The sequence below is a fragment of the Pteropus medius genome, unplaced genomic scaffold (genome assembly GCF_902729225.1).
Source record: "Pteropus medius unplaced genomic scaffold, Ma_sr-lr_union100, whole genome shotgun sequence".
NCBI lineage: Eukaryota > Metazoa > Chordata > Mammalia > Chiroptera > Pteropodidae > Pteropus > Pteropus medius.
In genome coordinates, this window is record NW_024346667.1 from 25,353,523 (window position 1) to 25,425,611 (window position 72,089).

General features: G+C 34.4%; 1 protein-coding gene and 1 pseudogene across 1 annotated transcript; one reads left to right on the plus strand and one right to left on the minus strand.

Moving 5' to 3' along the window:
- The first annotated feature begins 3,183 nt into the window (after nt 1-3,183).
- On the plus strand, nt 3,184-3,302 carry LOC120613559 (uncharacterized; annotated as a pseudogene).
- A 6,364-nt stretch (nt 3,303-9,666) lies between these two features.
- NAF1 (nuclear assembly factor 1 ribonucleoprotein) lies at nt 9,667-40,515 on the minus strand. Its single transcript, XM_039876279.1, is given in 9 exon segments — nt 9,667-10,171; nt 10,174-10,566; nt 13,361-13,463; nt 16,592-16,643; nt 19,843-20,003; nt 26,433-26,515; nt 28,412-28,505; nt 35,862-36,033; nt 39,961-40,515. Coding segments are annotated over 9 exon segments (1,482 nt in total). The 5' UTR covers nt 40,320-40,515; the 3' UTR covers nt 9,667-10,106.
- Nucleotides 40,516-72,089: the final 31,574 nt, after the last annotated feature.

Consider the following 72,089-nt stretch of genomic DNA (forward strand, 5'->3'; position numbering starts at 1 on the left):
CTTTGTGAGCAGTATTTTTATATCTATATATGTGATATCTGCCTATAATTTTCCTTTTTTGAAATGTTCTTATCAGATTTTGACATCAAGTTTATGTTGGCCTTAGGTCACGTTGCTTCTTATTTCTCTATTTTCTGCTAAAATTTGCATAAAGTTATATTTTCTTCCCAAAATATTTAGTGGAATTCATTAGCACAGCTATCTGGGCCTTGAGTATTCTCTGTGGAAAGATTTTTTTTTTCATATGGATTCTACTGAAGTAGCTAAAGAACTCCTCTGATAATTTATTTTTCCTGTGTCCATGTTTATGACTTTCTTTTTCTAGAAATGTCTATTTCACCTACTCTTTAAAATTTATTGTGATAAAGTTGTTCATAATATCTCTTTGTTTCCCTAATATTAGCACTACAGTTATTTTAACTAAATAAATATAATGTTCAAGCAAATTTCTTCATATTATCATCATAATAAATTTCAAAAAGTAAAATCACTGGGACCAAAGGCTACTGAAAGACTGTAGATTTTACTAAAAAGTTTGATACTATCAGAAATATAGAACAATGCATTTTTTTGTAGCCTTGGCCATACTTCATATAATAATCATATTCCTTTTTATCTATCTTTTTGGTCAGTTTTTATATACCGAAAATAGTATTCTTCTACTTAATTTTATTTGCATGTCTTTAAATTTATTTGAAGGCTGAGCAATCTTTTTCTAAATTTATATTGGTCGTATATGTTTCTTTGTGAATTGACTATCCACATCTTATGAATTACATTTTGATTTAAAAGACTGAACAGGCAAACTCTACAAACAGGAAAAAAACTATTTCAAACTATTTCAGAATGACTACTGACTGAAATGTGTTACTAGTAGGATGACATTGTTTCTTATTTAAAACACTATAAATTGTACATTTTTATGTGTATGCGGGCAACAAAATTTTGCAGCTAGCTATTTTACATAACACTTCTCTGTCAGCTTTATTTGTAGAGATCTACTTCTATGCATATTTTCAAGATGAAAAAGACAACATAAATGTTTGCCAAGTTATATTGTACATTAAAAGCACCATTATACCAAATTGCCTCTTGAAATAAAATTGCTTTATAATAAACAAACTAATAAAATTAAGATGCAACAGATGACTTCAACAGATCTCAGAAGTCTAAGTTGTTGCGAAAAATATTCAAAATAATTTCCTAGAATTGGCAAAATACAGCAACAGATATATCATCAGTTTTTGATTAACAGTGAATAATGTGTATAATTTGAAAAGTGCATGTTAATTTTAAAAACAAGCTATAATTTCTTACTAATTACTCAAGATCAATTTTTAAAACAATTGCTTTACAGCTGATCTAAAAAGCAATCCACATTTGCAAATAAGTACTTTAATAGGTACAGGAATGTTGTGAAGTATTAATCCATGGAGTGTACATGAATGAAACTCTGGGAAATAGTGTAGCTTAATTATATAACTGCTATAACAAATATTCTTATTATGGAATCTTGAGAAAATGTGTAAAATTCTAAGTGGATAAATAGAAAATGATATCAGTTAATTAACCTTGAGTTATTTTCACTTGCATGTATGTGTATCTGTGTGGCTGTGATTGTGTGTCCTTATAACAAGGGCATGTGTGGGTGTTAAATGTGTCCCTGTAGATTTCTAGTGGATTTTCTCAGCGCTAATGCCTCCGTCAATGTAAATGTAATATTTCTATTTTCTTAGTTTCTGTTGTAACACTGCTTTTTCTATTCCTCTAATTCCAACTTTTGAAAATCTTGCAGTTTATCTTTGCCCTGTGACGCAGCCTAGGATGGTGGTTCCAAGCTCATGTCCTAGAATCAGACAACTGTATTCCAAAGACTTCACCGTTATTAGCTGTAAGAAATTGGATAAAGTCCTTAACCGCTACAAGCTTTCATTTTCTTTTTTATAAAATTATAATAGTATTTCCTACTTCACAAAATTGTTGTGAAGAGTAAACCAATATATCCTTTTTCAGAGACTGACACCTTGCCTGGCTACTCAAACACTAAACCTGATAGTCATTCCAGATGCCATCCCTTCTCTACTCTACTCCCTAACATCGTGTCCTATCAGTTCACGTTCCTGAAACGTCTACAGTCCAAAATCATCCCATCTCAACCACAAGTAAATCCTCATCATCATTCTCCTGTATTGCTTTCATCAATAATTGCCTACTTTGCTTCCTTCGATTTTCTCCCTCCAACTCATTCTCCCAAATAGTGATATTTCCAAAATATGAAACTAATGACTAATCCAATGTAGACCATGGACAGGGGGAAGGCTCCCCATTTGGCTCCCCAAAGCTCTTTGCTGTCTGGCCTTCAGTCCCTTTCTAGCTCCTGAGATTGGTTTCCTTCTTTCTACTCACATCCTCTACGTCCATCAAACCTATTTGTCTGTTGGGTTCTAGACATGCTGAGCTCTTTTACAGTTCCACAGCTTTTCTCAGGCTTATTTATCCCTTATTTTCGAAGAACCATCTCCAGGATCATGTCCTCTGTGAATTATTCCCTATCTCCTTCCTCTCCTCATGCCTACCTAAGGTAGAACTGACTTCTCTCAGTACGTTCCCACTATACTCTATACAAACATGTACTTGCATGCAGCCACTCGGTGCCCTTGTCTGTGTATTTCCCACTATTGCATTCTAAAGGTTGTACCTTCAGCATCAAATGTATGACCAATAAAAAGCACAAAATAAATGTTTATTGAATAAATGAGTATATAAGTTCAACAGCTCTCTAATCTCATTTCACTAAGGTGATTAATCAAAAGAAGTACTAAGAGCAAATTATATGTACTTCTCTATCAGTTCCTGCAAAAGATTTACAGATCTGTGTTTTCATTATTTTTTCATATTTACAAGTAAATCTAGTACATGGTATCAAGTGGCTTTCTCATCCCGAAGCTATTTTACATAGCAGAGAAAATCTGGAAGAGAAAGAAAATATCTCCTAGAATACTAAGTCTTCTCTTCTTATTATTTTTAAATTCCCTGGAAACTTTATTATATACACATATAGCATCCATTATTCTTTGCTATGTATAAGGTTAGCTCTCTGGAAGGTATCTTGACAGATAGAGCAAGATGGATACCAGGTTATTGGATGACTGATTCAGAGAAACACTGAAAAATACTGTAGTAGTCTACAGCCATGCCACCCCGAATGTGCCCGATCCTGTCTGATCTTGGAAGCTAAGCACGGTCGGGCCTAGTTAGTACTTGGATGGGAGGCCACCTAGAAATACCAGGTGCTGTAGGCTTTTTTTTTTTTTAAAGCTGCAGCAGCTTTATCATTCTTAATAAAGAACTTGATAACCATATTTTAATTTCTAAAGTCAAAATTTTAAAGCAAGTTTTATTATATTGAGAAAAAAAGGTCATTAATTTTGCAGTTCTAAAATACTAGAATTCCACATTAGCATTGATAGGGTACTCTCAAAACCAGTTCCAAAAAAAAAAAAAGAACGAATCCATTTTCTATTGATCTCTGACCCATTTTTGAGGCACAACTGATCTGAAAAACTCTGCCCAAATAGATAGTTGATAGCTTGAGAAATACTGTCAAGTTATTAAGTAAAAAGAATTATCACCAATGCTTGTAGTATTCATCTAAAATCAGTACGTAAAGACCACAATATTCTAGAAATACAAATGAGAATCTCACAGGTTAGGAATCAGCAAGAAACATTTGGAAATAAGTTTTCAATTACTGTCTCTTAAATAGCTTTTGTGTGCCAGCAGTAAGGACCAATGTGATCAAATAGTGCTGGCCCCCAAGAAGATTATACTCTAATAGGGAAGTTCAATACAATCAGTTACAATAAAATATCATGAGTGTTATGACAATGTAAGTGGAGCACTCTATGAGAACTAAACTCTATTTTTATATTTCATGTTGCATTCACAGAAAGAAAACTTTTTAAATGAGTTTTCTGTAAGGAGTAATGCACTTGCCCACACTGGGGAAAGTCTTTAGGCGTCCATCCAGTTCTGATGGCTATATGTAAAAGTGTCTAGATGTATTCTTTAACTAAAAATTTATGAAAAAAAAGTATTAACAAGCATGATTGAATCCTCTTTGTAAGAGCAATTTATTTTGCCTTTCCATAACAAAAATAAATTATGCAACTATAATAGGTAATTATACAATTTTTTACATCCTCCACCCTGAGGAAATGGAGAGATGCTTAAGCTGGTTACAACTAAAAGAAGGGCCTCATTCTGGCCTCCTCTCCATTTCTCCTTCCAGAGACTTTTCTGGATCATTTTGTGTTCTATTTGATTCCTTCCCTTTTCTGATGTTCTTGTGCAGAGGCTAAATTTTTAGTATTTGTAGAATGTCCTTAGACTTTGTAAACTTATTCAAATTTCACATTCATCATAATGTGCCTGGAATGAGCTCTATAAAGCAGAGACAGACAGTGAAATTTGTTAAACTGAAGATGGTGCTCCTTTTGGTGTAAGAATGAGTTCCTATTTATAGTCTAAATTATAAATAAATTCCCCATTGGGCAGAAATATACATGCTAGATATTTTCTAGATGTCTAAGACCATTAAATATTTCCTGGCTACAATCATTCAGAAGTTTTTCCAATATAGCCACTTGAAACTCAATATTCTTTAGGACAATGTTTCTTTAACTTGAGATACAATCTTACCGGTATAACAATTATGTAAGAAATTGAAAAGACATTTTCATAAAAGTTTTCGTTTCTTAACTCGCTGTTTCCTAAACTGTGGTCTGTGGATATGTTCCTGGGTGCCCATAACAAAAAATTTTTTAAAAAGATTTGTGCACTATCAAATTTGAGAAACATTTATATTGTTATACCTGCTCCCAAAGAAGAAACTTTGAGAGACTCCCTTCCAACCCCTCTCTTTCCTTCTCTTCAGATATTACCTAAAAAAAAAAAAAAAAGACCAGCCATGGACCCCCTCTCCTAAAAAAGTGTACATCTTACAGGTTTTTAATGGTTTCTATAACATTGGAGCCAAAAAAACACTCCAAGTTAAGAACCACAGAGTCTACACTAAAGAATAGCAGTTTCCTAATCTAATACGAAATATTTTAATGCTTTAAGGCCCATGATCTTCTAATAGATTGTCTTCTTAGACAATCTATTGTCTAAGAAATATCACTTAGAAATGTACACTATCATGAATCGCCAGCTATCATCTATGACAGTATTTCCCAAAATGTGTTCTGGAGAGTAATGGTACAGGGAGATGTTCTGTGAAGAAAAATAAATATAGAAACACATTCTGTAGTCCATATAGTGGATTGAACCAAATGAAATTACCATTTGGAGAAAATTTCAAATGGTTCAAACTAACAATATTTGACTGTATCAATAAAGTTAACGCCTACAGTTATTTTCTTCTGCCCATAATCTTGCTAAACAATTCATTTGAACTTATGTTGTTGCCAGTGAATGTACTAGCAATTTTACTTGGTCAAAAACCAAACTGATGTTCAAAAAAAAAATCAATCATTTTGCTTTATATGACTCAGTGAGCTACTAAGACAGCTTGCATAATTAAGCCTGACAGTCCTAAATCAAATCTGAGATAAAACAATGCATGGTGAGTAGTAAAACCGATATTTGCAAGAGTGATGGGATGGGGGAGAGAGCAAATGTTTTCCCAGCACTCCTGCATGTTACGGGAGCACACAATGAAAGGTTAAAAGAGCTGCAATATATTTTGCACACTGCAGTGGCTATTGATACTGAGAACCTTTTAGAAGTTCACCTCTACCATTCAAACAGTATAGACCACCATCATCTATTTATCACATTTTAATAGGAATTCTATAAGAATAGATTTTATTCCATTGTATTTGTCGTATGTCATTATCTGGGTCATATCTCTTGTTAGAAACACTGTTTAGTCCATCCAGCCTCGATATGAATAGAAAGCTTTTACCACATAAGGTCAGTTTGTTCTGTTTGGGGGATGGTGTAATGCAACCAACTACAAAATAAGCCAATGTAATATTAATTCCCATTTCACCAACCTTATGAGTAGAAATTAAAGATACTAACTAAAGTATGTGTAATAATCAGGATTTTGTACTAGTCTTCAAATAGTGCCATATACATATATATATATATATATATAATATATACATACACGCATATATATAATATATATATACACACCCACACACATATATATAATATATATATACACACACACAGACACACACATAAGTATATATGTATAATATACAAAAAATATTCATACATTTTTTTATTAAAGTGCAGAAGATAATTTTTATGGTTTTCTTTATGGCTTATTTTCATTATTTTACCATTCGATACACGAATTTGTACCTTGTTTCCAAGATACTAAGTAATTGTACATGTCTAATCTACCAACAATAATTTAGGCACAGAGTACACACAGAGTCAAAAATGGGATGTAATTTCATTGCTGCTAGTAGCTCAAAACAAGTACTTTGGTCTAATAGATGGTATTAAGAAGATATTTCTCAACTTTAATTTCAGGCACACTAGAGTAATTGTTTCCTTGGTTTTCTGAAACGTAATTGCTACATAAATTTAGGATCAGACTAGATCACAGAATGAGAAGTACAGAAAGGCTTTTAGAATATTGGCAATTTATCTGCAGAAAAGAACACAAATATGTGGGATTCTTTTTACCCTGTATGTATTAAATCATAAATGATGTATAATGTATTAAATCATAGTGTGGCTGTGACATTAACTGACAATGAATTCTCATAAATAATTTTTATTTTCCAGCTTGTATTCTCTTCAGAACATCTATTTTTTAAGTTATACCTCAGAATTTATTATCGTTGATATCAAATATGTAATGTCAGAACTAAGGTTTTATGAATCCATATTTTGCGAACACAAATTCGTTCTATAAAATGTTAATCTTATAAGTTTTTAAATCATTTTTAAAGTTTTCTGAAAAGAGCCTAGTATTTAACAATGTACTAATTTATTTTTCCTAGCCCGTAAAGAAGTACACGACTATTTTAAAAAATTCTACATACGCTAAGCATGTGAAGACAATGTCCTAGGTTAAAATTTTTCTCAAGCCTACCTCAGGTACCTTAGCCAAACTGACTGGGAAAGGGTGAGAAGTAGACACATGAGAATTATTTATCTTCCTCTGCTGAAATTCCCAGACTTGTGTCTTCCGAAGGAGGAAAGACCTCCTTTTTTTTTGCAACAGAAAACTCATTGATGGGAAGCTGTGTAAAAGAACTAATAGAAAGCATTGAAACCAGTTAATCATATTGTCTTAAAAATTTTGGCGTAAATTTATAAAATTGAATACAAACAGCAACATTATTGTTGAAATAGAATATAGATGACACATTATTCCTGAGATTCTCTCTCCCCAAATCAGTTTTCTTAAAAAACCATGTCCCTAAAAAATACATTACAATTTTTAGCACCTGGAGATTTAAAATACCACTTATTAGTTTAAAATTATAGTAGACCAGAACTCAGATTCTACTCATTTCTTATTCATCAAATGTGCTAAATCTTTGAACGTAGTTTTTACCAGCTTTAAGTAAGCAACAAAAAAAGTAGCACAGAAGCAGTAGGGGCAGAGGGCAGGGAGTGACAAATCAGGTGTGGCTGGGAAGGGAAAGGGTTCTATACTCCTCTCTGCCCCCAAACAAGGGAGACCTCTGCACATAGGTCCCCTGCCATCTCCCGTGTCATTAGTATTACTGAGGATCTACTAATAATTTAACTACACAGAAGAGACGGGTACATTTTGGAATCTACCTTTATGACTTAACCACACGGCTTTTAAGAAATGTTCTTTGGTAAATTCTGAAACTGCACATTCCATTCCAGATTTCCACTAGACAGTCTCAACCCAGTTCTTTCGATGTCTATTTCTAATAAGTGGACAAGCCAGTATCCATGGACCTATCTTTTTTGTAAAAAAAAAAGAGAAGACAGTGATCTCAATAAAATAAACTTATTAGCTTAGGCAATAATTTTGATTTTACACATTTACAACTACAGATGTGCAAAGGTATGATCCACATTCAATCATGTGAATGTCAATCTACTTCATCATAGGAAAATGCTAAAATAAAGAATTCTCCATTTGAGGTGAGAAATTGTATGAGTAGAACATTGTATTTATACCAGCCAGTAATTTAAAGTTTACTGTAAAATAAGGTGGGGATGATTAAAATTTTATTTCTCTTCTAAGTAAGAGATAATAGGTCCTCCTCTTAAACTCCAGACAGATGTAGTTGACAAAATATAGCTGATAACCATGTGAGATGTCACAGATACAATTTGAATAGACATTTTATTTCTTCTTCCTTATCAACCCCACATCCTCGCTACTACTCCAAACAGTACTCTCTGAAGTTCCAGAGCGAATGGCCAAAAAGTTGGAGTAGTGTGATTACCCTGAAATCTATATAGACTAAGAATAAATCTTGCAATTAATCACCTGGGGTGGGGGGTACCTGTTAAAAAGAGTTTTCTGGCTCTCCGCTCAGATCTACTGCATTTGAAAGTGGGATAAAGTTCAAGAATGTGCATTTTTAATACACTATCCAAAACTTAGATGTTAATTATAGGTGATTTCCAGGCACCCTAAAGTTTTTAAAACCCTGAATTAAGTATAAGGAGGAAGGCAAATTGACTCTCAAGTGTTTAAGGTAGGAACTTAATTGAAACCAGATATCAAATGGTATCATTCAGCTGTTTCTTCAGATATTAAATATCTACCATCAGATGCCAATACTTGAGGTCCAGAGGTCCAGAGATGTTTTAAATGGCATGGTGATAACAACTTGTTGATTTACCATCACTGGATGATAATGTCTTACTCTTTCCATTCTTGTAGGCTTTTTTTAGTGCTTCTAGATATAATCTCATCTAACTCTGACAATAGTCAATCGACCAGAATAAGACTGTGCCATAATCTATGAAGGTAACTCCTAACGAGAAGCTGCAAAAACATTTCAGGAATAAAAGACTAGGAAGCGCCAATTTAGTAGAAAGTGCTGATCTGAGAATCAAGAAAACTAGGCTCAACTCCTTGCCATCCGAGTGACCTACGTTCCTTAACCCTTTATGCTCCTCCTTACTTATTAAATGAGGACTAGTTTAGACTTCTAAGCCTCCCCAGCTCCTAAAATTCCATAATTTCCCTTACATTTACATTTCATGATGTAAAATACTACTAACTGGTCATTTAATTATAAACTCTGAATTCAGTCATTAAATATTTTTTAAGCACCTAATCTGTGCTAGGCATGTGAGAATCTGGGAAACAGATATGGAAGACGTACTGATTATCCTAGTAAGGGGTCAAATATATTTTATTGTAAATAAATATTTTATTGTGAATAATCCTTGTGGTCCTTTTAAGTGGTTAAATAGTAAAGTATGCTGAATAGTGACCAAATGGAAATCTGCATAAATAATAAAAAGTTTGCTTATGCATGATGAATAAATATTAGCTTTCATTACAGTCATAGCTTCTACCAACACGTTAGCCTTTCCTTCCCTTCTCTGTACCCTTGTCTTGTTTAAAAAATAAATGAGAACATTTAAACTCCCTGGTAAATTGCATTTATAATTAAAAACAATTTCCAAAGTATGAGTTTATAAAAATACTTTATTTTAAAGACTCTCAATAGGATTTCAACATCTTATTTTCGTATATACCAAGAAGATAATCAATATATTCAATATATTTTAATACATGATGAAAGTTGCTTCAGATCTACTATTAAACCTATACATATTGCTTAATAGAGAAGGGATGGCAAAAGCATGGATTCAAAGTTTTAATTAAATGTTACATAACTGGATTTTCTCACCACAAATTTAAAGTGAAACTTTCATATGGATACAATTTCACAAAGGTTACAAATATATATCAACTTACAACTAAAGGAAGTATTTACTATTTCTCAATATTGTAAAAATCTAACTCCATAATTACTTCCTTTAAAGAAAAAAATTCTTCTCATATTAAAAAAAAAAAATCCTCACACAGTATAAAAAGTCCACATTTCTCTGGAAATGCATACATTCACCTAATAGTAAGATCCAAAATGAGAAGAATTACTATCTCCAGAAGAGGTGGGGGGAGGCAGGGGCGAGGGGGAGGAGGTGGGGGTAAGGAGTATGGCATGGGAAGTAGTGGATGAGGTGCCATGTTAGGTACTGCCCAACCCATGTTTACAGAAGGTGGTGGTGGAGGTGGAGGTGGCAGTGGAGGAGGAAGTGAAAAATTATGCATGTCGAACACTGGCGGAGGAAAGGGATACTGCGGCACGACGAGATTATCTTGTCTCTGAGGCGGAAACCCTGACGTCTCCAGAGACCCATGTTCTGAATTATAGAACTGTGGCGGAGGCGGCCTGCCGCGGAACGGGCGAGGATGCCCGCCCCGGGGAAATCCTCGTGTGAATTCTCTGTTGCGATAGCCTTTTGAATGCTCTGAAGCAGCGCCATGGGCATTCCAATTCTGATGTACTTCTGCGAAATTTTCACCTTTGAGCAGCGCAAAAAAAAAAAAAAAAAAAAGCATAAAAATAAAATTAAAAATCTTAATACATCAAAAAAAGACTAAATATCATTTAGAAAAAAGTGCAGCTCACTGCCCGTGTTAATTTAACGTCATGCGTAGGAATGCTATGTTTTCTAGGATTTGCCATCGGTGAGTATTCTCAGGGCAAATGGGAAATGGGTTAAAATTTCAATAATGCGTTTTCTTTAACTTCCAGTATGTCTTGTGGTAGTTATAAAAGTGTAAGGCTTAAAATTATCAAATTTAAAACTCCAAAAGGCCAGTGAATAAGGAAAGGGAAAGTCTAGCAAAACAGACTTTTAGACAATAACCACTCATCCCCAGCCGGATGCCACAGAGGAAACTGGACCACACCCCCAGCCACATTTCCAAAGGCGAATGGGGACCCTAGAATGCCACCTTTGACCAACCGACCAACTGTAATGAGATGGCTCCCACCAGAGTGGTGTCAGAGGCGGCTGAGCAGGAAGCCAGTCACAAGGCCTCTCTGAGATGACATTGGAGGTCACGTGGGGAACCTGGGCTTCCACCTCTGCTGGCAGTGACACATTGTTCTTCCACCTCCGCCCTGGGTGGTGTCAGAGAAGACCTAGTAGAGAGTCAGGGCTTTCCTCGCCACCCAGAGGTAACAAAGCCGTCCCCCATGAGTGTCAGGGTGGCAAGAATGAGGCACACTCCTACCACGCACAAGAGGAGCCCTGCTCTTGCCCAGTAGTAACCAGGCCTCTGGCCAGAGATGTCAACAGAGGTTGAGAAGAAAACCTGGACGTCTAGCTCTACCCGATAGTAATAGTAATGAGGTGACACCCTCCTCCTTCCCTTCCCCGTCAGAGCAGTTCGAAAAACAAAACTACTAAAATAGAAAATTTAAATAAGAGCTAGTGTCTCCTAACGTAATACCCAATATGTCCAGGTTTCAACTAAAAATCACTCGTCATACCAAGAAGATTCCAAATTCAATGAAAACAGAAAACTAATTGAAGCCAATACCAAGATGACAAAAGACGTTAGAATTATCTGAGAAATATTTTAAAAGTCATCATAAAAATACTTCAACAAGAAATTATGAATACATTAAAACAAATAAAAATAGAAAGCCTAAGCTATAACAAAAAAAAGAAGATACAAAGAAACAAATAGAAATTTTAGAACTGAAAATTCAATAGAACAGTTAAGATGTCAATTCTCTTCAAACCAATATACAGGTTTAATGCAAATCCTATCAAAATCCCAGCAAGACTTTTTGTCAATATAGATTATTCTAAAATTCATATGGACAGGCAAAGGAGCTAGAATAGCTCAAATAATTTTGCAAACTTTTGGAAAAAAATAGGAGAAAATCTTTGAGATGTAGATAGAATTAAGAAATTTTTGGATTCCATAAAAGGAAGTTTGATAAAATGGGTTTAATCAAAATTAAAAATTTTTTTTTCTGCAAAAGACTATTTTAAGAGGATGAAAACACAGGCTAAAGACTAGAAGAAATTATATACAAACTCATAATTCAAGAGTTAAAAAACAGAAATACAATTAGATAACAGAAAAAGACAAATACATCACGGAAAAAGATATATAGTAAATGAAGCATTAGGAAAATGCAAGTTAAAATCACAGATATCGTCACACACTATGAGAACAGGCAAAATAAAAAATAGCGACAACACTATATGCTGGTGAGAATGTAGAGAAACTGAGTCACTCATACATCAGTGATGGAAAGGTAAAGTAGCACAGCCACACTGAAAAACATACAACCATCATATAGTCCAACAATTGCACTCTTGGACATTTATCTGAGAAATGAAAATGTGTTCACACAAAAACCTGTACACACATGTATAAAGCAACTTTATTCCTATAACCAAAAACCATTAACAACCCAGATGTCCTTCAATGCACGATGGTTAAACAATCTGTGGTATACTCATATTGTGGAATACCGTAACTCTGGAGAAATTTGACACATACAACAATCTAGATGAATCTCCAGAATATTATGTTCAATGACAAACGCCAACCCCGAATGGTAACATATTATATGCTTCCATTTATATAAGCATTCTTGACATGACAAAACATATTGCAGAAATACGGAACAGACTACTGGTTGACAGGAGCTGAGGACGAGTTAGGGAGGAAAGTGTGAGTGATTAACTATAAAAAGGCAACATGAGGGATATTTCTCTGTGGTGGAAATGTTCTGAATCTTGATTGTATCAATATCAGTATCCTGGTTGTGATATTTTACTGCATAGTTTTGCAAGACATTACATTACAGGAAACTGGGTAATGGGCATACAAAATCTCTCTGTATTATTTCTTACAACTGCATATAAATCCTTAAAAAGTTTAGTTTTAAAGAAAGGAAAAATGAAACAGAAAAGGAATAATAAAAGAAAAAGCATGTTAAAAAATAAAATACCTTGATTTAGGTATTAAGTACCATATCATTTAATTCTAAACAGGAAGCAAATATGTTTAAGAAAAAGTGCTCACGAGTACAAATGACTCTAACAAAGCTTAAGTTTGCCTTTTACCCCTTAGTTAGCCATTTTTACGTCATTAAGTTTGAAAAACTACCAGTGAATATTCCTTGTTACTCTCTCCCACCACATTCCATGTGTAAAATGACTCCAGTGCTGGCTGGATGGCCGGAGGTAAAAAAAAAAGCCCAGATGTTTCCTTCGGTTTTATTACTGATGAACTTAAATACACGGAAGTGAAGATAAAAAATTACTATATATCACATTTACTCACCTGATTCATTAAATTCAGATTTGAACTTTTTCCGGCCTTGAATCTGAGTTTTTTTCCTCTGTCTAGCTTCTTTTTCCTTTTCGTCATCACTGAAGTCTAAGGCCTGACAGAAAAATATAGATTTATGTCACATGAATTCAATGGTACGTACTTGGAGGTGAGAAGAATAAGCCTATTATTTGAAACTGACCCTGGAAAATACTCTTTTTGACACTAAATATTTTCCAGTAATATTTGAATTACATAAGATAGAAAAATAAAGTATTTTTTGATAAATGCCTAAAGACTCTTAATTGACACAGTCCAGTAATCAGATGAATACTCAAGGCTTTTTTGGTTGTTGTTATGATTTTTTTTAATTCTTAGAAAGCTTCATAGATAACTTTAAAATGCCAATCTTAACAACCTTCGGATATGGCTATTCATTAGCTAGAAGTCTAACTTCCAACTTAAAGTCAAGATTCATCATAGTGCCAGCTGCCAAAAATGCTAAAGAAAAGACTAGTTAGGAACAAGCAAATAACATAAAGTATCAGATCTAATATAAAAATAGAAGAGAATTTTATACCTGTCATTCATTCAAAAATTTACACATGCTAATTATATTCCAGGCACTGTTCTAAACATTTAATAGGTATTAATTTTTTATTAAGATAATGTCGAGTATAGAAAAGGCGATAAATAAATAATGAGGCAAAGTAAGGGTAGAGAAAATCACCAGGGATGCTATTTAGATAGGACTGCAAGAAAATGTTTGACAAGTAGATACAAGCATGACCCAACTTCCAAGGGGAAATCATTTTAAATTACAAGAGGAAAAGTCAGATATAACTAAGAATTGAGATTCGCTGTTACAATCTACCAAAAAAACAAGATTTATAAGCTACATATGTTATAACTTCTACGATTTCTTAATATTCAGGCATTTTATTATTCTATTAATAGAATACAGATATTAAGTTTCATAAAAATATATGAAAGCAGGCTCACTGTGTATGTATGTATGCACATTTTAAAAGAAGACACAAAATGTATAAGTCTTTGTATGGGATTTTCAGTAGGGTACTGCTGAAATATATTCTAGATCAAATCTTTCATGAAATGAAACAGCTCAGATCTATAATCAAATTTGAAAACATCAACTGATTTTAGTACCTTCACATACATGATTTTTTATTACTGATCTTAATGTGCTAAGATGTTTAAGTTCTGGTTAAGTCTGATATCTACCAGACAGTTGAAAGTACTGAGATCAGATGGAAAACATTTCCTTCTCTGAAATGTTCAGTGAATGAGAAAAATAGATAAATAAATAAATCAGTGAACAAGTGCTATGATTTAGTGCTATGGGAATATAAAGCTGAAGAAAGAGAAAAAAGGGCAAGGGAGACTTGGTATGGGTAACCCAAGATAAATCTCTAATGATGAGTTAGCAGTGAAAATAAATAAAAGGAAATATCCAAGAAGTAGAAATGTGGAGAGAGGAACAGTATAATAGAGAAATGAAATGGTTCTGCATGGCAAAGTGAAAGCTTCTTATATAGAAAAATCAGAGACAATCTAATTAGAGAATAAAGAATCTTATTGTACCATTTTAAATAAATGGGCATCATCCTAAGGGCAGAGAGGAGGTATTAAAGGATTTTAATTGGCAACAGTTAATTTAGAGAGACTATTTTGGCAATATTTTGCTATCACCTCCTAAAATAAAAAAAAATTCACATTTTCCTTATATACAAATTAATTTAAATTTGTATTCATTAAACATATTTATTCAACTAAAAATTAAATACATTAAAAATGAATAAATAATTATTAGCTCTTTTATGTAAGCCTAACACTTTCTATTTTCACGGCATGATTTTTCAAGAAAGTTTAAACACCATGAATTCCAAATTCTAATATATGGTCAACACCAGGCAATAATTCTAAACTACAAAAAGTCATTATAATAAAATAAACTTTAGACTCTCAGAGTTTTGCATATTATAGAAATAAGGGACAGATAACCACTTAGAAAAAAATTCTATTAAGTATGTCGAAGTTTACTTTTATAATTAACCTAATCAAACCAGTACCATAATTAATAACTTCAATGCTTACGTCTGAAACAACAGAGATATATAAAAATATCTGCATTTCACAAGACATATCTTTCAAGATATTCCTTTGTGAAGTTTTGAATATTTTAAAAGCATGTAATTTCAGTAATAAAATACTCTAGAGATAATGAACAACATTATGAATCTTCAGGGCCTTATGGAAATCACGTGTACTAGAAAATATACTCCCATGGCAATGTGGATACTAAACTTAGTCACTCACTGGTTAAGTGACCCTCTGAAGATAGCATTACTTAATTCATGCCTCAGTAAAATTAGAAATTAACAAAGACTGTGAATCTTCAACATTGTGTGAGAGCATCTAAAACGAATAGTTATATCTACAAATATCAAAAATTTATAATACTGAGAAACTTCATCAGAACTACTGAGCACATATAAAAACTCTTACTAATAAACTATATTTTTTCTTTCATATTGTATAAATTCATACTATTTTTAAGGAATGTATACACTCATTGCTCTAATGTTACTATTACTATAAAAATAGTATATCTTAAAAACTTAAAAAGAAAAGAAAATATGCTTAAACATCTCCATGAAAAATTAAATCAAATAATCCTAAACACTAGTCCACATCTCTAGAAACACTATGGGACATAAAACTAGTCTTGCTGACATAGATTCAAAAAAGAAAATCAAGAACTCTCTTTTTAAGAAGGAAATTATATTGTAAAAACTGGAGAATTAGGTAGATTCTAATGCTTTTGTACCTCCAAAAGAAAGGCAGCATATTAAAAGCACCATTAATAAATATCTTCATGTCTCACATGGTGAAATTACTAAACTGAAGAATAACATTTTTAAAAATAATGACAATTCTGCCTTTATCAGTTGTCCAAAAAAGTGATTAAAAAGGTAGGAAATTACAAGGACAATGACAAGCTGATAATTATTAAAATGTGACTGAAAATATTTTTTTTAAATGATCAACCAACAATTCTTTTTGAAAGGCAGAAAGCAGCCATCCGGGAGAGGGGGAATGCACATGGGCTCACAGGAGGCAGTGTGAGCAGCATTAAGGCCCTCCTTATGCTTGAGAATGATGAATTTATAGGATTAAGCCCTGCCTTATTTTCTAAAATATTGTATAAAAAGACATATTTACATCAAGTGGTGGTTCCTGATCATTCTTCCATGATGCATCCGATCCCCTATCCCTAGGAAGAGAAAACAAAAAGTCGAAGTACTGGTTAAGATTCTGATAAGCACTTAATAACTTAATGGTGTGAAAAATAATAAAATAGAAGACATAGCTCCTCTTAATTTTGCAATATATATGAAAATAAGAACAAAAAAGGGACCATTTATATTTCCTTTACCTTGTTTCAGAAGATATGGGAAGCTCATAAGAAAAACATAACTGTTGACACACATACATATTAGGATTGGGGTAGCAGAATAAGCCACGGCTGTGGTGTACACAGGAAATGGTTTTGCAGTTCATAAGCATCTCCAGATGCTATTACTGGAATACATTCATAATACTTGAGCTTGATTTATAAAACTCACTTCGATAAATGCCTATTCCACACCACTTATAGGTTAGATGCTGTTTCCACGTGCTAAAGAACAAGCATAAGGCATTCCCTTATCTAATATTTTACAGGTTTAATGGCAAAGATAACAACATGAAATGCTTTTCCTTCTATTTACTTGAGGAATATCGACACTACTCCATGAGCAACCAAGGCTCATTCCAATAGTGATTCTCAAAGTAGAGAGCGTAAAATAAAGGTTATCTAATTTGGGGAAGAGGAGGAGTTTTGAAGATTCTGAAGGACAGCATAATCATAAGCATTAATTACTTTTGGTGAAAAGTTTTATACTCTATGACTGACAAAAGTACATATATCAATTATGAATATAATATCAATTTCTGAAAGGTCATTTTAATCTTATTTTTTAATTTTTTATTTCACAATCTGACATTCAATCATAGTAAAATATTACAAAGTATTAGGAGATGTCTTCACTGCTTTAAACTACATCTCAAAAACAAATGAGATTCTCAAGAATTCATTAAAATCAGTAATCCATTAATCTGTAATCCATAAAAATCAATTTACAGATGTCAGAGGACTGGCACAATATGAAAGACATTACGTTTGCTCTGAAATTTTGGTTCAGAACTTTGACATTGTATATGAGGCATTACCAGTGATTTTTCCACCACTTAAGTTTTACTTCTTAATTATCACCTTGTACCTATACATTTAACATAACTCCAGTATTCCTTTTTTTTTGCATACATGCCCATCTGTGGTGCCCTTAGCCTAAAGTTTAAAGATAGAAGTGGGAAAAGTGCTCTCAACTAGTGCATTTCTCACTGAAGAATCAAAATCTACTAAAGAAGAGATCAAGTGACATTTCAAAAAGTACTTAATCTCTTCTTTAGCTTAGCTCCTCTCCATCTCGAAGGCAAAGTACTGCACTGAGTTTCCATGACAAATAAAATATAGTCTGGAATAGAACAGGCTTTGTCAGGTGGGGCCTCTACAGGATAGGCCTAATTTCCCAATTCTTTAGTTTACTGTTATTTCCGTCAATGACTGAAGTTTTGTTCTTGTAAATCAAGAACAAAGACTGCTTGTATTATTTAAAATCCATTTAATAAATACCTTCAGAAAACCTTTCGGCTTATGTTTTAAGTTAAAATATTTTATTTGTCAAAACAAAATATACAGCAACATCTTAATATGGGGAGAGGGAGAAGGAGGAAGGTAGATGGGGTAAAAGGGGTCAAATTTGTGGTGACAGAAAGAAATCTAACTATGGACAGTGAACACACAATACAATATATATATGCCTTACTGTTAAATTGTACACCCGAAACTTACTGAGTTTTGTTAACCAATGATAACATAATATAAAATAAAATAAATAAAATAAAATAAAATAAATAAAATAAAATAAAATAAAAATATTAAAAGCAGAATGAAATGGTGATTAAGGCATGATTTTAAAACACACTAAAATCTTTATGATTTTACTGTCTATTTAATTCACCTTTATTCTCAGTGGTCATTTATAAAAATTAACCTTACACAACCTGAAGAATAACTTAGGCATAAAGTTCCTTTAGATAATTATGTGGGTTCTTAAACATGAGTTAAATCAATTATTAGAACAAAATTTTCATATCTGAAATAATAAATGAAATCCAGCGACTTGATTTAATATATAAGCAGAACAGAGACCTTCTTATGCCCTACAACTGGGACTAGTACTTTTGGCATAGCACTACTCACTGACTGAAGCTCCTTTGTATTTCCTACAAAAACCACATCCCCAATGCGTCACTTATATTTCAAATTTCCAACTGAAAGAGAGCTAGACCTAAAAGGGACTGTGTCAAACTGAGTGCAGTCTTCTTGAATTTAAGATCTCTCGTCCCTCGCCACCTCTTGTGTTCTTTTCTTCCACTCCTAATTTGATGATATTTTAGTGGCTCATATCCATTACTTCTTTCCAAAGCATCCAACTAATTTTTATTTAAAAAGCTATTCTACCTTAACTATATGCATTGGTTTATACAAAAATTAAATTATGTAACAAAATTGACTGATATAAACAGCTCTACAACTAACACTAGGCAACATAATTAACACATGAAAATACACAATAAACCAGTGGGAGCATAAGTATTCAGAAATACTACTACCCATTTGCCATAGATGTCATTCAGCATATGTACAGACAAAATTAAGAGCACTGCTTTATTAATTCAGTCAGCCCTGCTTATCACCACTTGATAACCAACTTTGCAGTGACACATTTTAGTTGCTGCTTCTACAAGTTTATAATTTATAACAACCTGAAATCTACATATTTTTTTCTCTTGAGAATTATACAGTTTTATTAACTACTTAAGACTGCGAATGTAATCCAAAGAAAAGAAATCTAATTTTGGGAGGTGAACATGCAATGCAATATATATACAACATACTACTGAATTGTACACTTAAAATTTATTTGATTTTATTAATCAATGTCCCCTAATAATTTTAAATTAATAAAAATTAAATAAAATTAAAATAGCAAAAAATCTAAATGGTAACACTAATACTGAAGTAGCATGTATATAAAAGAATGTATATAATGTAAAAGTCAAAAAGTGTATATGACCCAAATGTATTCCTACTAGTTGATAAAGTCATTTTGGGTAAAAGATATAAATGATCTCTACCAATAAAATGTGAAAACAAATTTTGGCTTTCAGAGGCATTATTATGAAGATAAAAAACTCTTTGGAAGAGAGATCCCATTTAACTATAACAAACCACCATCACTGAGAATTATTCTTAAAACATAAACATTAGATAAGCAAACAACTAGCATGGTAATGAAGTTACTTACTGTTTAAGTTTTTCTGTGAATATATACTGGGTGAAGTCTTTCATTGATGGAGCAAAATACATAGTGTCCTTTATTTTAATACCTTTACTCTCAATGTGTTCTGAAGAATTAAACCGTAACACATAAAATGGATGTGCAACAGGTCCAAATATCTCAAATATCTACAAAATAGAAGAAACATAAAGCCCTCCTTTAACGTGTAAATGATTCAAAAATAATATTTAAATATTAGTAATATTTAAAACAGAAAACACTGATAATTGTTATAACAAGGTACTTTTGTCAATGTCAGAATAAAACCGTACTCATATTTGTCATCTTTGCATATTCATAAAGTTTTCATATTTTGATTATAAATACATTAGCTTTTTCCAGATTTCCTTTCTATGAATTTTAAAACAATTGTAGCAAGCTTGCCCTTTGCTAAATTCAAATCATTTAGTGGTACCAACTAGATGCAAATTATGAATTTTTATTTTTATTATCACTCTTTAAGTTGTAAGGTATGAAGAAAAGAATTATAATTAATAACTTCTGAGAGATAAAATGCTGTCTGTCATCTGGAATCTTGTAACAAAACTTAAAAGCAAGTTTCTGCTTCAATAAGTATTCAATTATTTCTACCATTTTCATACAATGCTTAACATTTTTATAAAATTAAACAACTTTTTCTAATTCAAAAGGTAGCAAAGTAGATTTGAACTTAAATTTGCTTATTTCTCAAAAACCAAAGATGCTATACAGCCTTTAATTTTTATGTGAAGGAATTACTTTTAGCACACAAATATTTTACTTCTGAAAATGTTTTATGAATGACAGGAAGTCTCTCATTTTCAAACTCTTCACAAAATACCTGTTTTTAAAAATGTTTCTGATAATAAATATATGTATATTATAGACACTAGACCATGACTAATGTCACTGTAGATTCTTCTAGTCTTTTCTATTAATAAATTTTCAAAAACTAGTTTCGTAACTGTTCCTTTTTAAAACCTAAAGTTGCATTAAATTTTTCCATGTTATGAATATTCTTCCTAAGTATAAATTCAGTGGCTATTTAAGATCCCTCTATAGACCGAATACAATGTGTTCAACTTGTCTTCTATTATAGATGATTTAGGCAGCTTCCAATTTGCTCAATAAATGATGTCATAATGAACATCTTTATATGTAAATTTCTACACTTCAGGTTTCCTGAAAATTGATTTGTCAGGGAACTCCATTACTGGAGCCAAGAGTATGACTGTTACTAAAACTCTTGATATAAATTACTAAATAACTTTCCAAATAGTTTGGACCATTTTAAACCAATTGCACTGAAAGTATCTGTTTTATTACATCCTTGGTTGGTTCTTGATTTTTATAGTAAATGTTCTCATTTTACACTCTTTAGAATATCATTCAAGCTTCTATTAATTTTCAGTAAGGCATAAAATAACTCAGCCATCAGGGTACCAACATTGTGTAGATGTGATTACTCTAAAAACAACTAGCAATATTAAAAACAATTAAAATGCCAATGTATTCTGAAATAACAGTAATAGCATCAAATTTTTAAGCTTTTTTTAATTTTAAAAACGAATAAGAAAATAGCAAGAAATTTGCTTTGAAAAAATTTAGAAAAAAAATAGACCTCTTTCTTCAAACCAAATTGCAAAGGATAGAAAGAATATACTGGAGCACATCTCTTACTGGCCCACATTACATAGATTGAAGTAAAACATCATCTCACTTGTCACATTTTTAAAAAGTCTTAAAAATGATTTTCATTTTTTTAACTCTATGAATATCAACAGATCTGATTCTTTAAGTTTGGACAGGGATAAAAAATATCTTTTAAAAAATTACCTATGAATCCATTAGTACAAGGTACAATAATCATTGTTTGTGATCTGGCACAAAAAGCTGCTTCCCAAGGGCTTGTTTCCTAGATGGCACGATTCCATTTCCTAACTGTGAGAAATGATTTCCCTACAGAAATGCCTTAATAGCTTCAGGCTTATGCACCTGCTGATTTGAACCAAAATGTAAGTGACATTCAAAATTCTTGGAAAAAAATCAAAAGACACTTAAGTTGCCTATTCTTAAGATCCGAAGTGTTTACGAGCCACAGCTACAATAAAATCGTGAAAAAGTTTTAAGTAAATTAATACCACATACAGCTGGCAACAGGAAGGTACATTTTGGAATCAGGGTATGGCACACACCAGTACTGAGAGGTATTAGATTAGCAGACATCTGGTCCTGTCCAAACGTCCATAGAGATGTTTGGTCCATAATTAATATAAGTCCTACTTTTTTGCATAGTTAATATAAATCCCACTATATTACAAGATTCGAACCCTGCCCCACCTACCTAACCCTATGTGCCAGCTAGGCTACTGAGGCAAGAAGAGTTATTATTGGCAGTACAGCCACAACATAATTATCGAACCAATAAAACATGATAGTACTTTTTATGTATTAATTACGTATTAATTCTGTAAACCCGAAGTAGAAATAAATGTAATGAGCTATTTGAACCCAGGGATGATTTATAAGTGTGAATACTTTGGACAGAAACAAATACAGACCAAATGTCCTCTAAGGAATATGTATAACCTTACCCCAAAGAGTCATGGGAAAACTTGACTGAGTTCACTCAAGCAATTTAGCTCACCCAAAGTTATAGAAAAAAAGCACTGAACAATGTTTTAAACAACTATCAGCTTCAAAGTATAGATTTTCAACTGGCTAATACCTGAGAGCTACAGTGTACTGTGAAGAACAACTTTAGACAAAGCAGGGCTCAGACCAGCCCCCTTCATCTCACAGTTCCTTAAACCTCTACTCCTGCTCAGTCTTTCCACCAGACTTCAGAGATTTTAAAACTTCCACACTACCTGACTAGACATAAAAGGAAAGGAAGGAACAGGCTGCGGAGATAGTGTGAGAAACAGAACTTAAGACAGTAATGTCTAAGCTATTTACTTTATGGTAGGCAAGTAGCCTTCTTTATGCTTTAAACAGTATATATTCTATAGAAGTATTCATATAAAAATATAACCCAAAAAACTGTAATCCAACTAATGTTTTATATTTGCCTTGTCATTTGAGAGGTAGTTTTCTAAGTGTCCTTCCACTTACGATACTTACCATCTTATTCAAAAGCAGTATTTTTCTGGTAAAAGACCTGAAAGGATTCCTGTCACACAAAGGGGTCACAAATACACACCACTACCACCGCATAGTACAGACATAGCATAGGGTTGGCTGGGAAAAAAATTAGAAGCAGAGAAGAGTATGTTCAGTCCTCCAACTTCTTATTCCACAGCACAGGCTGGGTTTAGATGTTCTGTATGCAACATGCCAAAAGTCCCAGCAGCTGGGGCCTGCCTGTGTCAGCTGGCTAGACACGCACAGAGGGCGCTCCAAGAGAGAGAATAAGTCTCACTCTCTGTCCTCTTCACACGCACCATGTTACACTTATGGGTGAGCCTAAGAGGGACTAGGTAACTCCCAGTTTCTCAAGGTAAAAAGAAACGTATTAAGGAATGTCCAGGCCCAGGAACACTGCTGGAGGGCTGTGCGTGTGGAGGGCCTAGATCTACATGCTGCCGCTCTGAGAACAGCCTTCAAAGAATGCCATTGGCCAAAGGCCTTACTGTCTTTCTAGCTGAGCCAGCTTTTCGCTAAGCTACCAAAAGGAGGAAGGGGAAAATGAACTTCCACAGCCATCCAGAATTGCCTATCGATCATGTTATATACTATTTGACTTCCCATTAATAAAGAGTATTATAATTTATTGATTAAATCAAATAATTAGTTCAACCACTGTGTGTATTATACAAGTGATTACACAAGTTACTGAGGGGGAAAAAATTATATCAATATAACACGGAGATTTTCACAAAACCATCAGATACTACTGGCTAAAACTGTAATAAAAAGCATTCTTTAAAAAAAAAAATCCATAAAAATTCCTATCCAATGATATTTGACAGGGAAATAGATCTTGTTTTGGTCTATTAAAAAGTAAAACAAACAATAACAATAAAAACTTGCTCTGATAAATACCCCAAACTAAATGCAAAACAAATAACCAACAAATTCATATCATAATAATAGGTGGCATAGGTTGGTCAATTTTTTAACAATCCCTTATATTAAAGAACTAAACAATAAAAATGGAATTTCATTCATCATTTATCAAAAAGAACAAAGCAATATTTGGTTATTATTAAATCATTAGTAATGGGCAAAAGTAAAAGTACAAATCTGAGGTTGCCCTCCTAAATCAGTGGGAAGAGGCAGGGAGGTAAATGGAAGTGAATAAGACCAAGTAGATTGTAAATTCAATTTGCTTTTTAACTTTGTGATTTTTGAGTAAATGGAGATAATTTCACTTCCTTACAGGATTTCAGTGCATTTCTAAAAATATTCAAAATATTTATCACTATGGCTCATTACTACTATTATTATTCAAGAGCAGAGGGAAAAGAAAGACTATGCAAAACCCTGGCATTGAAGACAAACTCATTTATTGTCTAGATAAGATAGGCTAAAGATCAAAAACAGATTCAATTTCATTTTCTGGCCACTGGTTTGTTTAACTAATACTCTCGACTCTTCCTCCAACTCTCGCCATTATTTTGAGGAATTATTTCGAGGTGTTTAGATTTATAACCAAATATATTTAAAAGACTTCTCATTTCTTGAATTTACATAGTTTTCTATGTAAAATTTAGAAATAGATTTATCTCCCTAGACATATGTCACATGGCTAAAGTTAAAGGTGTAAATATTACATTTTTATCTGATGCCTTTTAAAGTCAAATGACAGAAGAGCTGAATACTAACAATATTAGTCACAATTATAGGACTGAGAATGCAAATGTATTAGATACGAGACATGTGAATTTACGAGTTTTTAATTAGTGAAGTGTTGGGTGTATTGAAATTAAAATTGTCTACACTACTTATAGGAAAGGCAACTGTCATGAAATCATAAATAAAAGGAATTGTGGAAATAATCAGTTTCAATTCATAGTTTGAAAAATCAAGAAGTATGTTTCCCTTACCAGTCTCTCCTTCCCTCTTCTACTTTCTTGAGGACAGCAAGAAATGTTTTGTTTTTGCACCAGGGCAGAATGTTCCATTTCTCCTAAAGAAGTTCTGTACCAACTGGCACGGAGAGCTTACTCAGAGCACAGTCATCTACTAATTTCTCATTCCTTTTTTCTCTCAACCTTCTCTGAGGTTAAGCGGCCTAGGTTTTCTCTAAAGCCTGATGATGGCACTGGCAGTGCCCAATATTTGAAACAAAAGTACTGAGCCTAAGTATCTGAAAGGAAAAAAGTACAGCACTATCCTTCAGGCATTAAAAAAGACATTCTTCCCCTCGCAAACTTTTCTCAAGAATTGACAAAATATATTAGCTCTAGACTCCAATTAATTCTCCCTCTGACTGCTTTACAATCCTAAGTGACTCACGTCTCTTTGGTGAATTAAGACTGTCAACCTAAAAAAAAAAGTATGTAGGTGGTACAAGGTGGCAGGACCCTAATAAAAACCTGATCCCTTTCTAATCTATGTTAGAATGGAATAGAAGGAAGAGGCAAAGAAAAGGGAAGGTTATGTGAGCGACTGAACAACATAGTTCAAAATATATGTTTTTCTGATTAAATGAAAATTAGTTATATCTCCTAGAATAAAAAAAGAAGCCAACTGTTGCTTATCTGGAAAAAACTAAACCCCAGAAAGTTGCTTCTCCAAAGAATAGCAGCTGGTTTCTATTGGTTTGTTTTCAACTTAATATACATTTACTTATTAGCATGTATAATTTCCAAAGGACTATATTTTGTGCAGTGGAGAATACTGAGGTGAATAAAACTCTGTCCCTACTGCCAGAAAAGGAACATTTGGTTAGTATTGATATTCTTGATCTTAGGTTTTATGTCCTCTGCTGACTGCTTAGAAATCTGTACCTAATGGGTAAACTATGGCCTTCCATATTAAGGATGGACATTCAAGGTTGTTCGATTAGTAAGATATGAAAAGGAACCCAACCTTATTGTGAATACTGAGGTACACATATTCCTAAACCCCTAGAATGTGCTTATGGTGACACTTTACTGCCATCACGGAAATCTTTTTCCCCTTAAAAAGACTGCACTTTCAGCTTCCAAATGAAGAAGCCAAAACCTAAAGTTTTCAGAGCTGCCACTGAAAGGGACTTGCAAACCAAAAAAGATTAAGAACTACTACACAGTGGAAGACTACTGCACTTAACTCTCGTACCTGGAGGGGAGGGAACTGTGTCTTCCTCAATATGAAGAGCTACTGCCTAGTAAAGTACCTGAGGAATATAAGGAAAAAATTCTATACCTGTGCACTGAATGACCAAAGAGGCATATAAAAGTATTTAACCTTTTACACACACAGACATGTAGTATTAAAGAAAATTGAAAAGGTACTAAGAGAATGTTCAATCTGAGAGTTCTGGATTGCTCATCTACTAAAATTAATAAACTCTTTTTAGGACAGATAGGGAAAGTCAGAAAACCAACAAAGAAACAGAAAAATGTGTAAGATTTAAATTATTTACAAACCTTTCCTGCTGCCTGTCGATCGCTTTTAAAAATTATAGTCTCCTCATTTACTGGAGGTAGGTTAGTCACAGATTCAATTATTACTGAAAAATGAAACAAAACAGATTACTTCAAGGTTTTATCAGAATACAGAATTTAAATAAGAGTTTAGGCTTTTATTCCAATATAATTTAAAATAAAACTTGAGGTAATACACCTCTAACTATTCCTCTTGGATAAACAAAATCTATTACCACATAGCACAGGGAAATAGGTTCTATATATTTTTATTTAATGCAAAAAAGTTACAATTCGAAGAAAAAAAAGTATAAAATCTCACTAAAAATTTGAGTCACCAATTAAAGAGCCAACAAATTCAGGCTGTGCACATTTTCTCAAGCAATTTTTACCCAAATATGTATAATCATATTTAGTTATAAAACTCCTGTTTCAGAAGAAATTAGTTTCTTTTTCATTCTAGACGTTCTTTTCTACAAAGCACTGATTACTTATTATATATATAAAAGTTAAAGACTTCACAAAAGCATCTTCCTCTAAACAAGTAAAGAATGTCAGTGCTCACAGAAATGATCACTTCCCTTCTCAAAAAGCAAAAGCATTATCTCACTAGTCTAATATGCTCCAATTCTTTTAAGTGCCACAAATGTTAAACAACTGATCTACCACAGCAAAGAGGAAAAAGTTTAATTTTTGAGAATATACATCACTAAATTTTTTGAGAATATACACCTAAATTTTTTCTATATACTTCAAGTCTAACACTATGTAATCAAGTAATTATCTGTTTGACTTATTTATGCATCTTATTAAATACCTAATAAGATAATTCAAATACTAGTAAATGTAACGACTCGAGAATCAGGTAGTTTTAGTAATTATAATTTTTGTAAAAAAATGTTTCACTTTGATCAAAATTTTGATTAAATTATAAAGTATAAATTATCTAAATATTCATTTTTTAAAATACTGATATGGACATTGTTAGTAAAAAGTCAAAAGATAAAGTCTCATTTCTACCAATGACTCGTTATACAACTGGTCATAAAAAGCAAGTGCCAAATTTTTCTTAAGTCCTGTATACTAAGGGGGCTGGTGGATAATCTAGGTCTTCTTCCCAGTTCAAAAATCATATGACTTTGTCAACTCTTCTAGTCTCAAGTATATCTTACCATGAGAGTTAATGGTAACTTCATTAACTTAAAGGTCTTTCATGTACCTACCTCACATCCTGGAGCTAAAAGAAGTCTATAACATCTAGTTCTCTTTTAATCCAACAGCTTCATATTTCACACCAGTACTACATGACAGATCATTCTAATTTACATGTTTATAAGAGAAAATCAAAAGCGGTAGGCAGAATAATACCCGCCCTACATCCTAATCCCTGAACTTGTGAATATGCAACATTAAATTTTTTTTTTTTCTTTCTGAAAATGTGATTAAAGTTAAGGACCTTGAGATGGAGAGATTATGTGGATTATGATACAGGCCCAATGTAAGGAGTCCTTAAAAGCAGAGAACCTTTACAGGCTGCTTTAAAGGTAAAGAAAAGGGGGCCATGAGCCAAGGAACGACTGCAGCTTCTAGAAGCTGAAAGGGGCAAGGATATGAATTCTCGGCTAGAGTCTCCACAAAAAAACCAAGCCCTGATAGACCCCTTGATTTTAGCACAGTGAGACCCATATCAGACTTCTGGCTCAAAGAACTGTAAAATAATAAATTTCTGTTGTTTTAAGCCACTAAATTTTTTAGTAATTGAATAGCAATAGAAAACCAATATTACACATCGAATAAAATTCTGGAGAAACACGTCCATAAAAGCATACTTTAAATTTGTATAATGACAATGTATTTATGGATTACTTAATAAGTAAAAACTGAATTTATCTGTTTAAAATTTATTAGTCAAAGTATGATTCAATTATTAGTACATGCTTGGAAAAAATCGATAATTTTTATTAATAAAGATATATACATACCTAATTGTTCAATAATACTTGAAACCATCCCAAGAGGCTTTAATTCAGTATCTCCAGGAAGAATAATAGTGAGCTCTTCAACTGAAGGTAGTTCCTATAATATAAAAAAACATTACTCTTCCTCCAGCTTCTTCAACAGCTTAACTAAAAAAAAAAAGAGAATACTTTTTTTTAAAGTACTATGCACATTTCTGAAAATGTAACATTAAGTAGTTTACCATCTCTCTTCAATGTTATCCTTTTTAGTGTGACAACACTTCTTCCCCTCCAGTTATCTCCCCACCTAAGTGATGCAATAGGTCTAACATCTGTACCCTAATCTAGACTGAGAACACAGACAAAAGTACCATTCAAGATTTTTCCAATCACGCTTGAACAAAAACCCAAAAACAATAGAAAAAAACTATTGTTAAGAAATACAAGGTAAAGAAAAGAGACAATGCACATAATTCCCAGAGACATTCCACTTGAAGAAAAATTATTCTACTGGTCACTACAATTTTTCCACGGAAAAGTTCTCGTTCTTAGCTGCCTTGATTTAGTTAATCAATTAATTTGACTGTGATTAAGTTACTGAATAGAGGTGCAGCATTCTTTTCTGGGACTGTGTGAAAAAGAAATAAATGTCTAGCCGCTTCAGGAAAAAATACAAAATTCCTAGAAACAGAATGTAAGCATCAGACTGGAAAAGCTGTGAAGGTGTTGCCTGGTATCTTCCCTCTCTAGGTTAAACACTAAATTTCTTAACATTTAAAGAGTTCTCTTTTCTGACCCAGCACCTAACTGTATCTCGGTTGCTATAGAAACTAGATATTGAAGTAGAGATGAAGTAGAAGAAAAACCTAAGAATAAAACTGACCTCAAGCTTTAAATTAAATAAAAAGAGCTTTCTATATCTTGACCTTTGCCAAAGGATCACAATTAACTCTTAGAACAAAGTGTTTCCTTAGGAAGCCTTAAAAGGGCAAAGATTCTATTAATGGCAGTTAGAAGTTAATCTGGGAGAAGATGACATTTGGAGAAATGTTGGAAAAGACAGGAAAACCTAAATAACACAGTGTACTGCAGATGAATGCATCATGGGTAATGATTTTCCTCTACAGGGGCTCAAAAAAGGTTTTTAACAAAATCATTTAATTAGATTAAAGCATAACTTGCTTCAGTGAGATGTTATTTTCTTATCCAGGATTACTTACTTACAGAGAGCCACACTAAGGGTCTCAACCAACGCAATGCAGAAGACTCACCTCTCTGTATGGGTAGCCTGCTGGTGTTGGAAGAAAACAATTGTGTTTTATGTATCAGAATTTTTCTGTACTTTTAGGAAGAGGACAACTACTTGTCATTTAATCATATTAAATATGGAAAGCCTTTTCTTGGCAAGACCATGATTTGAAAGTGGTTCGTGTGTATATCAGTATAGAGAAGGGAGTTCAGTTGTTAGAACAAACTGGTAAAGAATGTGATATGGAACAGCTTTGTTTAAGTTCTTAGCTAAAGAAACCCCACACTCTGTTAAATCTAAGACTGGAGAACTATCATGTTGGAAGACTGCAGACAGGAGGGCTTCACTGATATTTTAGAGGGCAATAGTGATACAGGTCTCACACTGATTCTGGTTCTGGGAGTGGCATTTTCTAATGACATTTTCTAATGCAGAAGGATAGTGATGAAATCTGCCCAGCTGCTTAACCAAATTACAGTAAGATCTAAAGCAAATATTTTAATTACTTTTGGGCTGTGATAACGCCTACTGATTAAATAAAGTCAAGAGTATAGTGGTAGAAGAAATGGTAGGACAGTTTCCAAAAGCGGAAGTGTTGTTAGATCTTTATGAAAACCTCTGAACTGGACAGGAGGCAGACCACATGTCCTTAACACTCAGGAGACAAAATCACTGTTATTCCAAATACTAAATAACTGCTCTTTGACCACAAAATGAAAGGCTCCTCGTTTTGCATTTTTCATTAGGAGAAATAAATGCAATATAATTATGTTTTCATAGAAATCTAAACTCTAATACTGTTTCAATTATTTTTTTAATTTTAAAGTATAAAAGTAATACATATTTCCGTTTTCAATAAAAGGAAAAAAGCACAGAAGGATGCAAGTAAAAAATAAATTCCTCTACCATATTTCTTTCAACCTCCTAATTCCTCTCCAGAAACAGCTGTTAGTCTTTCAAACATTTACTATGCAGATATAAACTTTCATAACTTTAAAATGTTTTACTTTAATAAAATATCGACATTTATCTGCCCTTTTAAAATTTTTACCATTATACACAATGACACGACATTCTTTCACATATATCTTTGAGTAGCTCCTGTGATAAATTCTTCTAAGTGGAACTGCTAGATCCAAAGATATAAACATTTTAAATTTTGACAGATATTGCTAAATTTCATTCCAAAAAAGTTATATCAATTCACACTTCCACAAACGACATTTTCCTACACTCTTGCCATCATGAGATGAAAATCTTTGCCAGGCTGATATGCCCAAAATAGTATCTTGCTCTAATGTGAATTTCTTCATTAAGCAGGAAGACTGAATATCCATCCTTCATGTTTCGTGGATATTTTTACGTATTTATGAATTCTCTGTATAGTTCACACATTTTTCTTCTGGTGGCTTATCTTTTTATTAATTTATAAGAGAACTTTGGTTTTTAAGAACATTTGCTCTTTATCAAATATGTAGCAAATACACACTCCCTTACCTCCCAGCATGTTTTTTTAGCATTTTGTTTAATGAATTTTGGTATTTTAATTTTTATGTAGTCAAATATATCAATGTTTTCCATTTTTTAGCTTTTGAGACAGACCTTCACTTGACCAAATTAAGTTTTAAATTCACTGATGTTTTCATGGCTTCTCTATTTTCATTTTTAATATTTGCATATTTGGTCCACTTGCAATTTTATTCTTATACAAAAGCAAGGTAGAAATTGGCTTTATCTCTACCCAAATAACTAGCCAGTTATTTCTCATTGAATGATCCATCTTTTCCCCTACTGACATGAAAAACAATTTTTAACATATACTAAATGTACTTATATATTTGGATTTTTTACTGAAATCTCCATTATGTCCTACTAACTTATTTCAGTGTTTAAACTGTTTAACAACTGTGTCTTTCATAACATATTTTAATATTTGAGAATAAGGGCTAGTTTCCCTATGCACTCCATCAATATTTTTCCCCTTTGAATTTTTCTAGCTAGTCTCACATGTTTATTTTACTAGGTAAACTTTAAAACCAGTTTGTTATATTAGTTTATTAGTATTGATTAAAATCACATTTAACTACAGTTGTCTTATTATAGGTTCTAAGTAGTCCTTAAGCTCATTCAAAACCATTTTATCTTATTTGCTCTTATAAATTACTAATTATTAAATATTACTTACTGCTATCATAAATGGATACTGTTTAAACACACAAAAACATGCTGAAATTTGTGTCTAGTGATTTTCTTGTGTATTCACTATATTACCATATTTTAAAAATATAAATCCTCCTTTTCAATATTAGGACATCACGTTTTTCACTTTTAAATATTGGTTGGTATTTCTAGAATGTCAAGCAATTGTGATGTCTGACGCTTTATTATGAATGTTTCAATATTAAACATAATGATTCATTTTGACTAGAATTTTTTAATAAGATTAAAACGTATATATTGATTGCTATCTTACCAAATTTTTTTAAAATCAGAAATGACTGAATTTTATCAAATGCCTTTTTACTATTTTTTGAGATTAATATAATATAATTTACTCTATGTTGAGCGGGTCAGTCTATAAGGTCTGGAGAAGTCCCAATATTCTGCTCTAAGGATGTCTAAGAAATATCCAGCATGAAGAAGATAAGGGAAGATACACTAAGCCAGAATATTTGTAGTGGGCAGAGACTCATTCTGTGGTCTAGAACAATCTGGCGGACCCTCTTAATTCCTGCTGCTACTCTATTTTCAACCTACATATTGACAGAACTAAAAGTTTCACCTACAAATAGAGATCTCCCATCTCGTGTAGAACCAAACTTAGGGAAAAAACAGACACAGACACTGCTATTTGTGATCTGATCACCACCACACTCTAATTCCAGCTCAGTGACCCCAGGACCGTGTTAACACAGTAATATATATACAGTTTCCTGGGCATTCCTAAAAAAGGCCAATGAAGACATTAACCTGGCTCTTAATAGTAACACACCTACCTATAAAAGCGATGTGCCTAAAATCTCTATCCCAAATACTCTGCAGAACACAAAAGGTATATAAAGAACTAAATACTGTACAAAAAACACATAAGACATAAGTGAGGTCAGTAACCAAAACCAAGCTTTGTACAATTCCAATGTGAGAATCTGTTACAGAATTTCCTTTGAAAGTCTAGTTAAGTCAAACAGTATATTTGCTTTGAAAATGGCAGACATTTGGGGGACTGAATCAATGGAGAAAAGATATATTTGTTCCTTTTAAGTGAGCAAGCTAGAAAGAAAGAACAAAAGGGGGGAAAATATCCAAAACTCCATTAACAAGAATTCACCCAAGCAACGTGCTTTCCATAAAGATTTTTGGCAGGTTTGAAGAGGTCAAACTTTAGGAGGTTCAAAGAGAAAGTTCCTTGGAATTCCATGCCAAGACAAGAGATCTTGTCTTGATGTCTGAATGTCAAGTGTCACTTCTTCCCTAACTACTAAGCCTAAAGTATTAGGTTACCCACAAGACTAGTCACTCTTTACCAAATTATCCTGTTGCTTTTCTTTCTTGTAAACATATTACTGCCTAACGTCCCATTTATTTCCTTTCTTAAAGTCTATTTCCCTAACTAGATAATAAATTCAACAAAAACTAGAACCTGGTCAGCCTTGCTCATTGCTGTATCACCCAGAACAATGACTAGCACATAGAAGTGCTTAGTATATATTTACTGAATGAATTGACTCATCAATCCAAGCTAAACAAACATCTCAGAAGAGTCAGTCTTTTTTCAGTTGTAGCCAAAATCAAATATTGAAAATATGATTCCTAGACTTCAAAAGAGAATCTTCAAAGAACAAAAAGGACCTCAACACAACCTTTTCAAAAAATAAAGTAAAAAAGGCAGGTTTCCAAGGAGGGTTCACTGCCAGGATTGATGCATAGATAGCTCAGGTTTGCAACAGCAAATATTACAATTATTAGATTAACACCTTGCTCCCTGATAACATAGCAGCTGTGCCCAGTAAGATAATGAATAAATCACCTCAGTCTCATAATCTCCTTTGAGGAAATAAAATCGATCACTTTGATTTTCCGTGAGTGGGGAAATGATGTGTATGTGTGACAGAAAAGAGAAAAACACAGACAGAATCTAATAAGGGGAAAAATGGCCAGAACACATACTGAAGGACGTGACCATTTTGACAGTGCACACACAATATGAAGAATCAGAAATAAAATGCATACTGATGAATTAAAAAATTAAAGGCAGAGACGATGAGGGAAACCTGGGATAGAAGGATCATCATCTGGTAAGCAAAAACCAAGCATACTGAAAATAACAGATGAAGGCTATTTATTGCAGGTTAGGAAGATTAAAGTGTGAAGTTGGATTACCCTACAATCCTCATGGAAAGATGGATGAGTGGATGGGAAAGACTCATTTTATTCTGCTTATCCAATAATAGACACTGCCTATATTATTTAAATATAATTAATTAAAATTAAATAAAATTTAAAACGTAGTCTTCAGTCCCACTAATCACATTTCAAGTGTTCCGTGGCTTAAGACAATAGCTTAAGCTCAAAGACTTAAAAACATTAAGACCACATGGATATAGAACATTTTCATCATTGCAGAAAGACCTGCTTTACATTTCTGCTTTACATTTTCATATATCTAAAGAGCCCTCCATTATAAAACATTTAATCAGATATCAACAACACCATTTTCAGCCATTAATACAGGTATAATTTTAAGACCACTTTATAACAGCATGCACCTTATTACTATGAAGTCTTAATGCTAACCTGAATATTCCACTTCGGAATAAAGATTTGTGATAAATCTCTACTTTCACAACTGTTATTTCCCAAAATTAAAATGAAACTAAATATCTGTTTTAGACGTACAGTATCTAAAACGAGATAAATATCTATGCTATCATTTAAATAAAATTATGTTTACAGACTCAAATATCAAGAGTAAAAATAGTTTTTCTGGACATATTTATTCGATACTTCTCGATGTAATAACAAAGGCAAGTAAAGGAAGAAAATATTTCACTCATATCATTATAAAAGAAAAGGCAACATAGAAATAAAAATCCCCAGACATCACAGCATTTGGCAAATGAACTACTGGAATTCAACACACTAAAGTAATTCGATCATTTTTTTCCTTGAACTTTACAGTTCCAATTCAAAGGCTTTATTAAGTGGCAAATGGCCCAAACAAATATAATTTAAGAAAGCTTGCATTCATCCTTCACATGACAAAATATACAAAATATACTACATTATTATTCAGAAACCAAATAAGGTCTATAGGATGAAAACTTGAAACACTGATGAAGTTGCATAAAAATCCAAGAGTTTTCAATACATGACACCTAAGTGAGATAGGAAATTTCTTATGAATAAAGAAAAAGAAATAATATTGGTAGAATTCTGTCTTGAAAAGGCATCCTACTGCCTCTAGGCATTTCAAATTGTTTTTCAAATCTTGCATTAAACTAGCATTCTTTTAAGTGTTATATAATAATTGAAATTAGTGATCATTAAATTTTTAAAAGGCACTGTTAATAACTATAGTACATGTGAGGGTACGCAGAATAAAAATGTGGCAATACAGCCTATATTCTGAAATTCTGAGAACACTTTCTTCTTGACTCAGGAGGTTTCAACCAGACTATCATCCTCCTGGGGACGGCTTACAGTTTAAGAAGAAATAATCACACAAAACCTAACTTTACAAAACAAATCTGTCAATTGTTCTCCAACTCCAATAATTAAAACACTCCAAAAACATCAAGTAAATAAAAATCCTAACAAGCTCAACCCACTTAATTTCACTTCCTATGTCTCTAAATGCAATCAATTAAAAGAATAATTTCAATTGTCATTGTAATTTCTGACGTAAGGACAAACAACAACAACAAAAAAGTTGTAAATTACATAAGAAATATCTTCTAGGGAAGATAAAAAATGAAAAATAGTAAGATAAATTTAATGCCCTGGGAAGAACAATTATCAAATGTTAGAGTTAGAAGCAATGTTAGAAATCATTCAGATCAAATACTCTTTTACTTAAGAAAAAGCATGGCGAAAGAATGTCAAGTAAGAAATTGAGAATAGTTTTCAAATTTACGGAACAGATATAGACAAAATGAGATCAATATTAGTACCACAATATATTTTAGAATATCCAAATGAGGTTTAGTAACAAAGCTAAGTACTTACATTAAGAAGTAACTCATCTTTTGTTTTAAGAGGAAAATTCTTATTTTCCTTCTCAACTTGTAAATCATCTTCTCCATCCGACAGCACTGGAGGAAGTGATATCCGAGAGGAAGAGGAAGATGAGGAAAATGATGAGGAAGAGGAGGAGCTTGAACTATCTGAATCTGTATCACTGTAAGAAAAAGTTGAAAACTTAGTATATCATTAATATGATGGTATTAACATTATTCAACTAGAAAATTTCTACATGTTTACTGTTACTGGTGTAATTCAAAAACTAGCGTTTTAAAGTGGATTATGGTATTCGGAAAGTAGTCCTTAATCCATTGATAACGTTTTCAAAAACCCTTATTACAATAGACTCAATGTCACATATATGTCTGAATATAATTAAGCATGTGACAAATCACTGACAGGGCTCTGGGCAAGGTACTTTTATTGGTCACCAATAATCAGTTCACTTAATTGTCAAAAAGGGTTTCCTGTCAGTCTCCAGACACCTGGAAACTCAAAGTTCTCAACCATGCTGACCACTCTACTCTCTGGAAACTCCTTTAGCCCTTGACTTCCATAGCAATTCTTGTTACCAGTAACAAGTTTAAGTTGTTTTGCTAGTTACTCCACTTTGGCCCCTTTTATGTGCTTTTCTAAAAGGTCCATCTTTATTTCCTTTTCTCTCTCTGTATTCTTCTCATCAAAAACTTCATCTGCTCCAATGTTGTCAATCATCAACCATGTGCAGACAACGCCCAAATCTTCAGTGCTGATATCTCTAACCTCCACGCCTAATCTCTAGCTGCTTGCTGGCCACCTCTGTATGAATGGCACACACTTACCTTACATTAACAAATTAAAGGAGTAAAAAAAAATACATTCTCCTTATTGAATCACTTCTCTTTGAGCTTCGATTTTATTTGTTTCTTAGTCTTTATTTGATCCAGTCACTGTAGGTAGAAACCTTGGAATCATTCTGAGCTATCACATTCTCACAGTCAATGATAAAATCCTATCTTCAGATTAGTAAATATCACTCTTATTCCACTTCTCTATCCCATTTCCACTGCTACTCCTGTTTTGAGTCTTCCTTTCTCACCTGCTTTTCTGTAATAATTGTATAACTGATATCAGTACTAGTCTGTCCCACAACAATCACCCCTTTATCCTATTGCTGTTTTGCTAGTACCTTCAGGTTCACATGGCCTCTATCCTAATCAGTTCACACTCTTGCTTTAAAAAAATGTTCATGACTGGACATTAGATATGAGGGAATTATTATTGATTTGGTTACATGTGATAATAGTATTGTGATTATGTAAGAGAATGTTCTCTTAGAGAATGAATGCTGAAATATTTAGGGACAAAGTATCATGGCTGTAAATGACTTTAAAATGGCTCATTAACATATATATATGAAACTAACAGTTCTGAAATATTAATAACAGTTCAATCAAGTTGATTGCTATAAGGGTTTATACTATTCTTCTCTTTCATTAAGAAAAATTAAAATACAGAGAAAAACCTTAACAATTTTTCTCCCTAAATCCACACTGTGTACAAGGTAAAGGTCATGCTCCTTAGCATGGCATCTCAAGGCCCCTTACAACCAGGCTCCTGGTAACCATCACAATCCCATCTCCTAACACTTCTCATACAGAGCTTTACACTTAACATAGAAATTTATACAACTTTCCCTTTGTAGTATTTCCTTAGACTAGAACGTCTTCAATGTAGAGAAATTTTATTTCTCTTTATAGGCTCAACTCAAATATTACCACCTCTGAAGTCACCTGTACCCAACAAAAGGATTATATACTTCCTTCCACATTTCCCACAGAACTTTTTTCAAATGTCCTACTAGAACCTGTTGCTTACTATACTATAATTTATTGAAAAACATGTCTTCCCAGATGGATTGTGAAGGGCTTGAAATCAAGACATTAGCTCTAGCAAGTATTGTCTTTCCTCCTATTACAGGGGAAAATGGGCAAAGGCCAATTTCACCACTTGGACTGAGGAACCCATGCCATTTTCAAGTGAACTCCTTCCTACTATACTGTATTATGAATCTCTTCCTCTGCTTCAGATCATTCCCATCAGCATACCAGTGTTCTGTAGTACCTCTTTTTAATCCCTCCTGCTGTGGACCTCATTTCTCTCCTTAAAATTTATTGAAAGAGCTGTTAACACATTCTGTCTCTACTTTATTTCTCATTCAGTCTTTACTCCTCCACTGGCTTCCATCACTACCATTCTTTAACAAGATCATCAACAATCTCCAAGTTGCCAAGTCCAGTGGATACCTTTCTGTCATCTTACTTAACTTCTCAACAACATTTGACATGGTTCCCCACTCCCTCAAAAAACTTCCATTTTTTGGCATGCACTGTGCTACAGTGGAATTCATCCCTCACGTCCTGTCTTTATGGCTTTAAACACCACCTTCACTTAAAAAAGAATTAAAAGCCATACACTCAAATGCCCGGTTTGAATCTTGTTTGAATTCGAATTCAAACAAACTGTTAAATGACAGATTTTTCTGCTTGACACAACCAGAAAAATCTGAATACAGATTGAGCATTAGGTGGTATTAAGGAATTAGGATTTTTACTAAGGTTGATAATGACATGGTGGTTATGTAAAAAGTATTTTATCAATTAGAGATGCATAGGAAAGAATTTACAGGTAAGGTGGCACGCTGACTGCTTTAAAACTATTAGGTTAAAAAAATTAGAAATGTTAGATAAAACAAGATTAGCAAAATATTAGAAACTTAAATTTGGTGATGAGCATTCATTATACTATTCTCTCTGTTTTATCTAAGTTTGAAAATGTCAATAAAAAGTTAAAGTTTTATCTGTAATCTGATGCTGAAATTGTACATCTCTAGTCCAGAACTGTCCTCCAAACTCTAAACTCATTATACTACTGCTTACCTGACATCTCTAATTGGCTGTCAGAGAAATCTCAAATTAATTATCCAAATTAAACATTCCTATTGGTCTCCAGCCATCTCAGTAAACAGCACAACAATCCACCCATTTGATGGCTCTTTGTCTAGCCCACTGCCACATTTATTAGCAAGCCTGATCAGGGTGACTTCAAAATATTCAATCCAAATAACCATGGTCACATTATGGACTCCAGCAACATCTTTCCATCTATTTCCACACTAGCATGGACTCATGCAAAAGCTTTCCAACTATTTTCACTCTTGCTTCTCTACTTCTACTCTTGACCCAGTTCAATTTTTCCTTTACAGAGCAAAGCTTATTAGAATGTGAACTGAGCACGTCATTTCTCTGCCTGAAATTCTTCAACAGCTTCTCAAGCATTTAGAATTAAAACTTTAACTTGGCTACAGGGTCCCACAGGGTTGGGCTCTCCTAATACTTCCTCAGTGCCCTGATTGTTCCTTGGTAATTTTCACCAACTCTATTTATTTGATGTTTACTTATATTTTCCATCCCTCTCACTAGAATGTAGGCCAGGAATCATGTCTATTTTGTTCACCTCTGTTCAGTATCCCACACAACACACTTAAATACTTGTAATCAATGTTCAGTGTGGGTTAGGAACATCCTACATACTCAAGTCCTCTCCCACAAGTTTTAAATTTAAGACATGTGCGGTGGGGCTTATAAAACCTAAACAGAACATACAATACTAAATAAAAATATCTTGCTAATTTCAAGAAGACATGCTCCCCACAAAATCCTTTAACTAATCCTCAGCCCCTCTAATTCAAAAACAAGACCACACGCTAAACTTGATGAATCAGATCTGACACAAAACTCAAAAGTTATCACTACAAAAGGACTCGCCAAACTAAGTAGTTACAGGAATATTCCAATATCCTCAGACTACCACATGTAGAGAAGAGCGATTTGATCATTAGGCTCAAGATTCACAACCGCATCTGCAGTGAACAGCGAGAAATGGGCGGTTCGAGTTACTTGTCAACACGTGCGCAGTGAGCGTCAGGGACCTCCTCCCCCAGTCCCCCGCCCGCGCGAGCATCCACTCCGGCCCAAGGCCCGGGCTCCCCACGCAGGTTACACAAGCCCTCTCCCCGCAGCTTCGGGACCCGCAGGCACCCGACCTGTCCGAGTCTGAATCCGAGTCTGAAGTCTCCAAGGAGTCTGGTGTTCTTGCCAGTGCTGCAGCGCTGGCGCCAGTGACGCAGCTCCCTCCAGATGGCGGTTCTGGCCTCAGCTGCGGCGCCGGATTCCCGCCGACGCCAGTGCTCAGCACGAGTTCAGGCAGCTGCTCCCTGGCTAGCTGAGCCTCCACGGCCTTCTCAGTGTCTGCGGACCCCTCATCCGACTGTAGTAAAGGCGGTGGCGCTGGGACAGGAACGGAGCTCGGTGACTGCACGGTCTGACCTTGACCAACCCCCAAGCCGGTGCCATTGAATTTCAGAGTCTCCAGCTGAGCAGCGGCGGCCTCCACTACTTCCATGGCGTCGCGCCGGAGACCCAATCGGCCTCACGTTTTGGGCCTCGGACAGGGTCCCGGCTTGCTAGGGAAATAAAGCAACCTTGACAGTGGATATAGCCCCGCCTGGCCCCCACTTCCCGCGTTCCTCCGGGAACTCCACGCGGGTTTGTCTGGGGGACACGCCCCCACCGTTTACTGAGCGGCACTTCCGGGAGAGCGTATGACGTAACGTGACGCGGCTGCGCTCACTGGGGGCGGGGCGCACCGCAGGACCTTTGAATACCAGACTTCAGGTGGCCCTAAGCCCGCCTCTTTCTCTGCTTCTTCGGTACTGTGTACTACTTACACCGTAAGGTCCGACGGCTAGACTCCTATTAGTGAATCTGGGTCAATTCTATTACAAGCCAATACATGGAAGGAGGGATTGTAGGACAGGGGAGATCCCTGATTGTGCGAGGCTCTGTGCATCAGAAACTTGAGCCAGGAAGACTTGAACAGACATTTCTAGTAAACTTCTTTAAAGTGAAGTTAAATCCATTGATAGATAACAAGCATGTTGACCATTCATCTCAAAAAAAATCGCAACTATTTCATGTTTTTTTTTTTTTTTCCTGCAAAGCACTCTCAAATTAAAGAGAGCAGTAACGGTGGACAGAATGTTGGTGCTTGGTGATGTCCATGTTGTAGTTGACACTGCTTCATAGAAAGGGTGGGAAAGGACTAAAATGTAGTAACAGCCAGGGAAACCATTACTCTAAATCATAAAGCAAGCAAGCAAAAAGTTCTAAAGGTTAAGGTGTGGATCAGAATTTTCTGGGTCCCTATTAGAACTTCCATTTGATGCGTCAGCATCTCTTGTAATAATAAATAATCACTGTTACTATTTAAGCATGGACATGTGCCAAGGACTGTGCTAAGGATTTTATCAATTATAGTCCTCTGGGTGGGGGGGAGGGGTGGAATTTTTTCCAGGACTCTCTTCCCCTCCCCCTCAGATACTAAATCCACGGAAGTTCAATGTCCCTTAAATTAAATGGTGTAGTACTTGAATACAACCTACTCACATCTTCCAGTATGCTAAAAATCATCTAGATTACTTATAATTCCAAATACAATGTAAATGCTGTGTAAACTGTTGTTGTACTATTTTGTTTAGGGAAAGAAAAAAATCTTCCGTGCATGTTCAATACTAATGCAGCCATCGTAGGCCTAACTGTACATAGTACATCAGCAACAAGGTAACATTTTTTTAAATATTCTCCATCTGAGATTGGTTGAACCTATAGATACAGAGGGCTTGCTATATTTAATGAGAATTATTGTATGCCTTCCACAGTAGTAGATCTTCACAGAAATCTGGTTTTGAGGATACTATCAATTGAATTAAAAAGATCAATGTACAGAAGATAACTAGAAAGATATTTGGAATGTAGACTACGAGATGCAGTAATAGGAAATTAAGTAAGACTGGTGGGCTGTATCATGGAAATCCTCCAAATAGAGGCAGGAATTTAAACTTGAGATATTACTCACTAATGCAATGACTAAGCAGAGCTCAGTGTTCCAGCTAATAGACCTGTGTTCAAATCTCAGCTCTCCGGTTTCCTTGTCGCTGTAACTGTGACCTTGGGCAGGTAGCCTAACATAGCTAAATCTCGTTTTCCTTATCTGCAAAATGGAGATACAAATACTATCTTATTTAATGCTTTTGAGCAATAATTAACATTTTATATGAGAGAATGGCCCCTGTCATACACATAAGTGTGCAAAAATACTTGATCAATAGAACAATGCATGAACCTATAAATAAAATGATTCTTCTATGACAATGGTATTGTAGAGATAAGCAGTATGAATTGGAGAAGAAATTTGAGTCAGAATGACCTCTACCAAGCCAAAAGTCTGTTGCATTTTTCTAGGAATTAAGTGATGGAAGTCTGAACCAGCGCTAGAGTCAATGAAATAGAGTAAAGGAGATAAATCCCTAGTATCAGAAAAATTATAGTATTGTAAAATTTCTAAACAAGGAAACAAAGAAGTTACTATTACCAATAATGGAGAAGTTGGAATGAGATAATGAGTTTTGGACATTGAGTTTCAGGAAAAACTGGACAGTTGAAAATGCCAGCGGGCTTTTGAAAATATAAGACTGGAATTTCATAGGTTAAAGCCAGAAGTTTGGTGTGGGAACAATTCAAATACCCATTTGTTCATTCAGTAATCATTTACTTGCTACTGTGTCTATGTACTGCACTATGAACTGGGCAAAACACAGTCCCTACCCTCAAGGAGATAACATTTTAGTAGAAATGACAAGTAGGAAACAAGTGATAAATGCGTTAGTATATAGTAGAGCACGTACTGTGGTAGTGGAATGTACAAAATAGGAATACTACAGAGAAGGGAAGTACTGGGAAAGATAAGGAAAGCTTTACAATGACTATGACATTTGAGCTGGGCCTTTAAAAAGAACCATGAATTTTTTAATCTGAGAAAGTAGGAGAACTTCACAATGGGGAATAAATAAGATCATGTAATTTTATGTTTAAAACTGGAAATATATACCATCACACTTAGAATAAAATCCAGACTCCCTGCCTTTGGTCTTCAAAACTCTGCCTGACCTGGCTGCTACTTGTCTCTCCAATTTCCCCTGCCTTGTGCTGTTCCTGTCTGATCATCTTGATCTTCAATACACCAAGCTTATTCTTTACAGGGCAGTCTTACTTTGCTGTTCTCTCTTCCCTTCATATTAATATGGTTCATTTCCTCATTTTACTCATGTTTCTACTGTATTACGCCCCAGAGACCACACAGTCCAAGAGTATCCTCCAATACCAGTCCTTCTCTAGCTCATTGCTCTTTTTTATTTTTGATAATACATATCTTCACATGAAATGGTTGTATTTATTTACTTCTTTATTCTCTTTTCTCATAAATTAAGTCTCATGAACTTAAGATCATAGTGTCTAATTTACACCTGGCTCTCGATGTCCAGAATCATAACAAATCCTAAAAAGGAAATTTGAAAGAAAGAGAAAACAAATTATCTTTATGAAACAATAATAATAAAGGAGAAATGATTTACAGATAAAGTTACAGGTGAAATCTAAGTTATTAATTCAGTTTAAATGAATTTAACCTAAGAAAGGCTACCGGTTTCCAATAAAAATCTCTATTTGTTTGGGGGATGGGGACAGTCTCTGTGTTGCAGGATAAGAAAAGTTGTACTTCTGCCTACCTTTAAACTAGGTCACTATTATGCAATCGCTCCTATTTTTAAGCATTTGAATGTTTCAAAATATCTTGAATTTACCTACTTCCCAAAGCTTGCCACTCTACTGCATTATGTCTAACAACTGCTAAACTTAGCCTGAAGTCTTTAGCCTATGGCTAAAAGCTAAAAAAAGGAAAAGAAAAAAAAAACACCCTTGAAAGAATAAGTTATCTATAGGATTACTATTAAAATTAAGAAAATTTGCCTTGAGTTAAATTATGAATTAAAAGCCATGTTGCATTTCAAAGCTAACATGTAAAAAAAAAAAAACTAAGCATGTTCTTTAAAGTACAAAAGTAAAATTTATGAGAAGAAACTTATTTGAAAAACAAACAGAATTTTGCAAGTTCACCAGTCTCTACTTGTTATAAAAACAAAAAAAAAATAAATGGCTAACCAGCTCTTAGTGCCATTTTCATTGATTTGAAATGCCTTGCTACTCAAAATATCATAGTGCATCACATGGAAACTTGTTAAAAAATGCAGAAGCTCAGGCCCTACCTTCTGAATCAGAATCTGCATTTCAACAAAATTCCTCAGGTGATTTGCATCCACATTAAAGTTTAAGAAACTGCCTTAGTGACTATGTGAGGGCAGAAAACATCCCCAGAGTAGCATAGTGCTTGAAAGTAAAGTGAACGAAAGCCTTTTAAAGCAGGAGTTGAAGTGCTAGACCATTGAGTCTAAGCTGAATAAACTGACTAGCTCATTGTCTGTTGGTACCTCTCTTTGGATGCCCCCACAAGTACCTCATACTCTCATATCTAAAATGGATCTCAGCATCCTTTTCCATATACTTTTCCTCCTTTATCTCCTATCCTGGTAATGCCACCAACATCTTTCTAGTCACTCAATATATACTAAGTTTCAGTCTCACCAATTTACTTTGTGTGATAGTCCAAGTCATATTTATTCACCCATTCATTCAGTAAATATTAACCAAGCATCAACTTTGTGTCAGGTGGTAGGTATTGGAAATAAAGAGGTAAACAAAACAGAAAAGGCCCTTAAGTTCATGGAGCTCACGATATAAAATGTCAGTTTTAAATAATGAAAGACCACCAGAGCAGAGCTCCATAGACCCTTCAGAGTGTATCAGGAGCTGATCAAGATGAGGGTTAAGGAATGGGGAGGTTGGAAAGACTGGCATTCCAGATCTCTTACACGTGTTGGGTTTCGAGTAACATTTCATTTGAAGAAAGAATTTAGTGGCAATAAAATAAAATAAAATAAAATAAAAATACAGCAATAAATTGAAACTTAATGCCTTTTCTGGAAACGTCATTTTATATAGGCTTCGTTTTCTGTTTCCAAATTTCTAAGTCAGGAATTTTTATAGATGACATACTTATCAATCTTAGTTTATTTCAGTGTTTAAAAAGACATGAATAGACACACATACAGTTCAGTTAGAAGCCTGCAATGCCTTATTAAATGGAAATGAGAAGATTTTCTAATACTTGTCACACAATGACTAGAGGCAGGATGTGTGACTATTTAAGCAAGTCATTATTCCCATTTTCGTAAGACTGGGTCAACGTCTGATTTTTGCATTGCAGACTAATGCAGTAAGGAAAAGAAAGACATACGTGCTATTTCAGCCCCAAACATTTTACCAGACTTATTTGAGCGTGGACAGAAAGAATAGAAAAAATATGTACCAAGAATGTAAGGGGAAATACTTATACTCCGCTCCTCGTGTTTCTGTAGAGGGAAGATTGCCACTTCACTACTCAGGACTGAGAGTGTGAAAGTAAAACCTCTAGCTTTCCAGTCTCCTCTCACATCCCACTGGTGAAGAGAGTGACTTACATGTTTGATGAACTTGAGAAAAGGAGCTGGACAGGCTCGGCCTAGTACCTTTTCGATCCTTCTTCAGCTTTATTTATTGGCAGAAAGGGTGCATCTGAGCTATCCTCCATTATACAATATAATAAGTGCAAACACATCTGTAGCATTTAATTGTGTGCCAGCCACTATTCTATGCACTATATAAATATGTTTAATTATTTCCACAATATTTTGAAGTAGATATAATTGTCACTGCCATTTTATAGATAAGAAAACCGAGGCTCAAAGTAGATTAGCGAGTTTCCCAAGGTTACACAGCTGGTAAATGTTCCTGTATATTCTCTAGAGGCCTGAAGATTCCAACAAATAGAATGATTGAAGTCCGTCTTGTCCCAAAAGTTCATTCTGCTAAAGATCTAATGCCATGTTCTCTAGTTTTATCAGTAATTAAGGTAATTTTTTTCTCCAACCTTCTCTTGAGTCTTATTTCTAAATTGCTGTGTACTTAAAAGGAGAAGAAAGTGATGTTATTTATTGGCCACCCAAAGTCTAACCTCTAGAGGCCAGAGTTCAGGAAGAGCAGCCTCAAAAAAATGAGTTTTCAATGCAGAGTAGCAACACCTAACCTGTCCCAAACAAATACCTACATAAATGTCCCACTCCCACAAAGAGGCTATTCCAAACCAGTGCTGTTCTGTGGAAATCTCTACAATGACGGAAATGTTCTGTACTGTCCATCCAATACAGTAGCCGCTAGCCACATTTAGTTACTGAGCAACTGAAATGTGGCTAAGGTAACCGAGGAACTGAATTTTTTACTTTTATTTAATGTCAATTAATTTAAATTTAAATGTTCCTTCAGAAGATGCCTGAAGTTTCCAGCTAATACAGTGACTAGATGGAGAATTCTGTCCAGACCCAAAAGTCCATTTTGCTGCCATCACTATCATGCTGGACAGTGTCATGACAGTGCCACTTCACCATCCTTTAAAACTCCTTTTTACGAATTCTTTCAGTCTCATCAAATAAACATTAAATTATGAACTCCCTCACCTTTCTGCCTCCATATTTATAAATATCCATACCCATTCTTACTACTAGCTTTTGATCTCAAAAACTAAAAACTAAAAAGTCCCTTATAACGTAGAGCTGATTCAGATGTGCTGTGGATTTCATCTCTTCCTGCCTTTCTCATCATTCTTATCTCAGTCATTTTCAGTTAAAAATCCACCTTTTTCTTATTCTTCTCTCTTTTTTTCTTTTTCCCCCTTAAACATTTTCTTTTTAATCCTTTTTCTTATCTTTCTTTTTTCTTCATAGGAAAACTTCTTGAAAAAATAGTCTGCACTTGGTTTAATCCACTTCTTCATCTTCCATTCCTTAAATCATTACAGGTACATTTATGACAGAATGGCTACACTAAAACTTTTAAAGCCATAAATGACTTCAGTTGAATTGCCAAATCCAGTCAATATTTTCTAGCATTCGCCTTTGCTGACCTTTAGGAATCTGACACTGTTTATCACTCTTTCCACTTTTGCTATTTGAGATATCATCTTGTACTTCTCCCCCTTTGCTTTATTTTTGTTTTCTGTTTTGTTTTTGACTTTTCCTCCATTCTCTCTTAACTGTTGTTGACTGATTAGTCTCACCTCTCTCTAATTCATCCTTACACTCTTGCCAGCATAAGATTTCTGAAATGCAAATATCATACAGTTTTTCTGGTTCAAAACCTTCCAGTAACTAACTCTGCATTGTCTTAAGATAAAAGCAAACTTCTAAATCTGACATAAAAACGTAGATTATAAGGGCATCACCAAAGTAGTGATGAGAATGAAGATAGTGTTGTCAGAGACAATTTTAACAAAAGCATGGAGACAGAGAAATACTGGGCTGCTTTACTTTCTTTTGGCTGGAAATTCTGCAATTTTTACACTCAACACACTGCTCTCAGAGATGTCAAAATATACAGGATGTAATCTAAAACTTGAATGCTTTTGCTAGTTGGAAACATACACTTTGGCTTAGACTGCCACTTACATTATTATTGACCCTTAAAAATGATCATCCATCTGTAGTGTTAGATCATCCTCTGCTCCAAGCACTAGAATCTTGTTTTCATGACAGGCATTTTAAAGTTCTTCTAACCACATTAAATATGACTAAGAACACCAGTTGGTTTCAGTCTTTCAAAGACTTCACATCTCCCTTACGATAAACAGACATCCTCATTGCCCACTGCTACTAGAACTACCAGATGGACTATATGAATCAGGTCCCTAAAAAAATATCTCCAGGAAAACAAATTCTCTAGGCAGGATTACAAGGTTACTTTCTTTCCTGGGGTCAATATTCACATATACCAATTACTAAAGACTGTTTGTGCCCTCAAATTTATATGTTGACACTGACCCCACCCCCCCCACCCCACAGTGTGACAGTATTTAATAAGAGGGGACTTTGGGAGGTGATTAAGTCCTGAATGTCAAGCCCTCATAAATGGGATTATTTTTCTTAGACAAGAGACCTAAGAGAGCTTCCTTACTTTTCTAACAGTGAGATTAAAAAGGAACAGTAAGCAGTCTGCAAACAGGAATGGGGGGCTCATCAGAACCCACCCATGCTGGCATCCTGATCTCAAACTTCAACCCTTCAGAACTGTGAAAATAAATGTCTGCTGTTTCTAAGCCACTCAGTCTATAGTAATTTGTTATAGCAGCCCAAACTGACTAAGAAACCAGCACCTCATAGCATAGTTATAACAGTATATTAAATTGGAACTTTTGATTGAAGCACCAGAATTCATGATGTACTACATTCGTGAAAGTGCTAGACTTCCTTGAATGTAGAATTTCAAAGGAAATAGCCAAAAGTCATTTATAAAAACCCTAAACTCTCACTCACATTCAAAAAATGAAAAAATAGAAGGATAAATATTCAAAGGAGTTTATGAAGAAGGTTTTGGAAGAGAAAGTTAATGGACTGTTGTGATTACCACTGCCTCCCCCAGTTTCCCTTACCTCTTTTTCCTGCCATCTTATCAAGACAGAAAGGTGAAAAACCTAGAATGATAACAAGCTAGGAAAAGAGGAGACAAGATAAAAGGGAAAAGAAAGATCATGTCCCCCTTCCCACCATCACTGACCAGCTCAAAAGAAGCTTCAGCTGGAAATGAGATTTTATGTTGAAATCAAATTTAGAATTTCGATCATTATCTAGGACATGACATTTCTGAGTTGTAATTATATTTGCCACTTTAAAAGATCATAGGACTTGCTCCTACTGAAGAGTGACCAGAAAAGTCAGAGGGATTGACTTTTCACACAGGCAGGAGAAGGATTTCATCTACTAGGCAGATTTAATGGGAGAGCGAAAGACAGAAGGAAAGCTGTGTTTTGAGTCACAAGGCATGAGTCTGCCATACAGAGTTATAGTCCTCAGACTTTCCTAGCCACCTGCCCATCCAAACCTGGAAGAGCTCCCTAGTGCAGCACACTCTTTTTATTGCTAAGGCCAAAGAGCTCTCAAAGCTTTGTAGGAAAGCATGCTTCTCTGAGAGCAGAGGGCAATTCAAGCAGACACAAACTGCTGCAAAGTGGAAGACTAGGCTGGCCCATGCCAGTGACTCATTGTTATCAATCTCATCCCTTTCTTGCCTAAAATACTCCAATTTGTATGTTAGTTTTCACTATTATGCCTAACTTCTGGACACTGCCTCATTCCTTCTGTCTCAGAGCAGTCCTGACACTCAGCTTCAATGTATGGCTAGATTATGGGTCTGAGTGGTACACAAGGTCCTCTTGCCTCCTCAAGCACATTCCAGACCAGGCATATCTGTGGTTATGATGGATGGGGCAAGGGGGAAGGAATGAGTAATTGTGCCCTTTCTGGCAAGCCAGATTCCACAGCAGGCTCAAGGCTCCAGGTTAAAAGGCGTCTCTGAGATGTATTGAACTACTAGATCTAATCCAACTCTACATCCATCTTTAACTCTTTCTTCTTCTAGTCACCTTTTGTAATTTTTTTTTTCCAATCCCATCTCATCAGATGTTTCATTTATTAGTGTATATATATATATATATATATTACACTTTTGACACCATTAAATGCTGTCTCTTCATCCCATCAACACATCTCAGAACACCTTGGCTAATACTGCTTCAGAATCTCTACTTAACCTCAGATAACTTCTAACCCAGGGGTATATTGCTGTAAACAGTGCTGCCACCCACTTGGTTCACCTATGCTTCAACCGCAGCATCTGAACCGAGTCAAGCAGGACTAGGATGCACAGGAGCATAAAAGAGGATGGCATCAGAAAGTACAAGCCAATTTTATATGTCAGTTATGCCTCAATAAAGCTGAAATGAAAAAAGCTGTATTTTTGGAACTGCTGCTGTAATTCAGGGTGGATGTATAGGTAACACACTCAACGAAGTTTTTACACTTTATTTTTATTTTCAGTTCTGTCTGAAGCCAGGGTTTACTTTCCCTTTTTCTGAATTTTAATCTACATGCCAATTTGGCTATTTCTATTTGTTGCCTATAATTCAATCTTGAAGTTACTAAAATTGATTTTACTCTTCCAAGAAAAATGCTTTCTTTTTAATAAAGCAATATGAAAGTTAAACAGAAGTCAAACAATGTTGTCGAATGGTTTCACAAACCAGCCAATTAGAGTGCAGCGGCTGTCATCATTTCCAATTTGGAAAAAAAGTAGTAAAAAAACATGTTTTGTGGTTGGTTTGTTTGTTTCTGGGTCAGAGAAAATTATTTGCACACTTGCTTCTTGACATTTACTAATAATCGAGGGAAAGCTCTTATAGGAGATCCTTTATTTTCCTCAAAATTCCAAACGCAAATATGTCCACGCCATTCTTGTTCAATTCTATGAATTGTGATGATGGCGATCAGTGGATTATTTACTGTATACATCATGAGAAAAGTGATATTGAATGATAGAGTGAGGAAAAGGTGCTTTGAACTAATCGGCCCTGGAGTCTTTCTGTCAGACACGCTGGTACACTGATGGAAGTGGTCAAGATCATATTGTTCAGGAATCAAGCAATTAACCCACTTTTTAGCACTTCTGCATCATACCCAATAATTAAAATAGTGACCCTACTACTTTTCTCCATTCTCCTCTCACCTGAGAAGTGCCAAATTAAGGTTGGTTGTTCGTTGCAAGTAGCATAATCCAAAAATGCAATCAGCTTCTTCAGGAGATGGTGAGTGTAAAACCATAATGGATGCGCTCACTTTAGCAACGTGTATAATAAAACTGTAATGGAATACTTCAAGCACAGAGTAAGACGACATTAAAGAAAGTCTTATATTGGGCTTGAAGATTGACTAGGTGACTTCTGGGATAGCGATCTCTAAACTTTTTTTTTTTGGTATGTACATCTGTTTTGTATTTTTTTTTTTTTTTTTTTTTTTTTGAGATGGTCAGTCAGATGTACTAAAAGAAGCCACAGAGGAGAGACTCAGGAAATAGCAAAATTTATTGTATTCATAGGTCCTAGAGACAGGAGGCACAGCAAACCACACAGGGCCACATGGGAAAGCCACCAGGGTGGTCAGGAGGCAAAAACAGGAGCCTGGGCAAGATTTAGGCCACTACCTTTATGGGGGTTTCCATGGGGAAGGCAAAGCAGTTCAGGATTGCCTAACTGGAGTAATTTATGTGGGCTTTGAGCTATAAGGGTGGTCCCTAGTTGCCTGGCACCTGGCTCTGCTATGATTAAAGGAAAATAATATTACTCCTGGATGGTATGAGCCAGATAGAGGAGAAACTTTGGTTTTGGATTGGTTAGTTTGCATATCAAAGACTGATCTGCTGACCCTGTGCTACCTCTAAGAATTGGCTAGCCGTGGATGCACCGTCTCTCACCAGCAAGGGAAGATTTTTTAAGATGTCGAAACATAATAATATACAGAAAGTTAAAAATATTTATGATATAGTACCTCATCAGAAAATGATTTGGGAGTATGTACTCCCCAATATATACATATTTATTTTCTTATAAATTATATATGTGTATACATTATTATATTAAGTGAATTAAAATTCACTCCAAAAACAGAAATTAAAAATGATGAATTTTAGATGAAACTTGAGATGAATAAAGCATACTATTAAAATAAATCAAATTTAAAAGCAGTGCAAACTTTCTTATTTGCAAACTTTTAAATTAATGATACAAAAAGTTTTGCTTTTATTGAATACATATCAGTTTTATTAATAATTTAGTGAGAGCAATACTTTTGACTATGCTTTATTTTTTGAAAATATTATGTTAGTATTATGTGATTAAAGATGAGTTTCTAATTAATGTTTTTTATCTTTTTAATATGGAATTTTTTAATAGAAGAGTAAATGAATACTAGAACAAACTCCTTTGTATTCTTCATTCAATTCAATCATTTTCAGTTCATAGCAATCTTGGTTTATCCATACTTCACACTCCCCCTGACAACCGCCCTGGATTATTTTGAAACAAATTCCAGATATCATATAATTCATCTGTAAATGTTTCAATGTATATTTCTTAAAAATATGTATTTTTTAAAATAAATCACAACCTTATTAATGCAGAAAAAGTAACAAAAAAATCCTTAATATAGTCAAATATCCAGGCATTATTCACATTTTTCCATTATGCATTTTATAGCCAATTAAGTTTATATTGATAATAGATTCCAATGCCTGTGATAGCTGAAAAAGAAGCATCACAAAAGCATAGCAAAAACAATATACATTATACATTTAGAGTTGTTAAACTATGGATGATAGTGAATGTGAAAGTATGTTTCAAAGAGTCTCTTTGATAATTTTGAATATTTTTGCCCAACATTTAAGATCTGATTAGGCTGCCATTGTTATCATCTAGTAATACATTTGACAAAAGAGATCTTTTTTAAAACTTGAGATATAATTGACTTATAACATTGTGTACATTTAAGGTGTTGATTTGATACATTTATGTTTTGCAATATGATTACCACCATAGCCTTAGCTAACATCTCCATTTTGTCATACAATTATCATTTCTTTTCTTTTTTTTTTTTGTGGTGAGAACATTTAAGACCTAGTCTCTTAGCAACTTTGAAGTATGTAATACAGTATTGTTAAATATAAAAAGAGCTCTTATTGAGAAACAGAAAGTACACTCCTCTATCTTCTTATTCCCTTGTATGCTTTACTAGTATCGTTGTCAAGCACTGGTTTCTTTGGAATAATTTTTAAAGCCATTTGTACATATTATGAGAGCTATTTTAGTTTAAATCATTTATCTTATATCATAAAACCACATGTAAGCCATAAATCTACTTCTGTCATACTATTCCATGCGTTACCAAATACTTCAAGTAAAGGGACAAGGAAGGACTCGCCAACCAAGACCTCTGTGCTAGGAGACTGTCATTCTTCTCTCCAAATACCTTCTCTTATTATTCCGAACTCTGGACTCATCTGAAAGTAGAATGACGGCACCAGGATCAATCCACATATTTAATATTTCTAAAGTTTATTTCCCCTCGAATTCTTCTAATTAAAAAAATATATAAATGTAAATGGAGGTTCTAAAACTTTCTTTCCACTCAGCAGATTGTCACAGGTACCCTGTTGGGTAAACACCCACTTTGGTGCTTTTTGAGCTTTCTAGATCTGTGAATTGCTCTCTGTCAGTACTTTTGGAAAGTTTTAGCCATTATTACTTTAAATATTTCTTCTGCTATGTTCTCTCTTCTCTATTTGGTATTCCAATTACACATGTTACACCTTTGGAAATTATCCCACAATTCTTGGATATTTTATCTTGTTCTTTTCATTCTTTCTTCTCTTTGCATTTTGTTTGTGGAAGTTTCTGTCAACTTATATCTCAAGCTTATTGATCTTCTCAGGTCCAGGCTACAGATGAGCCTACCAAAGACATTCTCATTTAAATGTTGTGGGTTTTTTTTTTTTTCATTTTTAGCATTATTTTTTAAATTTTTTCTTAGAGTTACCATCTCTCTTTATATTATGCATCTATTCTTGCATGTTGTCTACTTTTTCCATTCAAGCATTTAACATTAATTATAGTATTTTAAATTTCCTGTCTCATAATTTTAACATCTTTGTCATATCTGTTTCTGATGCTTATTTTGCCTCTTGAGATTGTTTTTCTTGCCTTTAGCATGACTTGTAATTTCTTTCTTAACCACTGGACATGATATATTAGGTAATAAGAGGCATATAGTTCTCAGCGTGGGGTTTTTTGTTAATCTGGGAATTTAGTTGTGTTTAATGTCTCTGTAGCTATAGCCTCTGTAGCTACCAGAGGCTTCCAATTCCTCAAATGTCCTCTTTTTTCTTCCCTTTTGACTGCAGACTTCCTTAAGTACCCTTCCTTATAGATAGCATGTGTTTTGAAGCTCTTTCAGCAGTAACCCGCTGTCATTATACTGGAGCACTGTTGGTATTTGGTAAGGTGTAGGGGAAGGGAAGCATTCCATAATTTGAGTCTTTATTTGGACTAATGTCCTTGAACTATTACTTTCCTGAGTGTTTCCCCTCCTATGTGAGGCAGAAAGGCCAGAGGAGACTAAAGTGAAATGCCCTTCCTCCAGTTGGGATAAGACTCTGCAAAAGAATTTTCTTCTAGAACACAGGTCTTTGCAATGGAGAATGTTCTGGGCATTTTTCACAATGATTACACTTTCCTTCTCCGTCTTAGTTCCACAGGGGATTTTTCTCAGCTCTTTATCATGAGAACCAGTTTTGCTCTCTTATGTATTTTCTGTCTTTCTCTCTCTCATACTTTAGTCCAGATATTTTTTTCCTAACCTATAATCCAATTCATTCATTCTTCTGGGTTTCTTTTCAATGTTGGACTTTGTATATGGAAAATTATAAATAACTTGAATTTCTAGATGGTATTTCCCACAGAGAGAATTTATTTCTGCTTCTTTTTACTAAGGTGCTAGGAAACCCAGGTCATCTTAATCTAATTAAGGGTTGAAATTTTAATATGAGCCTTATTTCTGGTTCTAGGGTATTGGTGTCACAAATCTTTACTATTTGTCAGCTTTCTTATGCCTTTCTTATGCCTTCAAATAGATTTTATTTTACTTTGTTTTATTTCGTCTAGAGCTTCTAGTTCATAGAATTAGAATAACAGAAAATAGGTAAAAAAAATAATTAAAAAAAATAGAGAGTAAAACAGGTCTGGTATATGTTTTTTTTTTTTTTTTGGACAGAATACTAGGGGTTTAAATTGGCTAGTATTTATAATATGTATTTGAAAATTTCACCAGAAATAACTAGTCACTGCATTATGTTCAAAGTTTCTTTTTGTAATTTGCTTTGAAACCAGTTCTAGCTAAGGCAACAACATTTTATGGTATATAACAACTGCAAACTAGCCTGTGGAGTTAAATGTAACCCCCTGGGAATTCTGTGGTAAAAGCAAGCTCTTCGATAGTTTTCTCCTGAAAACTCTACAGCTAGTTTTTTTCATTTCATGATTATGTAGACTTTTATAAAAGCCTTAATGATTTTGACTATTTTAGAAGACATGCCAGGGGAAAATGAGCAAGCTTTCCAAAGTTGCCTTAGGTAGATTCTAAACTCCTAAAAAGGATGTCCCTCCACCTTAACTAGTGCCTTTTATGCTTCCTGGACCACTCAAATGCTCAATAAGTAATTTACACATGCACGAGTGAATAAATGAATGAAAAACAGGTGATTCTCTAGATTTTCAATGTTTTACTGAAAATAAGAGACCTCAAGTTGAGCACAGTTGCCTATCAGTGTTCTTACAAACATCAGCTAAGGCAAAGCAGTCTCCTCTGCAATCAATTTTTGGGAAAATTTTTAATTGGAGGAAAACATTAAAAATAACAATATTAAAAATACAAGTAATACAGTAACTCAGGTTAACAAGGAGCTAGATTGCCTGTAGTTCAAGCAATTATGTAAAATAGTTTCCAAAAGTTTGTATATCTTAAATCTGTGCCAAATTAAACGTATACTATTTCCTTAATGATTTATTATTTCTCTGGAGTTATGTTAAGCTATTGTACTTATCTTCCTTCAGTGTATGTATGAAAAAAATGCAAAGATACACAAATATGACTAAATTAGGAGGAATAGAAATTTGGGAAGCATTTAATGACTTCTAACTATATCTCTTCAAAAAGGTAAAGCTATTCATTAATCAACATTGTATTATTTCTATGCCAAGATGTTGTTTTCAAATTATTGCATTCTATCAACTGTCCAAAACTTTCTTAAAAGTGATAAAAATAATACTGGATAATTTAAAAGAATGTGTGTCTTTGATAGATGATATTCGAAGTGGCTCATGTTTTCTGTTTACTCAAATTTAGTTGTGTTTATTTTAAAGCAGGTGTTTCTTGTTTTATTGTATTCAATGGCAACATTGTGAATTGTTTGAACTAGACCAGATAAATATAAAGTATTATGAATAGTCCTCTTTTTATTACAACAGATGGTGGTTCTATTCCAAAAGAGAAATCCTCCAATTAGATATTTCCTGAACATATAGCATTTAATGTAAAAAGTTACAGTTTTGCTTAAAAAACATCATTGAAAGTATTGTATTTGGTATTGCTAACATGACTTCTTTTGGTGTTATCTTGGATAGTTTTATATGCAGAAAAAAACTTCAGAAGTTTACAATTTACAGTTTGTTATGGCACGAATGATTCTGAGACCCACGGAGCCAGTTGAGATTAATTATGAGCCTTTATTAGCTGGCCAGCGAATGACTCTCTACCACGCAGGGTTAGAGGAGATCAGCCCCGAGCTTCCAGAGGAGGCAGCTTATAAAGCTCCTATTACATCCTTGAATAAGCAGAGTACAAGAAGCAGAAGTTAGCCGTTAACATTTGTACAAAGATAAATGTTGCGCTTCCAGGGAACACTCAGATCCAACAGGGCCTAGTAGACAGTTTTATCATCTGCACCTTGGAATGTTGCGCTTCTCCCTGGGGCTGGCGCCTGGAGATATCACCTTCCCGAAATTGGAGCATTTCCACTTTTACAAGTTTAAATTTATAATTTAAAAACCCTGATTGTTAAGCATTTAAATTCACCTCATAATCTTATTCACTTTTAAGACTAATAAATTTTAATAAACACTTTTAAAAGATATTGAATAACATTTGGAAGTGCTTAAGCAGTTACCTTCAGCATTTTAAATTGCATTTATGAGTTTAATGTGCTTTATTTTCTTAACTACTTCATTTGTCTTCAAATAGATCTTGCCTGATTACTTAAATAACTCTTATAAATCTAATAAATTGTTAAATATGGTAAACCTAAAGTTCTCTCAAATGTCTTAACATTATGCATACACTTAGTATTATTTCAACTTAGAATCACCAGTCTGAATAAATTATCCAATTTCACATATTAAATGGATGTAATGAGATTTTCATTATAATAAACCAAATTCTTATTAAAATTACCAATACGGTCGACCCTTGAACAACTCAGGGTAATGGATGCTGACTTGCTACACAGTCAAAAATACACATATTTTTTGACTCCCCCAAAACTTAACTACTAATAGCTTACCATTGACCGGAAGCCTTAGTGATAACATAGAGCTGATTAACACAGTTTGTATGTTATATGTATTATATACTGTATTTTTACAATAAAGTAAGCTAGAGAAAAGAAAATGTTATTAAGAAAAATCATAAGAGAAAATACATTTACTGTACTATATGTATTTATTGAAAAAATCTGCATTTAAGTAGACCTGTGCTGTTCAAGAGTCAACTACATATAAGTTTCAAATACAAAAATATTAATTCTATTATTCTGCTTCTTTTAAATCTTTGAATCCTCAATCTATCATATTCCTCTGTTTAACAGTTGCGATGCAGGACAGGACAAATTTCCCCAAGTTGGTGGGTAAGAGACCAAGCCCTTTACCGAGAGAAGAGGGTCTTTTGATGGAGAGTGAAGAAAGAATTCAACATACACGCGAAAAATTAGAGTAAAAAGGAAAGTTTATTAGAAAAAGAGTAACACTCCACAGACAGAGTGTGGTCTCCTCTCAGAGGCAGAGAATGAGAGGGACAGTGAGAGACAGAGAGAGAGACAGAGTCAAGGCACCGAGGACTCAAAGGGACAGAGACAATAGAGATGAGGACAATGAGAGAGGCAGAGTAAAGGCATTGAGAAGGACCCTGAGTGTTCAGGGAATTCAGTTTATCTGTCATTCTTTAGTTCCCATTTCCTTTGATATGGACTTACAGTGAGGAAGGGGAAGAATATGTAGCATGAAAAGGTAGGAATTTGTAGAGTCAAAGGCCTTCTGGCAGTTCCCAGCCTTTAATCCATAGATTCCCCATGGTTTTAGCTATAGGGAATAACTCTTGGTTCCTGTTTCCCCTTCACAGGTGTGGGGAATGGGTTGTTAACAATCCAGCAGAAATCTTCCTTTGTTCTGAAGGTGTCCTCCAGGCCTGGCTACAGGGCTGATCAGCACCTTGCAGTCTCTGGATGTGGCTTGATTAACATTTTTAATTCTCCTGTCTCTTCCCTACATTAGTTGCATAACTATAAGAAAATAAAATCTAATCCAGTTCACTCACTCATCCATTTACTCATTCATTTATTCGACAATTATTTCCTCACACACCTACTATGTGTCAGGTACTATATATAGCACAGTGAACAAAGCAGGAAAAAAGCAAGCCTGTACTCAAGGAGCTTAACTTCTTAGGGGAAAGGAAAAATAATAAACGATCAAGAGTGATACAACATCCGTTTGGAAGGCTACTATAAAAAAAAGAACAAGGGTTTGTGAGAATGTGAACAAACTGGAACCCTGTGCACTGTTGGTGGGAATTTGTAAAATGGTACAGCTTCTGTGAAAACAGTATGACAGTTCCTCAAAAAATTAAAAATAGAATTACCATGTGATGCAGCAATTCCACTTCTGGGTATATACTCAAAAGAATTGAAAGCAGGGTCTTGAAGAGATAGATGCATACCAATGTTCATAGTAGTATTATTCACAATAGCTAAAACATGGAAGCAACCCAATTGTCCCTTGACAGATGAATAGATAAGCAAGATGTGCTATATACATACAATGGAATGTTATTCGTCTGATGTATCTAAAACACGAATGTACCTTGAGGACATTATGCTAAATAAAATTAGCCAGTCATATAAATACAAATACTGCATGATTCCATTTATATCAGGTGCTTAGAGTAGTCAGGATCACAGAGACAGAAAGTAGAATGGTGGTTGCCAGGGACTGGAAGGAGGAGAAAAAGGGGAATTATTGTTTGATGAGTATAGAATTTCAGTGTTGCAAGATGAAGAGTTCTGGAAATGAATGGCAGTGATGGTTATACAACAATATAAATACCACTGAACTGTATAAAAGAGTAAATTTTGTTTTGCGTATTTTGCCACAATTTAAAAAATTGGGAGAAAAAATTGACGTGCCGTGGAGGGAGATAAACTTAGAAAAGGGCTTGAAGCAATTTTAAATTGGACTGCTAGAAAACTGAGGTTATTTAAGATTGCACATTTGAGTAGGGCAGGAAATTGGCTATGCAGACGTTCAGAAACTTTGGTCTCATTGTCACTGAGCTTCTGTTTTTGATCACTAGGTCACTGCTTGCAAAGTTCACATAGAGCTTGATCTCACAGTTCACCTTACCTAATTTTCCTTCTACTCACAGAAATTTCAAAGTGTCTTCCAGATGGACACTTCAGAGAACTTTACATCTGTTTAAATTTTAAGATCAAGTTTTCTCTTCTAAGGCTAAAGAAACCTGTCTGTTTTTCAGGATCTCTAAATCATTTTGGTTATATAAAATGTTATCTATCTCACAGGCTTTTTCTGATTCGTGAGCTCATTCTACCTTCAGAAGCATGATTTTCTTTTTTCTGAATGTACAAAATATAAAAATTGCCTGGCATTGTGCTAATAGATATTTTTCCTGTGAAAATCAATTTGTTGCATTTAGACTCTCAACAGCAATATTACTCAGAAAATGATACTTGGAATATATTTAAAATGCCAATAGTTCCAAAAAGTAATTATATTAGATTCATATAAACAAAAGATTGAGAAATTTCACTAAGCAAAATTACACTAACAGATTTTTAACTTGATCTGGCCAATTTCACTATAATGAGTGATATCTGCTCCCACCAGTGGAACTTGATATGAGAAACAGCAAAAAATGTACAAATTATTCAATAAAAAGAGTAAATTGCCAATGTTTTTAGGTGCATTTTTAAAGTTTGACAGTTGATTTGCTGTGCGACTTTAAGAAAAATACCAGACATGCTTGATTAAAAAGACAATATGGAAACTAAATTAACAAAACCCTGTATTTTACATTAAATTGCACTGTTGGTATACATACAAGTCATGTCACAAATTGATTTAAACTTATTTAATTTGAAGTTTTAAATGGAGGTGTGTATTCTTGTGGCAGGCAGAATATTAACTCCCTTGAAGTAAAATCACAGTTATTCCTCCCATCCTTCACTCTAAGACATAAATTGCTCAAAATAGCCGAAAGGAGGAAGTTGCTGGGGCTACAAAAGCTTTTCTAAGACTTGAGACAGAAGAAAGGCACGCATGCTTTGTGAGTAGCTCAAACAGGATGGATGACAAGCCCTTCAGAGGGAATAACTCCATGGCCTTCTATCACACTGGTGCCCTTGCTCTTCCTTGAATGTGTCAGCCGTGCTCCCGTGTGAAGACTCTGCTCTTACTCTGTCTGGAAAGTGCTTCTCTTTGTTCTTCAAATGTCATGTCAAAGCTTTGTTCAAATGTCATGTTTTCAGTGAAACTTTCTCTGGCAGATTATATTTTTCCCAAGACGACATGGCAATATTTCCATCCCACATCTCCTCCAGAACTTCGCCACTCACAGGGAAGAGGTGGAACCGATTTTCTATCCCCTTGAAACTGGTCATGCCTTTGTAACTATCTCAATAAACAGAAAGAAGCAAAATTGGCACGGCACGACTTTGAGGTTAGGCTAAAAGGGTTTCTGCTTGGGCCTCTTTCTTTTTTTGGGACTCAAGTCCTTGGAACCAAGCTACTATTTTGTGAGGAAGCCCAAGCCACGAGGAGAGAGAGGCCTTACCACGTCTAAGTGTTTAAGCATCAACTGCCAGATATTTGGGTGATTCTAGCCCTCAGCCTTCAAGTCTTCCAGCTGAGGCTTTAGACATTGTGGATTAGCCCTGCCATGCCTCATGCAAATTATCAACTCATAAATTCTTGAGACAATAAATGGCTGTTTTATACCACTAAGTTTGGGGGGAGTCTGGCAAGACTGCCAGTAGGGTATGTGGGGCCCAAGGGAAATATTTATTATGGACCCCCCTCTCTATATAAACTATTTGATTAAAAAGAAATATATTGCAAAAGTCATGGGCCCATGTGAGGTATAGTGATTTATCAACGAAGAGTGTGTTTATTGTCTAATCAGTGAAAATGAAGATTCTTAGTCCAACGTCTGACCTATGCTAGAGTCACGTTAAATCAGCAGGTCAGCACTATTCTGTTCATCCAATCTTTCATGACCCCAGGAAAGAAATACTACACTAGCCTTTAGAAGTAATTTACTTATCAGGCCATCTTCTGGGAACTGTGGCCTGATCATGCAACCCTAGGATGACCTCAGAGGCATGAGTTCCAGAGTTCTTGGAAGCACCCTGTTGACCTCATTCATAGGACAGGAAATCAGAGAACACCTCAAAGAAGAGAAAGTGGAAAATGGGCCCAAGTCCCTTGCTGTCACACCTGGCTCCAGACAGTCCCAAGCACTAGAGTGGGACTTTGAGATTTAAAGTATCAGAACCTAGAAGCAAGGGGACTGAGACAGGTGCTCTGCTTGTCACTATCTAAATGCCATACTGATAATAAGGACATCTTCTCTAATTTCTTCCTGTACTCCTAATATTCCCTATTTCCCCCTCCCACTCTGTTTTTCCATATAGCAAATACAACCATTGATATACAAGATATTTATCTTTTAAAAACATTTTAATGCCTGTTTCCTCTCTCTAAAATGTAACCTCCAAGAAGGTTGTCATTTTGTTTGTTCCCATTCATCTCCCTAGCTCCTAGAATAATGCCTGCAGCATGACAAGTATTCAATAGTGTCAGGTAGTGATACCTGTTAAGAAGAAAATAAGAAGGGGTAAGGGCATAGAGAAAGATTGGGATAGAGGGCTACTTTAGATAGGGCAGTCAGGGAATGTCTCTTTAATGATATGACATTTGAAGAGAAGCCTGAATCAAAGGAAGCAGAGTTCCAAAGATGTAAGGAGAAGAACATTGCAGGCAGAGAGAGAAAAGATGCAAAGATCCTGAGGTGGAAATATGCTTAGAGTGTTTGAGAAATGGATAAAGGGAATGTGATTAGAGCAATGGAGGACAGTGAAAGAAAATCAGGCTGTGAGTTTGTTATGATCCAGAAAATAAAGAACTTTTAAAACTAATTTAAGAAATTTGTATTTTTCTCTAAAGTGATTGGAAACCATTGGAGGATTGTGAGCCAGAGATACCATGATTGCTGGAAAGTGAGTGAGCAGGCAGTGGGAAGACTGGTTCAACTTGAAATAAGAGGACTCCTTAGGGAGAATGTAATGGAAGGACTTAAACATGGGCAGTGTAGTTAAATTTAGGAATGGTTGGGAAAGAAAGTCATTCAATAAGCATTTATCAATTATAGCATACTTATAGTATGCTAAGTATTAGAGATATAGAACTTAATAAAATACAGTCATAGAACTCACATTCAGTGAAAGAAAAAGCAAAAGCAAAACCAAATAATGATAAGACCTTGTGCTATTGTAGCACTCATCACACACGATTGCAATTTCACTGTCTTTTTCTCACTGAATGAAGAGGAGCCTTAGGTAAAGGACCGTGCCTATTTTGTCTTCCTCTCTTATCTTTCTCTTTTGTTAACTTCATCTCTGAGTATGACTATGACATAGTGGACACTATATATATACTTTATGAATCAGTGAATAAATATGAAGATATATATGGGCAGTATGAAAACAAGGGGAAAGAACATCAGGTAAGATTGGCTAGAGATGGTGCTACCTGAGCAAGTGGAAAGATGGTTTGGCATTCCAGAGAAGTAGGACTGCTTATAAAATTTTGGAAACAATTGGTTTGAAGTCACAGAGCATAACTTGAGATGTGGAGACCTAAACGAAATAGGATTTAAGAAATAGGCATGAATCACATTATAGATGCATTTGAAGCCACCTTAAGATTTATTCTATACACAATGAAGAAACAGCAAAGAGTTTTTAACAAGGAAGTAAAATGTTTGGGCTGATATTGGTGTAGCACTGACTTGGAGGATGAATCTGAGGTAGGCCATACCAGACTCAAAAAATCAGTCATTGGCTACTTTGACAAGTGACAAAATGTTTTTTTGTCCATTAAGTGGAGTTTTGGAGTAGAGGCAAATGAGAAGGCTGATATAATGACCTCCCTCCTCACTTACTCCCCCTGTTCCCTTTATACCTGTATTAGAGCCATTTGACTCCAACTTGCAGTCACCCTTGCCCTGAGGCTTGAAACCAAACCTGTCTACAGTCAGAGGTAATTAGGGATATCTGAGAGCTCATGGGACTGAAAACCAGGTCAACCCTGCCACTCTTCTCATTCGGACTTCATGCCCTAAATTTAGTAATCTGGCTGTTTCCTCGTTCCTGTAATCAAGATCGAATCTCATATGTCCACCAGGACTGGGGGCCATACTTTGTTTTTACTAATCATCTTGTTACAGAGCTACCACTAGTCTAAATAATTTTTCTACGTGAATTAGAAAAAGGTATATTCTCTGGGAAGAAACAGCTAGAGCTTCAGTCTCATGTGGTTGGGAGTTAGCCCTTATCGACTCCCTTACTGGACACCTTTGCACTGTTCATAAACTGCCCAACTGTACCTGTTGGTCCTGCCTGAATCCTGGATCCTATCCCCGAACCTCAGCCTCGTGACCCTCACTTTCTACTAAACCTTTAGCATTGGATTGATGCCTTGCCTGGATCTTCAGCCATGAAACACAGCTGAGTAATTTTTGCCTGCTAAGACAGTTTAGGATTAGGGATATAGACTACTTAGGGGAAAAAATGATGTTAATTTAAGTTTAGAGTAATATTGTTAATTTTTTCAATGAGGTTTAGAAACCATACATTAAGAGTTCAAACTATCTTAATGTTTGGTTTTATCATATAGTTAAGTTTCTTATCTGTGATTGGTCAAGATGTTTACTATTATATTTTCTTTCTCAGGAGTGCCGCCTAAGTTATAAATCAGATATTGATATATGTATAGATCTCTTTTCATAATTTCTATTTTTTCCATTGTGTATGTATGTTGTTATACCAGTTCAACATTATGTTAATTACTCTAGCTTTGTGTGTATGTGTGTGTGTGTGTGTGTATCCTTTTAGTTGTAGAAAAGTACTGTTTTGTATGTTTTTTTTTTTGGCCTGGAAGTCTACTAGTTTGATTTTACTATAGCTACAAAAGGTTTTTTTAGGTAGTGTTTTTCTTTACTTTACAGTGTCCTTATATTTCATGTGAATCTCTTATAAGCAAGATTAGTTGGCTCTGTTGTCCAATTTGACAATCTTTTTATTTTAATTGAAGAAATTAGTTTTTTATTTACATTAATAATTGATATTTTGGGATTTAAATCTATTACTTTGCTATTGGTTAAGTATTTATCTTGTTGACTCACTTGTTCAAAATATATGTGATTTAAGTTATGCCAGTAGGATCCTTTCATTAAGATACAACTATCTCAGAAATAGAGAACTTTTAACAAATATAATATTATACCTTGAATGAGGCAGGATATAAAATGAAGTCAAGGGTCTGCGAAGACCAGAATTGGAGAAACAGTAGGTAGACAGCTTTTAAAGAGATATAGTAAGTCTTAAGAGAAAGCTAGCACCAATCAACCCCAGGATTGCAGGGATCTAACTTATAACTGGAAAAGTGTCCAAGAATCAAGTGTATGGTGAGTAAACACCGAGCCATTCTGATTAATTCCCATAATCATCAAGTACCTGTGTTAGTCCATTTTGTCTGCATATAAAACAATCTCACCATTACTATATCATATAACAATAAATATTTATTCTCACGCTTGAGACCATGTGAATCAGCTTCTATGCTGCTTCAGAGTTCACTCCACTCTATGGTTATTCATTCTGAGGCCCAGGAAGTAGGAATAGTGATTACTTTGAGAGAGGTCAAAATCACGCACTGAATAAGTTTAAATAGACAATTACATTTAAGATCTGGACTTGAACTTGTGCACTTTCATTTCCACCCACACTCCATTAACCAAAATGAGTCATATAGAGGCTAACATCTAAAAGTATGGAGAGGTATCCTCTTCGTAAGGAAATATGGGGTTAAGGAATAAATATTTTCTGACAATAGTTTGATTGATGTCAGTGCATAGCTAGAACAAGATTTTAAAGCATCCATAATTTTTTTTCTGTGCTTTTTGCCTATGCAGCAAAACCTGGCATCCTTGGGTTTTTGTACCTTTTTATTTGGTATACATGAATCTTTAAATGAAATCTGGGTAGCATATGGCCTCTTTCTTTATAAAATCCGCTTGCAATAGCCTATCATATATTTTAGAACCTGAAAACAATTATATAGATATTTGACTCCTTCTCTCCCTCCTCCCATAATAGGGACTTCTGTAGTGCTCTTCAGAAATCTGTTTTGGTAGGCAATTTCAGCTAGGTTCCATTAAATGTAGGAATCTGTTCTTGGGTTTTAGCATGCTTACAATTATAGTCTGAAATTATACTATTTTGAAATTTATTTAGATAATATGTATTAGAGTAGTAGAAATTTGTAATGTAAACATTAGAATAACGCTTAATCCTTTATTAGAGAAAAATAACAAATTCCCGATGTATGGAAAATATTATATAGAGAATAAGATGAAAGCATTTCCAAGAATGCTTTCACAGAAGTATTACTCACTATACTGTCTGCTTGCCAAGTATAAATCACGCAAATATAAATCCTCTACATATAAGAAACATCTAAATTAAAAGTGAATAAAAGGAAGATGCATGTCCAAAAGAACATGAATAAAACAAACACTTCTAATCCATTGATTATATGTAGCAAAACCAAAACTATGGGATAAGATGGCAGAATATTGGAGCAGTTATTATCTGTGGTAGGCATTTCATCATTGCCTAATATCTTCAGATAAGAGGAATTCATACTAGGCATTTTAAAAGAAATAGAAGAAGTGAAAACAGGAATACTGAAAATGACATTGTTGTTTTACAAACTGTGAAAGAACAATGGGAGTTTTAATGAGTTTGGTTGACCCAGATGGCAAAGCGTCATTGATGCTGAAAAGCCACAAGCAGCAAAGACAGCACCACTTAACCACTTGGACAGATGATAAAGTGCAAACAAAACAAAACTGGGAGACTTGGGACCAGGGAAGAAAAACAAAAAGAAGGAAAGAAGGGAGGGGCGGAGGGAAGTATCTTAGAGAAACAGCCAGTTTTAACTCTCATGTGCTCCTATGAATTCTTGCTTTGTTATTGTTTTTATTCTATAAGATTTTTTTCCCTTTTTTCTCCACAAAGAATGCCTTTAAAATAGTTCAGCATTTTATATGTGCTGTACTTGGAAGGTTTCTCTGAAGATTTAAACTCTTCATTGCCAGAACAAAAGGTCTGTCCTTATGAAAATCTTTACCAAGTCTGAGGCAAGAACAAGGCTCTTAAATTACCATGTAGTTTTCCAGATCTTTTTGTTGTTGTTCTGAGATGCTCAATATTTGTAAATCAAAGTCTTTTCTTTTGAGATAATTTACATACATAGATTTGTAAAATATATTGTATCACAAAAGATTCCAAGAATTACTTTCCCCCTCTTTGTTTCTATAGCAATCTGCTTTTTGAGAAGAGTAAGTTGCCATCCACATGCAGCCTGGACCATGGGGAAGGGCCACAGGGTGCAATACAAGGAGTGTTTTCCCTCTGATATGCACACTATTACCTATGTTCATTACAGGAGAAAAAATATATACTTCCATACCTTGTGATTCAATATGCTAAAAAAATCATAAATAAAGCCCTCAAACTGGTATTCAAACATGCCAAGAAATACTATTATATTTGACTATTAGTTTCATTTTTCCCCTTTCTTAGATGGCTATTTTATACTTTCTCTCTTCAAATTTCTAGTACCCCTTTCTTCACTCCTTTTAGGGATGCCCTTACATCTTACTTTATTGTAAAAATACTCAAAACCAGACAGAATCAATACATCAATAAAGCCACTTGCATCCATATTTGTATTGTCTGTGTCTTCCTCCTTGCCACAAAGGAATGTGTTTCTGCTCTCCAAAAAAGGTGAACCCTGCCATGATGCTCTGGATCCTGTTTCTCCTTGCTCACTCTTTATCCTGCAGCAATTTCTTCCTATCTATTGCATCCTTCCTATTCTCATTGGCACACAAATGCTACCTTTACATTATCTTCCCTTGACTACACATTCTTTGTGTTTCATTCCATGTGCTTCCTTTGTCTTTTTCATTCCCTCTCCATTTATATCTGAATCTACTCAAATCAAGCTTCTGTACCCATTAAATTTGTTGACATTGTTTTTGTAGAGGTTTCAGTTTTCAAGTTAGTAAATTCAATGAACTATTCATTAGCCTTACCTTGATTGCAGTATTGGACATGATTGACTACTTTCTGCTTCTGGAAATAACTTATTGTCTGCTTCTAAGATACAGCTCTCTTCTGTTTTCTATTTTACAGGCAGTCTCAGGATCCTTTGCAGATTTCAACTTTGTTACCTAACCTCTAATATTGGAGTTCTCAAAGCTGAACTTTGGTCCTAGTTCTCATCTCTAAATACCTGCTCTCCTTAGGTGATATCTAACTTCATGTCTTTAAAAACATTAGTTTCTACATTTATATCTCTTGACCTCTTGAGCTCTAGACTCATATCTAACTACCTACTTGGAATCTCCATTTGTGTAATGTGTTAGTTGGGGTAACACTAGGTGCTTTAACAAACAAACTTTCCAAATTTCAGTGACATAATATAAACATAAAATTTTATTTCTCATTCACATAAACACTCCAATTTGGAGATTTCCAAAGGCACCCTTACTCATGCTGGTGAGGTAGTTCCCAAACTTCTCCCCTATATTTCCTCCCTTATCTGGGGCCTGAGGGTATTCTGCATTCCATGGATAGGAAGCAGGAGTAGATAAAGCATATGCATATCTTGATCTCCGCTGCCCAGAATGACACACAACGTGTTCTCCTTGTTCCATTGTTAAGAGCTAATCAGGTGGCCCCTCTTGGATGCAATATGAGCTAGGAAATATTATCTCTGGTTGAAAAGCTGCTCATCAGCAATGATGAAATATGCTAAGGGGAGTATGAATCTTCGATGTAGAGCTAGCCATCCCAGCCACATTCTGACTTTCTTGCCACCAAATAAGTATTCAAACCCTTCTCCCCCTACACAAAATATAAACATCCCACCTCTCAGGGATAAAACCAAAAGTTCATCCAGCTGCTGCATCCAACTAAGAGTCCAAGATCTCTGGATCATGAATGATTCTCTCCAGCAGAGGTAGATATGGTTCCCTGTGCTCTGGTAACATATCAACTAAAAGAAAAGTTGTCTGTCTACTCAATTCCACTCCCTGACAACATCCCATACACAGTGGTGGAGCAAGGACCAAAAAAATGTAATAAAAACTTACATTCTGAAAAGGAGGATATCTGAGAAAACTTCTCTACACCAATTAAAGGAAAACGCACACCACTTCACTTCTGGCCACCAAATGTGTGGGCTTTTTTTTCCACGCTCACCAATTCTCTGACAACAGCTAGGTGTCCTACAATTCAGTTCAGTTCAGACACTATCTATATGGAGATAGCATCAGATCCTACAAGTTAAGGACTCAGTACCACAAGATTGCCTCAACTTAAGGTGCCGATTGTAAGTCCTAGCTAGTTACCTGTACTTCTGATGACTGGCTATAAATTGAGGTTACCATGACCCCCCTCCTCCAGTTCTATGATTTGTTAGGATGGCTCACAGAATTCAAGGGAATACTTCACTTACGTTTACCAGTCTATTATACAATAAAGGATACAGATGAAGAGCCAGATGAGATCTGTAGGGAGAGGTCCAGGAGGGTCCTGAGTGCATCCTTCTGTATCCTTGGAGTTGTAGATGGTAGAGAAAAGCTTTCCAGGCAGAACCAACAGCATGTGCAAAGATTCTGAATTCAGAAATATACATGTTGTATTTGAGAGACTGAAATACCTTTGTGGAAAGCTCTGTGGAGTGTGGAAAATTTCCAGAAGAGGAAGAGTGGGGCCAGTTAAGGATTGTGGGGTTTTATCACAAGAGTAATGGGAAATTACTAAAAAGATTTAAGGAAGAGAGTGATATGGTTAAATCTACATTGTTACTCATTATGTATGGATCTTGTGAAACAGACTGTGCCATCCATCAAAATAGTATTATAAAGGCCAATTCCGCTGTTGATGAAGAACTCAAAATAAATCATTAAAATGACTAAAAATATATCTTAAAATATATCTTGAATCAAAAAATATACCTTAAATATATCTTAAATCTTAAAACTACTTTGAGTCCATTTAAATAGTAAATTTGTTCTGGCTTCTATAGATAGGCATATATATGATACACAGTTATCTAAGTATTATTAAATTATGTTAATGAATAGATTTTTAAGGTAAAATTATGACTCATACAATATAAAATGAATGCATGTTTAAGATTTTATTTTTAACTCACTGATGATGAAATAAGTAAGATAGTATAAGTTTCAAAAAAATTAAAAGAAACATACGTATATAGGCAAATAAAGAATGTTGAGATAAATTTACAAATAGATGAACAATGAGTCTATCCATCAGCAATAAATTCTATTCCACCTAACACAACTAATTTTCATTTCTATAGGAAAGAATCTTTGTATCATTATTAGTAACTCACAACTTGTAGTGTTGTAAATTGTTCACGGAATGAAAGGATAAGGAAATTTGGGAGGGTATGCTAGAGGAACACATTTTTGGTCAGTTTTGAAGTCCTTCAGAATTTTTCCTACAAGTATATACAAATTATAAATTTTATGACCTATAGAAAGGCTACTTTAATACTGGTCTACAAAATACTACTCTGCCCTATAATAGACTGGACCTAAAATCAATGCTGTTATTTCTGGCGAAGCTCTGTGAGCTCCTGGAGCACTTCTACTTTAATCATGATGTAGATTAGCTTCATAACCTATGAATCCAGATCGATTTCACTCACATGAGAACCTGATGGAAAATCCAGCCACATAGTACAGGACTCCTGACCCATGGGAACTGTGACATAATAAATGTGTTGTTTTAAGCCGCTAAGTTTTTCGTAAATATTTATACAGAATACGAAACTAATGTAAATACATGTGGTATGAATCCATTTATATGGAGTTGAAAACTAGGTAAAACTCAACTATGGTGTTAAATGTTAATATAGGAGCTACTTGGGAAGTAAAAAGGGGATAATAATTGGGTGGGACATCAGGGGGCTTCTGGAATCTGATAATGCTCTTTATTTGAGCAAGTGAGCCCACTTTACGGAAATTCATTAAGTTGTACATGTAGGATTTGTGTACTTTTCTGAATATATTGTTCAATTAAATATTATTGAAAAAATATATGATTTAGCTTTCATCTGAGTTTATATTTCTGATTCCATGCCAAAAAATATCTGATAATATTAACATATATTGAGCCAGTATGTCTCCTAGGATTTCAAATGAATTAACATGTTTTATATTTTAATTTTGGGTTTAGTGCCCTTTTTAAATTAGAAATCTGTTAATTCGATATAGTCAAATGTAAAAATACTTGCCATTTGGGGTATACTTGTTTCTTATTTAAAAATCACCCATGTTCTGTAATGTTTTTAGAGTTAAATGAATATAGAAGTGGCTAAAGTGCTTTTAGGAACAAGTAAAACATTTCTTATGTATGATAATTAATTTAATATACTCTGCTTTTTAAAGATAAGTACAAAGTATTTGGTGTGTATAAAAGGCAATTTCCTGTCCCATATAGACATTCATAATAAAAAACATTTCATTAATTATATTGAATCTATTTTTTTCTATTTATTTTTTATAAGTGACATCATTTTTCATTCTTAACATATAAAGACTCTATTGAGTGTTTATTTGCATGAAGCCAAATACTTTCTCTTAGTAATTATTATCATTTTCTTGTTACTGCCTTGGTTTTTAAATGCTCTCTCCAGTTTGCATTCCAAATAATTTTAATTGTATTTATTTATGTTTTGAATTAATACTTTTTTAATTCAAAATTCGAAAGATGCAAAAGTGAATGCAGAGAAGAATCACCTTCCTACTTCTGTCTCCAAGCTCCAATTCTACTTTCCTTAGGCAATATATGGTATAATTTTCTTGCGTATCTTTATAGAACTACTTTATGCATATCATCTATATCATCTACACCTATACATGTAAATATATACAAATTATATTTATATATCTATTTACATGTATAGGTGTAGATGATATAGATTTCCTGTTACCACAGACAATAAGCTCCTGAAGATAAGAGTGTGTCAAATTCATCTGTGCGATCTCTCTAGCATGTTAAGTTATATCTATATATATAATTTCTCCTGCTTTCTTTTTGGCACATTATGGCATACGCACCCATCTGCACAATATTTTTTTTTTTGGTTTTGTATTTTAGATAACGGCATTTCTTGTAGTGAATTCCACATCAGTTCATAAAGCACTTTCTTATCCCTTTTCTTTTGTTAAAAAATTTATTTTATTTTTTTAGTTTATAGTTGACATTCAATATTATTTTATATGTTTCAGATATACTGCATAGTGGTTAGACATTTATATAATTCTTATCCCTTTTCATGTTAGCATAATAAATCATTGTATGTAACAATCTATGTATATATTTATATAATTTTTTCAATCAACCTTCTCTAAATGCATATTTAGGTTATTTTCAATAGCTTGCTATTAAAATGTACATGTGGCCATTGGAAATATTTTATTTTTTCTTCATTTATTAATAGCTAACTTCAGTTGAGCATGTAGTATGATTTTGGCACCATGTGAAGTGCTTTAAATAAATTATCTCATTCAGTTCTCGAGCTGACTCTATGAGGGCAGTACTTTTTTTATTCCTACTTCTCAAATGAAGACACTGAGAGGCTGACTAATTTCCTAAAGTGAGAAAATGAGTAAGTGAAATATTCAGAGTTTGATTGCTGGTCTGTGTATCTTCAAAACTCTTAAAAACAAACAAACACACAAACAAAAACCTCTTAAAATAGAAAATAATTATATAGATATTTATTGACAACCTCTATGTATGCAACATGCTGGAGAGATCACACAGAATGAATCAGACACAGACTTTCATCTTAAGGACCTGATCATTAAGTGATAAAAATAGCCTGATCATTTCTGAGTAACAGTTAGTCACTTAATTATAGCAGATTTCACCATAGTGACTGACAGGTCAGTTAAAAGATGTTCATCTATACACAGAAATTACATTTTAAAATCATATTCTCAATTTCAAGTTATATAAT